This window comes from Sinohyriopsis cumingii, chromosome 4, assembly GCF_028554795.1.
Source record: "Sinohyriopsis cumingii isolate HCF-2022 chromosome 4, ASM2855479v2, whole genome shotgun sequence".
Classification (NCBI taxonomy): Eukaryota; Metazoa; Mollusca; class Bivalvia; order Unionida; family Unionidae; genus Sinohyriopsis; species Sinohyriopsis cumingii.
The window spans coordinates 3167769-3239857 of record NC_142964.1 but is presented as its reverse complement, the minus strand read 5'-3'; the positions used below and the strand labels follow the sequence as shown (position 1 = coordinate 3239857).

At 38.6% G+C, this 72089-nt stretch overlaps 1 protein-coding gene across 1 annotated transcript; it reads left to right on the top strand.

The window, feature by feature from the left end:
* Nucleotides 1-41851: 41851 nt before the first annotated feature.
* LOC149800540 (putative ribosome biogenesis protein RLP24) lies at nt 41852-65018 on the top strand. The gene is made up of 5 exons (XM_089954471.1): nt 41852-41981; nt 47200-47386; nt 55070-55133; nt 61016-61098; nt 64397-65018. Exons 1-5 carry the CDS (start codon nt 41901-41903, stop codon nt 64471-64473), a joined length of 492 nt encoding a protein of 163 aa, XP_089810597.1. The 5' UTR covers nt 41852-41900; the 3' UTR covers nt 64474-65018.
* The last annotated feature ends 7071 nt before the right edge of the window (nt 65019-72089 follow it).

Genomic DNA, 72089 nt, shown 5'->3' with positions numbered 1-72089 from the left:
CAAGTATTTGATTTCTTCTCCTTTCTCTTCGTCGGCTTGGTACAGCAAACAGGTGGCATTGGTCCTTCCTCCGTACAAACTATCCCTCGGGTTCAACGGGTCCATGAACTGGTAACTTTCCACGAGGCGTTTAAACTCGGGATCGGTTTTCATACGGTGATCGTACTCGTGTTCCCACATTTCCACCACTTGGTATCCTTCCTGTTCTAACTTTAGGCGTCGCTGACAAGTGTCCTGGTACAAGTCTTCCATGGTTCGTTGTAAAAACTGATTTTTAGTGCCACGGTCGGGGTAACAGACGGGACATCCGTGAAATAAGCAACCGTTAAACTCGTACACAATCTTGGGGTTTTCTAAGTCCCAGCCATCGACCGAATACGTTCCGATGGTCTTTTCGCCTCCTCCGTTGCGAGCATGCTGAATCCACTTGTCTTCCTTGTCGCACAAGTAATGTAACCAACGTAGGGCTTTGACCGAGTATTGACGCTTGACAAAGTGGGTCGTTTGAGGGCTGATGACAGCCACGGTGTTTTCAGGCATGAATCGTTGTCGATACACTAAGGAACACGCTTTGGCAATGGTGCAAGCTTCTTTCAAAGGATCGACCCCTCCGTGTTCCATGAACAGTTCTCGAAATTTTCCACAGCAACGCCGTAAAATGTCCACGTCGGAACGACACTACTTTAGCATTTCTTCCTGAAAGTCGAAAGGGTCCGAGGCGTGAGCCTGGTACCAAGCGTAGAAAGCTTCTCGTTGTTCGGTACGCATGTTGTCGGGGTCGTAATAGTGAGCCTCAGGCAAATGGGGTAGAACGGCATGTTGATTGGCTTCCGTATTGAAAAAGTGTGGAAAGTACCCTTAAGCCATTTCTGTCATTCCAAACGTTTTAGGCATTCGACTCAAAGGCATGGCCAAGTAACTCATCGAATCTTTAAACTGTACTTGTCCCACTTGCATGAAAATGATTTTGGCTCCGTTCAAAGTCACTTTAGGACGTTCGGTGCCTTGTTCCGTATAGTACCTCAAAAGAAACTGTCCATCGTATCCGGAGAAATTGTGAGCCATCACTGTGGCATGACGATGACAATCTCCGTAAAGTTCGATGTCCTCTTGGCTCCACGTCTTGTCGACGGGGTCTAAGACCCATTGGGCAAAATCGGCTAACGTGTTCGGTCCTCGAAAGATTTTTTCACGCCTTCCAGGAGTCTTGCTGCACTGAGGGCAATGACTGAAGATAGGTTCTTGAATGCACTTCTCGCACGCTCGATGAGCCACGCAGAAATTAGGAATGTGAATGCCGGTCTCTTGCATGCATTCGAAATCGAAAAAGATGAAATTGCCTTTCTTCTTGTGACCGTCCACTTTCTCTGGTGGGGGTTGGTATTTTTGCACGTAACATTGGTGTTCCAAGTCCACGATGTGGTGACAAATGTGACATTTTTTCTTTCCTGAACATACGTGTGCCTTGGTATTATTGGTACGTATAACTTGTCCACACGTAGGGCACAATCTCAGGAGTTGACAAGCACATTTCTTCTGTGAACCTTGCGTTTTCAAATGTTGTTGGTAACAAGTAGGGCTGACAAACGTGCGCAGACAAGTCGAAGAAGGCACTGGTTCTTCGCTCAGACAGGGTAAAGAGGCCAAACATCCTGAGCATTTCAATCCACAATGCTTGTGTTGCTCTCGATTATTATAACCATGGTCACATTTCTCACAGTAATAACTGTATCCCAGGAATCCGGTGATACTGGTAATGGTATCGAAATGGTCATCGTGATAATAAACATGAATGTATTTTCCGTCCTTAAAATGTTGGCCTCGAAACAACAGAGGCCCGCGCATTTCTTGAGGGTGCACTTTTAAGGTGTAGCGTGGAGCTAGGGCATCTTGCAATTTTTGCATCTCAGGAATGCCACAGGGTGTGTCTTTGGACAGGCCAGCTTGTTGCAACAGGAGTTCTGCTTCGTTTCGTTGTTTGGCTCGATCGGATCGTTGAATAGTTTTCCAGGTTCTTTTCCATTCTACCGTGTCGTTCTTGTTGGCATAGGTTCGTCCCACCACGATGGCACGGGCTAAACACATCTGGTCATGAGGGTTGTGAATTCGGACGAGACTTGTTTTGGTGTTGCGAAGGTCGTCCACCAATAACATCTTTTTGCGTCCAGTCCCTTGAGGAGGAGAGACGTGGGTCATGTCCAGTGTGGCTTTACCATCGGTGATGTCAAACTGATCATTAGATTGTTGTACGTGTTGAATCTTGTCCATGACTTTGGAAGCAGTCAATTCTGCAGGGGTACTAAACTCGATCCAAACAGGGGATTTCAAACCGTCGTGTTGTATGGAAAGTCTCAAGCGATCGTCTTCTTTGGGTTGACATTGTCGCTTGAGTTAAATGAGCAAAGAATCCCACACCCCAGTGATAAACACTTCTGCTTTCTCTAACGGCACTTCAGCCTTGAAATCTTTAAACTTCACCGTGTATTTGTAAGCCGTGGTTCTAAATTTTCTAGAGGAGCGCTTTTCCGTCTCTCGAATGGAATAGTACTTTTCAGGGTTGACTAAGGGTGGTGAACTTGGTTTAGAGGTTTCAAATTCTGGTTCACTCATGTCCTCTTCAAAATCACTGGCATGAATTTGTGCCAAGATTTCAGCCCTGGTACGAGGCGATAGATCACGTTTCTGCCTCTTACTTTCTTCTTCTTTCTTCTCGAATGAATAGGATCGTTTCATCTTGAGTGAAAAACGTCAAATGACTCAAGTTTAAACACAATAGACTAATTTATAGTCATGGCAGACCAGCGTATATAAAAGGGTGTGTGTCTTGTCCTTTCACTATTCATTTCACTCTCAAGCTGAGCACAACGATGGAAGAGACTAACCAAATCGAACGTTTCGTCAGAGCTTTGCGAGGGGTCATTAGAAAATTCTCTTCAGACCAGCCTACGGACTACTCTCCTTCCTTTCGAGATAAAAGTCAAGATACTTGCTATATCTGTCAGAAGAAAGGGCATTGGTCTTCAGAGTGTCCAGACCGTCAAAAAAGAACAAAAACAGGGGCTAAAAAAGACAAAAGTCAAGATACCTGTTATTATTGTAAAGAAAAAGGACATTGGTCTCCAGATTGCCCAAAAAAGAAACAAGAGGAGTCAAAAGAAAAGAGGGATTCTTCAGAAGAAGAGAGGGATTCTTCAGAGGAAGAGAGGGATTCTTCTGAGGAAGAAAGCAGACAGGTGAAGAAAAAGAAACAGGAGTAGAAAAGAAGAAGGGAAGAAAGTGAGGAGGAAGAAGAGGAAAAGAGTGTGACGGTGAAGAAATTCAAAAAACAGAGAGACTAAACAAGGAGACCGAAGAAGTCAATGAACTTTTAATTAAAGTGTTGTGTTGTGAATTGTGAATTGGATTGTAAAAATGGATAAAAGAATAAATTAATGATATAAGGTAAGTGTCTTTGAGTTTTGATTTTAAAATAAGAAGCTACACTCAAGCACTCATACAAAGACACGTACTATAGGGGTAAAATGGGATGTTTGTTTCTTTGTTTGTTTTTTAGTTATTGGCAAATTGAAAGGCTATTTCTTTTCGAGAAATGTGGGTGGCCCTGAAAAGGGCCTTTTTATTCTGGTGTAGGGGTGAGTTTAAGAAATCAATTTTAACTGCCTTAATCCTTTGCCACGGCCAAGGCCTAGTTCTGGACTGCGTAATGTTGATCATGATGATAATGATTGGGTTGAAATCACTAAGGGTGGTACGGTAGGCTTAGTCACAGGGTTGACATGTTTGGCTCGGGAAGGTCGTATTCTCTTCGGTCGTAATAAAGAAGTCTGATACATTTGTTTCAGACTTCTTAACTCTGCTAAAATGTCCAACAGTACCGTGACCGTTTCATTTTCACCCTCTTGTTTCTTTGCTGATACTTCTTCTTGCTGTCGTTTTTTTCTTACCTCTTCTTCTTGCTGCTGTTGCTGTAGGAGAAAAGCTTGTTCCGCTTCCTTTTGTCGTTGTATAAATTTCTCCAATTCTTCTTTCTGTCTCTGTCTAAAATTCTCCACTTGCGGTAATGAAGAAGGTAACGAAGGTTCCGGAACAAATTCTTGCGAGGAGAGAAAATCCACAAAATCCCAATTCACCTCTTCTGAAAGTAAGTCCGGGTTCCCTTGGGCGGTTTCCCATGTTGGTGCACCCCAATTTATCGTTTTCTGAGTTTCCGTCATGTTGAATCACTCTCGCATAGATTGACTGCACACAAGCGCTAACGAATCTATATAGACCAACTGACGTCACAGACTGCTCTCTTCGGATTGGATGCGGGCTAACTGAATTTTGTAACGCGTGTTTGGATTGGTGAATGAACTCAATCCGTTTCAATCCTACCTCTACCTATAAATAAGCGCAGTTCAGTGCATTGATTCACCTGTTCTCGTCGCTTCAAGATGTGGACCGATGTGCAATCTTCTACGCTTGTTTCTTCCATGATGTTCAGGACGGACATGCTCATGTATGTCCGATCCAAGTGGACCGTTGTCCACAGGACAAACACCAGCCTGTGGATACGTAGGATTTACGTGGAGAGGCAAGGATGCCTCAAAAGAGTCCTGATTTACGGGCCAACAGTGAGACGCAGCCTAAGGACAAGAAGAAGACCAATGCGGTGTCCTTTATGTTAATGAATACATTAACATAAACCCAAAGGCCCTTTTCAGGGATAGCCATATTTCTCGAAAAGAGATAGCCTTTCAATTGCCTACCCTTTTTTTAAAATTTAAAAAAAAAAAAAAAAATCCCATGTTCAATTCCCCTTGTCCCTAAACAAGCCCAAATTCTATTCCCCATGTTAAATTCCCCTTGTCGGTAAAGTGGCCCACGATTTATTCCCATGTTAATTCCCCTTGTCGCTAGATTTGCCCACGATTTTTCTCCATGTTAAATTTCCATTGTCGCTAGATTTGCCCAGGGGGGGTGTGTCTGTAATGCTAATTCCCATTGTCGCTAGGGTGCCCCCCTTCACTACTAACTAATCCAAATTCGTCAACAAATCTTATTATCAGGATTAGTAGTAGTAGTACTTGTCAACAATATACGTAAATATCTTTTTATACAGCCTATGAAATATTACGCTCTTAATATTCCTAAAACAATCCATAGTCATTGAGAAGTTTTACCAGACAATTTTCTTACCAGCCTTTGTTACAACGAGTCACAAAGAAACAAGTCGACGCGTACGATATGAAAAGTACCATCGACCAAACAACATGTAAATTGGGAAAATGAAAGACTTCAAGAAGTGAAATTTCATTGGAAAGGATAGTCACCCATTTTCGATCCTAGGATATGCAGCTTCACAAGTCATCGACTGTATAACAGAGTAGAAGTTACTACAATGCCATTAAAATAAGCTGTATATGTTTATCAGTGTTCAGTGGTCCTCACTCCACGAACTACAAAAAAAAAAAATGAAAAACAACAAAAACAAAAAAACATGTTGGTGTGGTGTTAAGAACGTGTCCCTAAAAATGTAATCGTCTTATCTGCCAAATCTTTGTTGTGTACTGAGCCATCGGGGCAAACATAGGAAATTTGAATTTTCAACATGGGAATAAACAATTGTGGACTGTTTTATTTGGTACGCTGTAACTGTTTGAGGAATTGTTTGAAAGTGCAATTTTTGGAATTGTAATTTAAATTTGTATAATTTTATGATGAATGTGATTGTTAGAATTTTTGTATCGTGTGGCTCTAGATTGTATGCCCTGGGTGATGTCTATCACTGTTAGGGCTGTATTATCGTAAAACAAGTCTTCAGTATAAAGAGCTCTTACGTATTACATCACGTCGAGTAGCGAATACATTACATATATGAGGCAACGATTTGCACCAGCATTCTCAGCCACTGACGTAAGAAGGCATAATGACTGAAACTAGTTCAGAATCTGAGTTGTGCACTAGAAGAAATTTTGACGAGGAAAATTATTATTGGAAGCGGAATGCAAAATGGAAGTCTCTTCCTGTTTCTTCCGAAGCAGGAACAGCCATGCGCGCTCCAGGAATACATTAGAGGAGGCAGAGTGTTAAAAACCGTGACCTATTAAGGACAAAAAATGTCTCTCAGATTAGGAACGACTATCTTTCTATCTATCTCTCTATCTATCTATCTATAGAAAAAATCATAATTTACGTTTTAAGAAATCAAATCCAGAAATAATCCAAGAATAATCCACGAATTAAATTTTGAAGCCCTAGTAATGAAATGTTCTAATGAATTCAAGTTCTAGTCCCGACGAAAGATCCAAAATGTAAGGCGATGATGTATACTACAGCCTGTAGAGTGCTGTATTGTCTACAGTTCTTTGTTATTCCACAGAAGATAATATTCCGGTGTTTGAATTTCCGAATAAAGTTTCAAGACATGTCTTTGTCCAAGAATTCTGCATGAGCACTCAAATATTTCCAGGAAAAAGAATTAATAATTCCATAAAATGATATTTCGACTCAAAACCGGTCACAAACAAGCACTTTCCAGTGTAAAAGCCCAACTGGCTAATTTCTCTATAGACAAGGTTATACAGTAAAGTAAGATGCAAAAATAGATACCCGTATGAGGGTCACGTGATCACCTTCCAGGACAGATTAGAAGCTATTTACATGTGTACGGTCATATATTTCAGCACAGCCTCAATCTCATTCTGTGCATCCCACAATAAAAAATAAATTAAAAAAAGAATTTGTTTACTTGATTCTCAATCAGATTCAGAACTAGGTTAGCAAAAAGATACAAAGCTCTATTCTTAGGTGTTTTCAACTAAACAGTCAGGTCAAATTAATTTCTGGAAAATGTCAAAATCCAGTAAACAAAATTACATTACTCTAACATGCAATGAAATAAATTAAAAAAAATGTAAAACTTGCATACAGACAACTAAATAAAATCAAATATAAATTAAATCAAATATACATAAGAATACACTCCGCTTTTGACAGCCTGGTTAGAATTGCTGTGCTTCGAACTAAAAGTCTGACTTCCTTTCTCGAGGTCAGAAAAATGTAATTAGTCTTAGTAAGAGATGTCTAATACGTTGAGAAGAAATATATTTAGAAATGATTCCACTTACTTTTAAAGATCATGTAATATGTTGCTTTTATTATATAATATTAATTTTTAAATATAGAGTGTCATGGATCATTAAAATTTATTTAGAATTTGGGTTAATTTATAATATTAAATCTGGTGTTTGTAGAAATGGTTTGCTACCAATTTCATGATATCTAATAATTAATTAGAAACAAATCACCTTTTATATTACAGAAAGTAATATTTGTGCTTTTTAGAACAAACATTCGATAAAATGCCTTAATTGAAAACAACTTTGCTGTTAGTTTGTAATATTTTATTCTTAAGCATTTTTGCATTATTGGTAATTTATTCGGCATTTAATTCAAAAATACAAACATTACGGAGTGTGTGAAGTTGGTTAGCTTGAAATAAATTCAGCAATATCTTAAATGCATAACTCGATTTGTGTGTAATTTTTTCTGTATCGAGTGAAGCTTAATTTCAATAGAGAATTGCTGTGTTGGAGACTTAGATGTTGACTTCCTTTTCTCCAGTTAGATCCCAGTACTTATTCGCTAGTACTAGCGATGTAACACCTACATCGCAAGAGTGACACCGCCCTCAAAAGGAGGCCAGAATGATCTCTTTCTCCCTCTCTCTTTCTCCTTGAGTGTTGTCGCATCAATAAATTGGGATTTACAAAGAGAGCTCTATACCCAATAAACTGACAATAGCAATAGGCAAAAAATATTAACATACCTTCTTATAAAATACTTAGTAATGGTTAACTTCTTCCATTCCCACAGTGAAATTCCTACAGTAACAACAACAACAACTGAATCCTCGCCAATGTCAATCATCACTCCTCTTACAATAACAGCATCAGACCTCTTCTGGAACAAGTTTTTGGAAATTCATCTTTTGACAGCGCGTTACTCCTCTGAAACAAGAACCATCAAACACGGAATAATCAGTTTAATTTAACATTACCCAGCGATAGATCTGTAGATGTTTTTACAACCAACGTACCTAAGTCAATACGAATTTCCATTTGAACAAATGTACTGCCAGAATTCCTACAGGGTATTATTCTAAAGCGCAATATCTTGTAGTTTCGATTTCAGCCATTTTCAGCGATTAGTTTGGCAAATCACTGAAGAAAACTTGCCGAAGTGTACTGATCGACTAACATGTCATTTTTAATCGTCTTAAGCTCTGACTGCAATAATTTCATCCACTTGGTTTAATATTATAGGTAAGAACACGAACATAGCACAACAGTAAAATACGTTCACAACAACGGTCGATTCTACAAGTAATATCTCAATCCAGTAAAATTAAACGAAGAACTGGATTTGATGTTTGTGTACACTGATGTCGTTGAGTTACTTGTACAATCAAAACTATTAAAATGGTCATCACCAATCCAGGAGTAGATACCAGTGTACATTATGTTAACAATTTCATGTATTCGTTGTCCAACGAAGTGGATTTATACTTGAATGATAAACTGGTGAGCATCAGCGTGGACACTTACCTTTACCTAGTGTAACATAAAGATCTCTTAACATAAAGAAAAGAATCCATGAATATATATATTGATGTATCCATCAATGGTGTAGACAACTAACACTTTTGAAGAGTTCAACGACACAGTTTTCATTGCAGATGAGGATGCACACAGCAAGGCTTGATTTAACGACTTCCAAGGAAAAGCATCCAACACGTAGCTTAGAAAAAAAATGGATAGTTTGCACTTGGACATGTGTTGCAAGGCAAGCATATGTTAAATGTGTGGGTATGCGCCTAAGACTAATGAATCGAAGTAGTACCATGTTGCATTTGGTGACCAATGCTAATGAGTAGTAAACGAACATCGTAGTAGTAGGACTCTACCTGAAGTCCAGCCTTACGTGGGAAACGACATCAGACAAAGTGTCATCTACACCGAATGGAAGTCAAATCCTTCACTACTGCCTCTCGTCTCATAGCCAATATCAAAAATCATGTTTCCCATTGTCATTTAGCAGAATGTTTGCTCACAAGCTTCGGCAGCAATATGACCCGTAACAGTGCTATCCATTCAACTCCTTTCGAGTTCTAACATTCAAACATTTTAATGTGCCCAAAGTAATAGTAACCTCAGATGACCAAACGTTGCCTATTTGTTTTCTACCTAACTTTGCCCTGAAAAAAATACCTGAAATTTTGCATGACTCAATTAGGTACCAGCATTAGACACGGCATTTCATACAAATCTTTCGAATGAGGATATGTATTGTGGGAATTTAATTTCATTCCAGACCAATTGAAAACGACGAGAGACACTTCCACCCTAAAACATAGGGACAAGCTTCATGTGGAACTTCAGCTTGCACTAGTCGTGACTAACACAGTGAACGTCATCTTGAATGAAAATTCGATAATACTATCGAAATCAATAGTTTTGATAGAAATGAGCTCTGAGTATTAGCAAAAATGGATGAAAACACTAATCTGTGGAAATAGGCGAAGATGGTGTTTTCTATCCAGAAATATAACAGTTAAAAACTACAAGCAAACAAGACAAAAAAGTCATGATGTCATGATGGCCTAAACAATAACAACCCTTAATCTCCTTTTTTGTTCTTCACACGCTTGAATAGATAACACACATGTCCATATAACATTTTCATAGTTGTCGAGCCGATCGTCCTAGTCAGAAACAAAACGGTAAATATTTGATGATGAACCAAGAAGACAAGTGGGAAGACTGTCTGGAAGATACATTGATTCACATCTCTGAAGAGAAGATTTTGAAGCGAAAGAGGTATGAAGACTAGAGTGTCCATTCTTTACATCCACTGATGTTTTTGGAAACAAAACGCATCGAAGCTGTCATATAACAGAGTCCCGAGATTTCTCGATTATCAACTAAATAGACTAACTCGACATACGTTTTTGAAGGAAAAATCAAGTCTAAACTGATGACTTATCATTGCCTGTGAAAAGAACGAATACCTGGGAAATTCATAATTTTCTGACTCACAGTTCGTAAACAGCTTCTTGGAATGTAGTAGTGTTTGCGACAGATGAACTTCTTCATCAAAAACCTATAGACGTTTAAGCCTATATCATCAACAAGGACAACATTCATCGATAAGGAACTCATTGGTAACCTTATACATTCCTAAGGACCATAGAGTAGAATATTTTGATTCTTATAAATTACCTCCTAAGACGACATCAACACAGCCTTAGACTTTATTTAGAGCATTTTGTGACTTGCTTTGACCAAAATCACTCTAAAAGTGATGACATATACGCTTCTTCTGTACTACAGAAAATAGAGAGCCATGCTGATCACAAAACCACCTTTCTATTCGAAAGGTGGTTTTGTGATCAGCATGGCTCTCTATTTTCTGTAGTACAGAAGAAGCGTAGTGTGCATCAATGGAAAAAAATACTACATTAAATCATTGGCAGTCTAGTCTGACTCCAAAACTATGTCAACCTTGTAAATACGCTGATGTTTAATGTTTTGGTATTTGCAAATAAAGAGGAAGGGACTAACAACAGTCTGGGACCCCGAGTGGCCGAGTGGTCTAAAGCGCTTTCCGTTACGGATCACTGCCATCTCACCTCTGTCTGCGTGGGTTCGAGTCTCGGATTCGGCCAATGTGGGTATGTGAGAAAGCTTGCCAGTAGCTTCTCGTGGGTCGGTGGTTCTTAACGGGGTTTTCTTGGGTTCTTCCTCCACCATTAATACTGGCCGCCATGTATAGCCTATCGTGCGCTGAAAACTGGCGTTAAACCCTACAAGAACAACAACAACTAAATCGAATCTTCATAACCGATGTTTCGGTGAGCGGGGCTTACTTAAACAAAAAGGTGATTTAGAGAAGAAAATAATGTTAGCTTATTTGTTTGTTTGTCATTACTTTGTTTAAAAGTCGTTTTTGAACTCGCTCTATCACATTCTCTGTCAGTCTTTACATTTCTAATGTTTTCTTTCACGTCTGCATACCGAACTTGCTTGCTAGAGTGTGATATTGCATGTAACGAATATTACCTTCGTTACCCATTGAACTAACAATGTAATTAATATGCATCGGTTCCCTTAAACAATATGTGCTGTATGTATAGTGATATGTATAATGTACTTATATAGATGTCTTTCAGTGTTAGCAAGGAAATTTTGTTAGCTGCATTGCAAACTGGGACATGCAGTTTCATGATGTTTTGACCCATGGGATAAACAGATTCGTATTGTAACCTTGTGTGATTATTTAGTGCATATTTCGTACAGTTTGTCATCAAAGTATGTTTAAATTACCTTATCATCTATAATTTGTCAAATTATTCCATAATTCCAATATTTTCCACTGCCAATACATAGTAATATACCATTTCCACTCTTTTGGCCAGCAAGCGCTATATGCAGTCAGATTGGCTGTTTGTCACATGATCGTTTCATATAAATAGAAGCAAGTGAACTTAACGACCATCTTCGGTAGCGAAGGTTCCGACAACCCCATCTACACACTGGCATATCAAGCAGATATTTCTGTGCTTCGGGTCTGTGAATTTCATTGGATGCGGCGTGATCGAGACAAGGGGAGCACACAAGTTGAATGGACTGATAAATAAATAATGATAAATAAATAAGCAATTTTCCAGTGTCGGTCCGTGTTTGCACAAATACCTTTCACTCAAAATACACCTGTAATGGATTCTACCTGGTCCATAGTCATACTTCCGATGTTAAACTTACAAAGTATCATTTTAGGTCAATTGCAACCACCGTTGTTTTCGGTGATTGTACAATGCACCACTCTATTGGTTAGATGACATTATATACTAAGGGAGGCTACCCATGAAATCCAACAGATTTCGCTTGGACAAAGCACCGAGATAGCTGTTCTATCCGATAGGGTTATCGGAACCTTAGCTAGCGAAGATATGTAACAGATTACATGTACAATGTCAGCGTTCGTAGCAACTGGAGGTCCAACATCGGGTTACATTGTACTTATTTAAAATATCTCAAGCTATGTTAGATCAGATAGTCAAAATGCAATGGTTAGTTCCTAATGAAATATAATATGTTTGCTGGGCATCACGTGGAATTCCAGAATTTATTTATTATTCATGAGGTGACGTCTGCTACCGTATTGGCTGATACGATTTCACTTTCGGTAAATTATGAAGTCGATGTCACGGAATTGTATAAATCCTTTTATTTATGAAATACTTGTACCCAGGTTTCGTTTTTTTGTGTACTACGATACACGAGGGTGATTTATGTATATTATACAATATTTCGAAACAGTGAGTTAGGTTCACCCTATTACGCACGTGCGAAGTGCTTTCAATGGATAGAACCGAATACTTTCAGCGCACAGACGATGTATGGCGACATCGTCTTTGTATAAATGCCTGGCCATAAGAATAAATCTACACATTACGGAACGTCTTGTCAGTGAGCGGTCTGATTCACACTGTTGCTGTTGTTGTAGGGTTTAACGCCATTTTTCAGCACACGATAGGCTATACATGGCGGCCAGTATTAATGGTGGAGGAAGAACCCGGGAAAACCCCAGAAAGAACCACCGACCCTCAAGAAGCATTCTCACATACCCACATCGGCCGAATCTGAGACTCGAACCCACACAGACAGAGGTGAGATGGCAGTGATCCGTAACGGAGAGCGCTTTAGACCACTCGGTCGCTCGGGACCCCGATTCACTCTGTTGCCACTTGAACAGGAGTAATGTCACGAAGAAGCAAGGGAGGAAATTGCGCGGGAAAGCTCGGCCACGAGGCGAGAGTGAATCAACTGGTACTTCTTAGTAAGTATAACCCATAAAACAAATCTAAAATACCATGGCAACAAAACAGGATCGGATAAAACTTTGATTCATGATTACAGATTAAATATATTGTAGAGGTGCTACTTGGTGGTGGTGTTGTGATGTTGTACCGTCTTACAAGGTCCGCTTTATTTGGCTACCTTATCTAGAGGGTGATCGCCATCGGTATTGTTGCCCGGATCGAGTAAATATTAAAATAAAGTGTGAAACATATAGATGGAATAAAAAGAGATCTGAGCAGATATATAGAATGACACGAGCCCCCGTACATGAAAACCAACAATTTATCCAATTACACAAACAACTCTGATAATACAATAAACTAGGAAGATACACTTCTCTTTTAAATAAATCATTCGGCGAATTTTCAAACACAAATATGTTTATACAAATAGCCGATCTGTTTTAAATGATAGAAGTGGTTCATCATATAATCGAGTGAACAATCTAAGTCATTGCCTTGTACAACTTCATAACCTGCGTAGTTCCAGTTTACTCCAACTTCACTGTGGCTATTCTTCTCGGTCCATTCGCTTTTTTCCTTATCCGACCTCCTCACTGTCTCGCCTCTTTTCGGCCCTCAAACTTTGTGTGGGTAGGTGGATACATAAGTACGTATATACGTAGATACTTGGATCAGTAGGTACGTGGATACGTCAGTGGGGATATTTCCCCTTTCAAAATAAACAGAGAAGCAACCTAAATCTTTTGTCAGTTGTCCTACTAGGAATAGATCATTACTCCCCTTTCATTATGTCAGCTATCGTTCCATCGGAATTCAAACAGATACCAAAGACTATCTGGTCAGGCTAAACATGGCAGACCATAAACAAACCTAGTTTCATAAGATTAATGTATTTCCTAACGGCTATTCCATCCTGACTCCCCTTAACATCACACGAGACATATAAGTTCTGTTCTCGTTTCAGTTACACAAATGAATGAATAAAATTCATTACATGCCTTAACTATGTTATCTTCAGCGAATACACACATTTAAGTCTTTATCGTACATGAAATCATCTAAGATTGGAGAATTCACACGGATTCTTGTAACTCATACCAACTAAAGTAATGCATGATATTCTTAGATGGAGATTCGTATGACAATCAAGACGACAAATTCAAACAATTCGTCAAACTTATATAACGAAGATCATTGTACGAATTCAGATAGATGAACTCAAACACAGTTATACACATATCAAGAGAATTGATCTACAGATTTGAACAAATAAATTCATGCGAATAAAAGCAAATAAATTCAAGCAAATCATTATATTCGTATCAACGAATTACATGAGATTGACGCAAATACTTTGCGCATTCAAGCTTTGTTCTCTTCTACCGCCAGAAATGTGTCGTTGTCTTTCCAGATATCCGGTTCCTTTGACAAATGTTTTTACGAGAGAATTTCTTCCAAATTCAGTCTCGGAGGTGTATTTTATATTTTCAGCCTTGCAGGAAAAATGCAGACTGACTAGATTTCTCGATGAGGGCAGTTTTTGAGACCAAGAAATTTCGTGTGGGAACCACGCCCCTTATTTAGCGTAACCAATCAGGACTATATATATATATATATATATATATATATATATATATATATATATATCGACTTTTATAACTAGACGCAAAAATTGTGGCCAGCCTGATTTCTAGATTTCCAAACCTGAGTCTCGAAAAACTAAAATCTGACAGTTTCGCTATAAAATCGAAGTTAACATTCCCTTTTCTAGTCGCTCGAACGATTAAATAAACGAAGGCTTAATTAAGAATCACTTCCTCTCCCGACACAGATATTATAAATCATTGCAGTATAGCGATTTAACAAGCACCTATCCCCATAAATCTAATTAATTATGATCTGACCCATGTTAATGTGCTCTTCATAGATCGACAGAAATTTGCATCCTTACATGTATACAGGAATTCTAAACTTCGTACTTATCATTTAGTATAACTCATAAAACAAAACCAGAAAACTTGTAACGGCAGTAGAACGGAAAACGGATAAGGACTTTGATTCATGGATAGAGATTTAAGATATACTGGAACTTTTAAACTTAGTATTTCGTATGAAGGAAAACCCCCAAAACAGACCAATATTATTATAAAATGAAAACCGAACATGAATAGTTATGAGTACGTAACTCTAAAACATGTATAGACTTGGATCTATAATTATGGAATTTTAAAATCTGTACCTCTTAAGAGGTATACCCCACAAAACACGACTCTTTAACGCAGCCTAACCAGGAACACGTACAACTTACCAGGATGACAGAAAAAGGAACATGGAAAGTAAATATCACAAGAGCTGACTATACAGAAAAACAACAAAATGGATACAGAGTTTATACATACAGGAATATAGACTTTGTGAAAGACAAATAATGGAGAAGACAAATAAGGAACAATAATGCAACAATCAGAAAACGTGTATATACGTACATAGCAAACGCACCACATGCATTCACAAAACAAAATACAAAGCACTTAGACACTATATTGTTTTCAGCACTAAATACTTTATTTTTGGCCTTAAATGCTTATTCTAAATTTCTTTTAACACAAAAAGGTATAGATAAGGAACAAACAACTACAATGAATTTGATCTAGATAGAGCCGTCCTTACATCTAAAGGGGAATTACTACAACACAAAACTCACTAACACACAACACAAGGACAAAAAATTACATTGGCAAAGTCGCTCTAACATACTGAACCAGAAAACAAAAAGGAAAGGAACCCCTCCCTGGGACTTAATAGTCCTTAAGGAAGTTAGTACTATCCTACGTTCTAAGGGGGGGCCGGAAATCAGGCCCACTACCAGCCCAGGCACAGGGAACAGAGTACAATCATCCAAGCTTTTAATGGGATAATATTTTTTATTTAAAATCTGTAATTTGGCGAACACAGCAGAGAGCAATCCTGAATAAATTGCATTTATTTCAAGAATATATTATTATTATTATTATTACTAAACATCAAAACATCTAACACTAAATGGGTGGACAAAGAAACCCCGAACCACATAACATTTTCGGAAAACCAGGGTGTCACTTCTAAGTCTCAACCAGCTATATATGCTGAGATGGGGCTAAGACGTGTCAACCAGCTATGTATGCTGGGACGGGGCTAAGACGTGTCAACCAGCTATGTATGCTGGGATGGGGCTAAGACGTGTCAACCAGCTATATATGCTGGGATGGGGCTAAGAGGTGTAAACAAGTAATTTAAGTACTTGTACATCTTCAGCTGTAGAGGTATGTGAGTTATTTATTACTTTCATGTGTATAACTGTTGTACTATCATGTTTATGTTTGTACATTTTCTATGTAACTTCGGCTTACGAAGTATAATGCAAATAGTTTCTATTCATGTTTATGACTTAGCAAGAGATTTTATATTAGCAATATAAAGTTGCATTTTTTAAGAAACATTTAGCACCGTAGGATTCTTATCGGGCACGGGTAGGTTTACATGTGTATTGTACTTATTGTGCCGATAATGTAATCTGTATAACTTACCGTATACAACGTCATTACGTTTTATCGTATATGACCGTGTCATGCATAGTACACGGTGTTAGATGTATTTTCACCTGATCGGAATCACAGCTATAGAGCTGATTGGAGTAGACGTGGTACCAGCTGTAGAGCTAACCATAGAAGTTGACCATAGCAGCTGTAAAGCTGAACCATAACAGCTGTAGATCTGAGTGATCGGTCGTTGCTGACCGATTGGTGGGCGCTGACTGCTTGATTGACCAAGGAATTTAATGGTGGTCGGTGACTACCTGGAATATTGATTGCTTGATTGACCAGTGGTACCACCTGTAGAGCTAACCATAGAAGTTGACCATAGCAGCTGTAAAACTGAACCATAGCAGCTGTAAAGCTGAACCATAGCAGCCGTAGATCCGAGTGATCGGTCGTTGCTGACCGATTGGTGGGCGCTGACTGCTTGATTGACCAAGGAATTTAATGGTGGTCGGTTACTACCTTAAATATTGACTGCTTGATTGACCAGTGTGACTGGTAACCAAGTGTACTGGTGACAGAGAGTTTAACTCCATACATGTGATCTTTTAGCCGTGGGATAATGTTTTGGGGGTTCGTAATACCCGTTGTTTTGGGATTGTTAAGATATTTGGTATATCCGTCCCTTTGTTTTCATCATTTTACTATTTGAGTAAAATACCTCGTTTTTCACTAGTTGAGTTTTTACATTTTACTGTATGAGTAAAGTACTACATCTTTTACCATCTGAGTAAAATACATCATTCGTTTCGTCGTGCGAAATCACTGTGAATCATTCACATTTTGTCCTTGTATTGTGTAAGGTCATTTATTTGTATTTTCATTTGTTGCATTATTAGGTTCGTGCTGATTATGTTAATTTGTTCAATATTTGGATCTTATACACGCGCATATTATACGTAATTCTTTTCCTATTCAAGTCATTCAACTTGTCCCTTCGGAAATGTATGTATTTGTATATTACTTGAGTATCGTTAAGTTGCTACTTTCACCGTCTCTCTTCACCTTCATGAGAAGACGAATATCGATTTGCACGCCTTCACATTACGATACTCGCACCTTCAGCACATGAAGGATAACACGTGACCTTCCTTTAATTCACCGTCACGACTAAAACAAATCATGTCTTAGACTTCCATGCTATTAATCACTTAATCCACTCACACAGAGAGGAGAGGTTTGATTATCTTTGGAGGTCCATTGTACCTTCCCCCGGGGGAGTCCATCACCTTTGTCTCCCGTGATCATCTGGTTTTACCTAAGTTTGTGAAATGTTTATGTCCATGCAACTTTATCGAAATGCAGTAATTGCATATTCAATGTTAATCTGTTTTTGCACTTAAGGTAATTTACAAATAAATACTAAATGCATTCAGTGTTTATTTTACCATTCGTATATTATTCCTTCTTACTTCTTTTACATCCCACCGGTCTTGGTGTTTTTAGTCACTACACACGGTATGATGGGTAGCATGTATGGGGTGCTGAATAGTAATCAAATGGGTGGTGGGTAATACTAAAAATGTGTGTTGGATTACACTAAAAAAGTGGGTGTTTGGTAATAGGAGAATAGCAGGTGTTGCATAGTAATCAACAATAGTGTGTTGGAAAGTAATCAGTAAGTATGTGCTGGATAGCAGTTACAAGTACACGTGGATTGCCATAAAAAGCGTGTGATGGATAGTACTAGAATATGTGTCTTGGATAGGAATCCAAAACGTCAGTGTTGCATGTTACTCATAAAGTGGGTCTAGGATAAATATAAAAAAGTAGGTGTTGGATAGTAATTTAAACGTTGGTGTTAGATAATATTCAAAACATTTTAACATTTCCCCATATATTTTTAACATGGAAACTGCCCAAAATGTAAACCTACAGGGCAGTGTTAAATTACCCGTATGCTCTATATCGCAGCCATACACGAATGTTAAACCTATATACATATTTAACATTACATTTCACAGTGTACCCTTGAACGGTCCCAATGTAAATCTATGACCTAATGTCTATTTCCCTTGTACCCAATTGTGTCATTTCCATGTTACATTCCCGTAGTGCCATCAAGTGACACCCCAATGCTATATTCCTGTTGCGTCCCATTTTATTTAGATCAACAACTTTTTACATACTTTTTACGACCATATATCATTTAATGTAAACCAATGGCGTTAATTCCCCTTGACCACCTACCTAATCGCCACCTATTACTAATCATATAATACAAGATCTGTGTGACCAACTCATCTTGTAGCTCATCAACCTAACAACTTGCTTACATCATACAGCAGAACAACTCGATAACTACCTGCGTTCATTGCTCGACAAACATGCCCCAGCTACAAAGTGCAGAGTATGAGTTCAAAAATGTTCTCCATGGTATGGCATTGTTAGGGACCAGCTTCGCACTGCTAAAAGGGACCGCCGTAAAGTTGAGAAGATTTGGCTTTCCACCAGACTCTCTATTTATAAGCAAATCTATGTAGCCGTTAAGAAGAACGTCACATAATCCATGCAGCGAAATCAGCCCACTACAGTACTAAGATCATGGAAAGTTCCAGCTGCAAAGAGCTCTTTGATATTACTAACAAGCTAATATCAAGGAACAAATCAACACCACTTCCAACTACCTTCTCTGCAATCGACCTTCCGGACCTGTTTGCAAATTTGTTCCGTGACAAAGTACAAACCAATAGAGATAAGCTTGACAACACAATTTCAATTGACTCGTCGTCACCATACAGTTGGGATACAGAATTTCAGCAGCAACATTAGCAGCATTTAAACCTGGCTCTATGGATTTAGTACGTACAATCTTTATGAAGAGTGCACCATCACGTGAACTTGATCCAATTCCAACATCACTGCTGCTTGAGTGCTTAGATCTAGTATTGCCTTCACTAACTGATGTTATTAATACCTCTCTCTCTCATCCGGGTAATTCCCATCATTTTTCAAAACTGCCATTGTAAAGCATCTGCTAAAGAAACCAACACTCGACCATAACAATTTAAAGAACTACTGCCCAGTTTCTAATCTCCCATTCATATAAAAAAAATCTTAGAAAAGGTTGTTCTATCCCAGCTAGTATCTCATCTAAATTCAAACAGTCTTTTTAGCAATGTACAATCTGCATATGGCCCTTGCCACAGTACTGAAACTACTCTTCTAAAAGTAGTTAATGACATTCTCTCTGCTTTGGATGGCGGAAAGATTACAGTCCGCACCCTCTTTGATTTGTCTGCAGCATTTGACACAATAGACCATGATATATTATTTCACCGTCTCCAGTATGTATTTGGTATTCATGATACAGCCTTAATATGGTTCAAGTCCTACTTGGTCAACAGGACACAAATTGTGTTTGCAAACTGAATACACTCCAGCCCAGTTAATCTATGTTGTGGTGTTCCACAGGGGTCTGTTGTTAGACCTGTTCTCTTCATTCTATACACTCAGCCGCTCTCAAGTGTCATAGAACATCATCCAGTGGCTCACCAATTGTATGCTGATGACACCCAAATATGCAAATCTAGCCACCCAACTGAAGTTGATGCCACCATCCAAGGTGTAGAGAGGTGCATTTCTGATGTAAAATCATGGATGACATGTAACAAGGTGCAGATTAATGATCCTACAACTGAGGCCATTTTGATCACAATACAAAGACTTTCTCCTTCACATCCTTTACCTCAAACAATAAATATCAGCAACAGCAACATTAAATTCACACAGTCAGTATGAAACCTAGGTGTTACTCTGGACTCACATTGCACCAACACGTCATGAACATGTGCAAGGCTGCGTATCTTGAGCTGAGACGCATCATCAGTAGTGAATGGGGCCACCTTACGTACAATGGGAATTAGCATTAAAAAACACCCTGGGCCACTTTACGTACAATGGAAATTTAACATGGAGAAAAATCGTATACCACTTTACGTACAAGGGGAATTAACATGCGAATAAATTGTGGGTCACTTTTACGTACAAGGGGAATTGAACATGGGATTTTTTTTTTTTTTTTTAATTTTTTTAAAAAAGGGTAGGCAATTGAAAAGTCATTCTCTTTTCGAGAAATATGCGTGGCCCTGAAAAGGGACTTTGGGTTTATGTTAATGTATCCATTAACATAAAGGGCACCGCATTGGTCTTCTTCTTGTCCTTAGGCTGCGTCTCCCTGTTGGCCCGTAAATCAGCACTCTTTTGAGGCATCCTTATCTTTCTACGTAGATCCTACGTATCCACAGACTGGTGTTTGTCCTGTGGACAACGGTCCACTTGGATCGGACATACATGAGCATGTCCGTCCTAAACATCATGGAAGACACAAGGGTGGATAATTCGACTGTGGTCCACATCGTGAAGCGACGAGAACAGGTGAATCAATGCAGTGAACTGCGCTTATTTATAGGTAGAGGTAGGATTGAAACGGATTGAGTTCATTCACCAATCCAAACACGCGTTACAAAATTCAGTCAGCTCGCATCCAATCCGAAGAGAACAGTCTGTGACGTCACGTGGTCTATATAGATTCGTTAGCGCTTGTGTGCAGTCAATCTATGCGACAGTGATTCAACATGACGGAAACTCAGAAAACGATCCATTGGGGTGCACCAGCAGGGGAGACTGCCCAAGGGAACCCGGACTTACTTTCAGAAGAGGTGAACTGGGATTTTGTGGATTTTCTTACCTCGCAAGAATTTGTTCCTGAACCTTCGTTACCTTCTTCATTACCGCAAGTGGAGAGTTTTAGACAGAGACAGAAAGAAGAATTGGAGAAATTTATACAACGACAAAACGAAGCGGAGCAAGCTTTTCTCCTACAGCAGCAGCAAGAAGAAGAGGTAAGAAAAAAACAACAGCAACAGCAGCATGAAGAAGTAACAGCAGCAGCAAAGAAACAAGAGGGTGAAAATCAAACGGTCACGGTACTGTTGGACATTTTAGCGGAGTTAAGAAGTCTGAAACAAATGTATCAGACTTCTTTATTACGACCGAAGAGAATACGACCATCCCGAGCTAAACACGTTAACCCTGTGACTAAGCCTACCGTACCACCCTTAGTGATTTCAACCCAATCATCATCATCATCAACATTACGCAGTCCAGAAGTAGGCCTTGGTCGCGGCAAAGGCTTAAGGCAGTTAAAGTTGATTGCTTAAACTCACCCTTACACCAAAAAGGCCCTTTTCAGGGCCACCCACGTCTCTCAAAAAGAGATAGCCTTTCAATTTGCCAATAACTCAAAAAAAAAAATATTAAACCAACCCATTTTACCCCCTATAGTACGTGTCCGTGTATGAGTACGTGAGTGTAGCTTCTTATTTTAAAATCAAAACTCAAAGACACTTACCTTATATCATTAATTTATTCTTTTATCCATTGTTACAATTCAATTCACAATTCACAACACAACACTTTAATAAAAAGTTCATTGACTTATTTAGTCTCTCTGTTTTTTGAATTTCTTCACCGTCACACTCTTTTCCTCTTCTTCCTCCTCGCTTTCTTCCCTTCTTCTTTTCTTCTCCTGTTTCTTTTTCTTCACCTGTCTGCTTTCTTCCTCTGAAAAATCCCTCTCTTCTTCCGAACAATCCCTCTCTTCTTCTGAAGAATCCCTCTTTTCTTCTGACTCCTCTTGTTTCTTTTTTGGGCAATCTGGAGACCAATGTCCTTTGTCTTTACAATAATAACAGGTATCTTGACTTTTGTCTTTTTTAGCTCCTGTTTTTGTTCTTTTTTGACGGTTTGGACACTCTGAAGACCAATGCCCTTTCTTCTGACAGATATAGCAAGTATCTTGACTTTTATCTCGAAAGGAAGGAGAGTAGTCCGTGGGCTGGTCTGAAGAGAATTTTCTAATGACCCCTCGCAAAGCTCTGACGAAACGTTCGATTTGGTTAGTCTCTTCCATCGTTGTGCTCGGCTTGAGAGTGAAATGAATAGTGAAAGGACAAGACACACACCCTTTTATATACGCTGGTCTGCCATGACTATAAATTAGTCTATGGTGTTTACACTTGAGTCATTTGACGTTTTTTCACTCAAGATGAAACGATCCTATTCATTCGAGAAGAACGAAGAAGAAGAAAGTAAGAGGCAGAAACGTGATCTATCGCCTCGTACCAGAGCTGAAGTCTTGGCACAAATTCATGCCAGTGATTTTGAAGAGGACATGAGTGAACCAGAATCCGAACCCTCTAAATCAAGTTCACCACCCTTAGTTAACCCTGAAAAATACTATTCCATTCGAGAGACGGAAAAGCGCTCCTCTAGAAAATTTAGAACCACGGCTTACAAATACACGGTGAAGTTTAAAGATTTCAAGGCTGAAGTGCCGTTAGAGAAAGCAGAAGTGTTTATCACTGGGGTGTGGGATTCTTTGCTCACTGCACTCAAGCAACAATTTCAACCCAAAGAAGACGATCGCTTGAGACTTTCCATACAACACGACGGTTTCAAATCCCCTGTTTGGATCGTGTTTAGCACCCCTGCAGAATTGACCGCTTCCAAAGTCATGGACATGATTCAACACGTACAACAATCTAATGATCAGTTTGACATCACCGATGGTAAAGCCACACTGGACATGACCCACGTCTCTCCTCCTCAAGGAACTGGACGCAAAAAGATGTTATTGGTGGACCACCTTCGCAACACCAAAAAGAGTCTCGTCCGAATTAACAACCCTCATGACCAGATGTGTTTAGCTCGTGCCATCAACCTATGCCAACAAGAACGACACGGTAGAATGGAAAAGAACCTGGAACACTATTCAACGTTCCCATCGAGCCAAACAACGAAACGAAGCAGAACTCCTGTTGCAACAAGCTGGCCTGTCTAAAGACGCACCCTGTGGCATTCCTGAGATGCAAACATTGCAAGATGTCCTAGCTCCACGCTACACCTTGAAAGTGCACCCTCAAGAAATGTGCGGGCCTCTGTTGTTTCGAGGCCAAGATTTTAAGGACGGAAAATACATTCATGTTTATTATCACGATGACCATTTCGACACCATTACCACCATCACCGGATTCCTGGGATACAGATATTACTGTGAGAAATGTGATTATGGTTATAACAATCGAGAGCAACACAAGCATTGTGGAATGAAATGCGCAGGATGTTTGGCCTCTCCACCCTGTCTGAGCGAAGAACCAGTGCCTTGTTCAACTTGTCTGCGCACGTTTGTCAGCCCTACCTGTTACCAACAACATCTGAAAGCACAAGGTTCACAGAAGAGATGTGCTTGTCAACTGCTGAGAATGTGCCCTACGTGTGGACAAGGCCTACGTACCAATACTGCCAAGGCACACGTATGTCGAGGAAAGAAAAAATGTCACATTTGTCACCACATCGTGGACTTGGAACACCAATGCTACGTGCAAAAATACCAACCTCCACCAGAGAAAGAGGATGGTCACAATAAGAAAAGCAATTTCATCTTTTTCGATTTCGAATGCATGCAAGAGACTGGCATTCACATTCCTAAATTTCTGCGTGGCTCATCGAGCGTGCGAGAAGTGCATTCAAGAACCTATCTTCAGTCATTGCCCTCACTGCAGCAAGATTCCTTGAGGACGTGAAAAAATCTTTCGGAGACCGAACACGCTAGCCGATTTCGCTCGATGGGTCTTAGACCCCATCGACAAGACGTGGAGCCAAGAGGACATCGAACTTTACGGAGATTGTCATCGTCATGCCACTGTGATGGCTCACAATTTCTCCGGATACGATGGACAGTTTCTTCTCAGATACTATACGGAACATGGCACCGAACGTCCTAAAGTGACTTTGAACGGAGCCAAAATCATTTTCATGCAAGTGGGACAAGTACAGTTTTAAGATTCGATGAGCTATTTGGCCATGCCTTTGAGTCGAATGCCTAAAACGTTTGGAATGACAGAAATGGCTAAAGGGTACTTTCCACACTTTTTCAATACGGAAGCCAATCAACACGCCATTCTACCCCATTTACCTGAGGCTCACTATTACGACCCCGACAACATGCGTACCGAACAACGAGAAGCTTTCTACGCTTGGTACCAGGCTCACGCCTCGGACCCTTTCGACTTTCAGGAAGAAATGCTAAAGTATTGTCGTTCCGACGTGGACATTTTACGGCGTTGCTGTGGAAAATTTCGAGAACTGTTCATGGAACACGGAGGGGTCGATCCTTTGAAAGAAGCTTGCACCATTGCCAATGCGTGTTCCTTAGTGTATCGACAACGATTCATGCCTGAAAACACCGTCATCAGTCCTGAAACGAGCCACTATGTCAAACGTCAATACTCGGTCAAAGCCCTACGTTGGTTACATTACTTGTGCGACAAGGAAGACAAATGGATTCAGCATGCCCGCAACGGAGGGGGCGAAAAGACCATCGGAACGTATTCGTCGATGGCTGGGACTTGGAAAACCCCAAGATCGTGTACGAGTTTAACGGTTGCTTATTTCACGGATGTCCCGTCTGTTACCCTGACCGTGGCACTAAAAATCAGTTTTTACAACGAACCATGGAAGACTTGTACCAGGACACGTGTCAGCGACGCCTAAAGTTAGAACAGCAAGGATACCAAGTGGTGGAAATGTGCGAACACGAGTACGATCACCGTATGAAAACCGATCCCGAGTTTAAACGTCTCGTGGAAAGTTACCAGTTCATGGACCCGCTGAACCCGAGGGATAGTTTGTACGGAGGAAGGACTAATGCCACCTGTTTGCTGTACCAAGCCGACGAAGAGAAAGGAGAAGAAATAAAATACTTGGACGTGTGTTCGCTGTATCCCTACGTGTGCAAACATTGTCGCTTTCCTGTAGGGCACCCGCAATTGTTGACGGAACACATTGACCTGAAAAACATTCGACAATACGAAGGCTTGATCAAGTGTAAAGTTTTGCCTCCCACGAACCTATACCATCCCGTCTTACCTCACCATTGTCAAGGCAAACTGATGTTTCCCTTCTGCCGTACTTGTGCCGAAACGTGCAACCAAGACCAGCCTTGGCATCACACCCAGGAAGAACGTGCCTTGACGGGAACCTGGGTCAGCGTAGAATTGTTCAAAGCTCTGGACATGGGATACCAACTGTTAGAAGTGTACGAAATTTGCCACTTTCCCAAGACACAACAATACCACAAGGGTGACCCCAGTCAGAAAGGCATTTTCGCTGACTACGTGGATGCCTTTTTGAAACTGAAGCAAGAAGCCAGCGGCTATCCGTACTGGTGTCACACTTCCGAAGACCAAATACAATTCAAAGAGAAATACTACGAACAAGAAGGCATCTCTTTAGACCACATCGAGAAAAACGAAGGCAGGCGATCGTTTGCCAAAGTGATGTTAAATTGCTTGTGGGGTAAAATGGCACAACGACCGTGTTTACCCAAGACGGAATATTTGACAGAACCTTCCCGCTACTTCCAGATGATTCACGACAAAACCAAATACATGAAACACGTGGACGTCGTTGGAGAGAATTTGATCTTGGTCAATTACGAAGAAGATCTGGACTTTGTACAAGACGACCCTTTTGGAAATGTTATCATTGCGGCTTACGTGACAGCTCATGCTCGCTTAAAATTGTACGAAGCTTTAGAACTGTTAGGGAAACGTATCCTGTACTTTGACACGGACAGTTGCATTTACATCCATCACCCAATTCAACAGCACCCTAACATCGAAGGAGACCGTTTAGGAGCCTGGACAGACGAGCATCCCGACGACAAGATTCTAAGCTTCGTCAGTGGTGGTCCCAAAAATTACGGCTACGAATACCGTGACAAACAAGGAGAAGTGCACACGACGTGCAAAGTGAAAGGACTGACTCTGAATTATCGTACCAGTCGAGTGCTCAATTTTGGGGTATTGAAAGAAGCCTTGCAATCGGGAGAGGATGGAAACTTTAAAGTGACCACCTATCAACCGAACAAGATTGTACGTTTACCCACTCACCACATCGTCAGTCGACCCATGGAAAAAGTCTATCAAATCGTGTACCAGAAGCGAGTGCGACTTCCCAATCATTTCACCTTACCGTATGGACACGTCGGTATTGGTCTCTATATAAAAAAGGAACCCTAGGCAAGATTGATAGTTCATTGGGACTACCAAGACCGAGCGAACAAGATGAATACTTTCAGAGAAACACAAAACAAGTTGTTTAGAAAGGCACAATTCAAGTGTGAGGCTTCGGAAGTGGAATGCGATTGTGAGCCTTGCGATGGGAACGATGCTGTACGTTGTGACCTTAGCGATGCCGTAAAGCATCATGGGAACTTTAGTGTCACTACCCCTATCATGGAAAGGGATGCTGTGCGTGTCCAACCTGAGGGATGGGAAAGGGATGCCGCTCGTCCTCTTGGACATTTTACTGGGTTTCGTTTTAAAGGGGAATGTTCACCTTCACGTCTACCCCCCCCCCCACGGATGTCATCCAGCCCTGAGCAAACTCCTGTTCCTGTCACCCAACCCTCATCGAAACGAACCTGTGAAAGACGAATATTCGTTTCCTGTGCGTTTGTCGGAATACTGCGACTTTGAAAATCGTCTTCAATCGTTCAAAGGAAAATGGCCTAAGTATCTGGGAGGACCGACCCCCGAAGAATTAGGCAGAGCCGGATTTTTCTACTTGGGCGAAGGAGATAAAGTCAGGTGCTTCAGTTGGGGTGTGTCACTTCACCACTGGGAACCGCAAGATTCGGCCTACGTAGAACATGCTCGATGGTCACCGAATTGTCATTACTTACCCTTAGTGGGACCGAGACATTGAAGTAACTTTACCATAATAATCTGTTCATGGATACTTTACAAGAGAACATTCGTGCTTTGCCTGTGGAGTTGAGAGAACGCATTTACCGAGAACTGGTCAAAATACAAGTGAAACGTAAAGAACAATTGCATCCGTTACGTCACCGGTGTTTGAACCACTGGTACCTTCAGGCTATACAAGGACTGATTGAGTTGAAAGTGTTCCATTGGACAGACATTAATCAACGACCGCCTGGTTTTAAAAAGGAATGGTTTGGTATGGACGATTCTATCTACTACATTGTAAACGTACTGCATCGAATTCCAGAGGAAGAGTTAACGAATTACCAACATCTTGAACACAATGTCGAAGAGGAAACTTCTGAACGAATTGTAACGTGTAAATTAGTGACTAAACGATTTAGATTCGACAATGAATTGAAACCATGTCTGTGCAAACAGTACATGTCTTGTGTCGGACCAAAGAGGATTTAGTATGACCTATTCATGGATACTTTGCTAGAGAACATTCGTGCTTTGCCTGTGGAGTTGAGAGAACGCATTTACCGAGAACTGATCAAAATACAAGTGAAACGCAAGCTCAAAGTGATTGAACCGTTTTTAAATTATACTCTGTTCCAAAGTATAAGAAGACTGATTATGAGTGGATATTACATCAGGCACAAAGGTAAACGAGGCTATTGGCCACCACCCAAGGATTCCAAAAACAGTGTATATACTTATGGATACTTTACAAGAGAACATTTTGGGTTTGCCTGAGGAGTTGAGAGAAAGGATTTACCGAGAACTGGTGAAAATACAAGTGAAACGTAAAGAACAATTGCATCCGTTACGTCACCAGATCTTTAACCACTGGTACCTGAATGGTATAAGAAAACTGATTCGTCAGAAATTGTTTCAGTGGTCAAACATTGTTCAAAACTTTGAGGTCGCCAATGATGTACATGTTCATAATTTTGGTTACTTCGACATTCACTTACTGCAACCTATTGAGGAAGACGAGTTAAAGGATTACCAACATTTGTTACGTGGAATCTGCTTAGCGGAAGACGAAACTTCTAAACGAACTCTGACGTTTCGGTTACAGTATGTAACATTTAAATTCCCTACTGGAGAACGAAGATGTCTGGCTAGAAAGTACGTGTATTGCATCCGAAAAAAAGAGAATATAAAAACAGGCTGCCATGCCACGACTTATGTCACATGTCATTGAACAGATTCCGTGGAAGGAACTTAATGACCATATTCAAACCGTGGATCATTACCACCGATTATTACAAGAACTGAATCCATTCAATTTGGGTCGACAAGTGGTGTGTGTCTTAGTGACTTGTTTTCTGGGATTTCGTTTACCAGCCGATTCCTTGTGGACTCTTTACGATCAGTACTTACCACCTCAATGGCCTTAAATGGTCACGAAAAACTCCTTTTGCTCAAAGCCTTGCGGTTTCATCTGGATACTTCTCGACCTCTACGGGAAAAAAAGATTGGTCAACTTTTAGCTACCCAAGACGTGTATGACGATGTGTGTGTAGCTTGTGCCTTACATCCCCATTGGACTGATGTCCGTGCCTGGAAAGAATGGGATTTTGAGGCTTGGACCCAAGAAGTGGCCCAGTATGCACGAGAATTGTTCAAGGAAAAAAGTTACTTTTCAACCCGTGTTAGTGACGGTGCCAGAAGAACCCGTCACCCAGGACGGGACTGTCGTGGACAGGCCTGAAAGACCCTATCGGGAGGACACTTGTGTGACCTTACCCCCTACTATAGAACTGGTTAGAACTTTACCCAAAACATGTTGTTGTACAGACACTTGTGTTTATTCCACGTTAATGGTTATCATGTGCCTTTTATCGTTGTACTTAAGCCTTTGGCTTTTATGTATTTTTGTCTTTCGTATTCATGTTTGAAAAAAAAAAAACATTCAATAAACGTGTTCTGAAAAAGTATATAAACTCTTGTCTTGTTTGTTTTCGTGTCACAAGTGACATTCCTCACACTATGGCTACCTCTGCTGTCTCTGCTCCCTCTTCCTCTACTGTCAAAGTCATCGACGAACACTTAGATCGTGCCAGTTGGGAGGCTTTGTATCTTCGCCATCCCTTTAACATGCTCATTGCTGGACCTAGCGGTTCAGGCAAAACCGAATTCGTCAAACGTTTGATCGAACATAAACATCATTTGATCGATCGGCCACCTCAACGGATCGTGTGGTGTTACAAAGAGTGGCAATCGGCGTACAACCTCTTGCGAGAAAGTCAAGGCGATTGCATCGTGTTTAGGGAAGGCATTCCTAAAGAAGACGACGGCATCGTCTCTGACTCCCGTCAAACCCATTTGGTCATTTTCGACGACATGTTAGGAGAAGACGAAGAAGAAATTAAACTGTGGTTCACGCGCAAAGGGCATCACCGTAATGCCAGTGTCGTTTACATCACCCAAAATTTGTTTCAACAAAGTAAAGCCCATCGCACCATCAGTCTCAATGCGCATTATGTGGTCTTGTTTAAAAGCCCTCGAGATAAATCGCAAGTGCAAGTCTTAGCTAAACAGTTAGGAACGCCTTGGCTGACTCAGGCGTACGACGATGCCACTCAAACGCCACACGCCTATTTACTCGTCGATTTGAAACCTACGACCCCCGAGGATTTGCGATTTCGTACCCACTTGTTTCACCACTGGTGCCAAGACGGAGGGCCTGTCCTGTACACGTCTCCGTCCTCGACTTCATTTCACTCCACATAAAAAAAATCTATAAAAACCTCAGACCCTTTTCGTCTGTCTCACACACAGTGTGACCATGACGTCCCTTCAGTCGCATCTTCCCGTCAAATTGATTCGTGCCTTGTATGGCATCAGTCGAGAAAAAAAATCCACAAATACGAGCTCGAGTCTTAGAAGCTAGTCTCAAAGAAGTCTTACGATGGTTCACGGTGACGGCACGTCAAATACTCCAAGGAATCATTCAGATTCCTCATCAAACCAAACGTTTTTTCGATCGAAACAAAGTCGCTTTGGTCCAACTGGCCGATTCCCGCATCGACACTCAAACCGAAAAACAAATCATTTTGAAACCTGGATGGAGCGGTACTCTAGGAGGGGTCATCATTCGCTCACTCTTAAGATGGGATCCTAATGCCCCCAAAGTTGTACCCAAGAAAAAAGTCCAACGAAGCCCCAAGAAGAAAAAGAAAAAGACCAGGTCCCCAAGGAGAACTTCTCCAGTGGCCTGACCCTCCTCTGACCAGACACCACAACGGAAAAAGAAAAGAAGCCCCCAGAAAAAGAAACAGAGAAAAAGTCCCCAGAAAAAGAAAAGCCCAGAGAAGAAAACTAGTTGCAAGAGAGGCACTTCGGCCAGGACGCAACCTTACACTCGCAAACCACGATCTGCCACGGCAGTGACTGCGTCTCCGGCATCCTCACGTTCATCCACTTCTCCGTTGATGACCCCAAGAACTCAAGAGTACTTGGAGACGTTGATTACACCAAGAACTTCTCCGGTGATGACCCCCAAAAGAACTTCCCCAGTGGCAGGACCCTCCCATTTAGTGGCAGTGGCTGCTGCTCACAAAGTACCTTCTCCCAAAATCAAAGTCCAATAAAGATCAGGCATGTTACAAAGTTTACTGGATTTGTCCAAGCAAGAACTGGCTCGATTTAGTCCGTTACGTACCCGTGCACGACGTGTCATGCCTGTCCTCAAACTGATACGACGTAAAGACAATCAGTGGCGACGCGTTCCAGTATAAAAAAGACCTGTGACCAAGTCGGGGGTATCAGTGTTTTTTTGGTGCTCCTGAAGACTCAAAGATGTCACCCTCCAGAAAACCCCAAGGAAAAAAAATGAAAGGACTACCACCACGTTTAGTCAAACATGGGGACATGTTATCTATCCTGTCCAAAGCTTCTCCACCTCTACGAAAAAAACTCATTCAATCGGCCTCCAAAGAGGTCATCAATACCGTGTGCGAATGTTGTTTGAACGTCTTGAAAGGCACGATCCCTTTGTCCAAACACCAGAAACAATGCTTAAGCAAACATCGTCACGTTCTTCGCCAAATGGTTCAAAAGAAAATTCCCATTCGTCAAAAGAAGAAAATGTTGGTCCAACGTGGAGGCATTTTACCCCTCTTGTTAGGCCCCATACTGAAAGGAGTCTTGGGAACCATGTTGGGAGGACTGATGGGAGCAAGATAAAAAGGCCCTCGGAAGTCCCAAGATCTCAGAATCGACCCCTGACAACCCCATGGAAGGACGAAAACTAGCTTTAGTGCCTTACAAACGATGGATGGAATACCATCGGTGGCAAGAACAACGCACCCCGCATTTACCTCCCAATCCCCATTTGAGCGAGATGTCCCAGTTACAACACGAATTGCAGTCCTTGATGGATCGCCAAGATTTGTCCGAAACAGAAAAATCGCAAAAGTACGGTCAACTCTTGCAACGACTGCAACTCTTTCACCAGAAAGCTTTAGACGAAACAGCTCTACCCACTTTGAAAGATTTTAAGACCTTGATGAAAAGTCCAGCACCATCATCACTACCACCACCACCACCACCACCACTACTACCATCCCCAGGGGTCACCAGAGATGCTACCCCACGAAGACCTGAGGAAGAAGAGATGCGAGAAGTGTTTCAAACACCGTCAGCAGCTCCCATTTCGAGTAAGATTGCAGCATCCTTGTTGACCCCGTCCCCCACACCCCAACGAGAAGATATGAAAGCTTGGGTTAAAAAGATGATGTCCACTCCTCCTTCGACAGAAGTGAAAAAGAAAGAAGGAAAACCAGAAGTGAAAAAAGAAAAGAAGACCAAAGCCATTCCATTGCCACCTCCACCACCACTACCTTCGACTTCTACTCCCGTAGCCCATCGGACACGTAAATCCGTTTCCAAACCACCCTTTCGTCCCACCCAAAGTAGCATCACCGAAGAGTGGGTAACTTATTAACACACAAACCAACACAAAAAAATGGAAAAAAGTCTTAGCCAGCATTTACTTTGATCCCTCGCATCCTGCAGGTTACGCAGGAGTTCAAAAATTGTATCGTGCTGCCAAAACGCAACTGAAAAGTCTCCGTTTACCTCAAGTGCAACGATGGTTACAAGAACAAGCTACCTACACTTTACACAAACCCATTCGACGCAAGTTTGCCAGAAGTCGCACCCGAGTGGAAGGCATCGATCATCAATGGCATGCCGATTTAGCCGATGTCTCTCATTTGGCCAGCTACAATCGTGGCTACAAATATTTGTTTTGTGTCATCGACGTCTTTTCCAAATTTGCCTGGGTCGTGCCCTTGACTTCCAAATCCAGCAGCGAGTTAGTGCGAGCCCTGCAACGGGTGTTGAAACAAAGTGGTCGTCACCCTCTTCGATGGCAAACGGACAAAGGCACCGAATTTCTGAACCAAGCTTTCCAAAAAGAATTAAAGAAACGTGACATTCATTTTTTTACCACCGAGAATCCCGAAACCAAAGCCAGCATCGTGGAACGTTTTCAACGCACTTTGAAAGAACGCATGTGGAAATATTCTACGCATCACCACACTCTGAAGTACATCGACATCTTACCGCACCTGGTGCAAGCGTACAACCAATCTTACCATCGAAGCATCGGACGTGCCCCGCAAGACGTGACTCCCGACAACGAAGTGCTGGTGTTTGAGCGCCTGTTCGGTACGTCCACGACGAGGGCTGTCCCCAAGAAAAGTGGAGACTTGGCCGTAGGAGATTGGGTGCGCATTGGCAAAACCAAACGCACTTTCGACAAAGGTTACTTACCTAACTGGACGACCGAATTGTTTCGCGTCACTGGACGAGTGCATGGCCGTCATCCTGCCGTCTATAAATTGGAAGACATGAACGGAGAAGTGCTCAAAGGAACGTTTTATTTACCCGAGTTACAACGTGTCACCAAAAAAGAAGACGACGTGTACGACATCGAAAGCATTCTCGAACGCAGAACCCGTAAAGTGGGCAAACGACGTGTCAAAGAAGTCAAAGTACGTTGGAAAGGATATCCGCCCAGTTTTGATTCTTGGATCGACGCTTCGCAAGTCATCGACTATAAAAAGAAGTGACCATCATGCCTTTTCACACAGACGCAGCTACGTCGACCACTCCTTCTTCACCCAGTTCTTCTGTGCAAGATTTACAAAAACAACCCTTGTGGGTGTGGTGCGGAGAACGTGTGCCTAAAATGCAAATCGTCTTTTTCTGCCAAATCTTCGTGGTGTATTGTGTCATCGGGGCAGCCATCGCCAATTTGAGTTTGCAACAAGGAGACAAACAATTGTGGACCATTTTATTGAGCAGTTGCATCGGTTACCTGCTTCCCAATCCCTCCCTGAAATTCTCCTCGAACGGGAACCACGGGAACCTTGTGTCCAGTGCCAGTGTCAGTCACCACTCCAATAACAACAACAAACCACAACCAGAACCCCATTTTGGGCGGAGACACGCCTCTGACGTCCAGTAATAACCCCTCGGACAGCCACAGAACTCTGGAATTATGAGTCACGAAAACCAATTTTACTTAACCTTACCCAGTGACAGTTCCATGGAGGTGTTTCCCCACAACACGTTGTGCTGTTACACGGCCAAATTACCTCAAGCCATCCCCTTAGATCACGAAGCCCATTGGGAAGTGACTTTAGTAGAAATGATTCACCCAACACAAATCAAAAACATCACCGAAAAGCAAAACACTTTTGAGGTTGAAATCCTGAACCAACAATTACAAAACAACATGAATGACATCGAGTTTTCAGGCGACATAAGACCAGCCAGCAATCCAGCCTTCAGTATCTACACCTTGAAAATTCCGGCAGGGTTTTATTTTAGTGGCCAACATTTGGTGGACACTATTGCGGACAAGTTCGAGTTAGCCTTTGGCAAAGCCCTGAACAAACAAAGTAAACGTGTCACCCTGGAGTACCATAAAGTGGCTCGTCGCTTACTGATGAAATTTCCGGATACCCAAACGTTGTCCTTCAGGTTCAATGGTAGTTTGTTTGAAATTTTGGGTGGACATCCAACAATGGTCTCACACAATTGGAGCCCCAAGATCAACAGTAATATGGATTTTTACAGAGCTTTTGGAAAACCGGTAGAACTGAACCAAGGACTGAATTTGATCTTTGTGTACTCCGATGTGGTGGAGTACAACGTGGTGGGACACACCTCCGTGCCATTACTGCGTGTCATTCCTTTCAAAGTGGATAGTACCACAACCAGTGACCAGGAAGGTGGAAACACCTATCACGTCCACCGGGAATTTGTCCATCCTCATTATTTGCCGGTCAGCAAGTCGTATTTGGACACGGTCAACATTGCTATAAAAGGAGATCTGGGACAAAATATTCCATTCACCAAAGGAAAAGTCACGGTGAAACTCCATTTTCGAAAACGGTTCTCTCACGACTCGTAAGTAAGTCATGTATCCAGTGTACCGAGGGGTTGCACGACAGCGAGGACACGGTTTAGGAGATATGTTAAAATCGGCCTTTCGTTCGGTGGCCCCGGTGTTGAAACCGATGGTGGCACGCGGATTGCACTCCTTGAAAGATGCGGCACTGACGCAAGGCAAAGAATTTCTCCAAAATTTCATCATTGACAAACAAAACCCTAAAGAAGCCTTCATGAGGGCAGGCAAAAATGTCTTGCTGCAAACGGGCAAAGACCTTTTGGGCCGACGAGACACTCCTATAAATGCTCTGCACGCTACCGAGTCAGGCATTCAGCAAGGACAAGGCAGAAAGAGACGACAAAGAAGAAAACATCCTTTCACCAGACTTCAAGCGAGAAAGATTAAGAAAAGAAGAAGAACCGTTCCAGACTTAGACGTTTTCGATTATTGAGTCACAGCAACAAAAAAAAATGATGCACCGAGAATCTTGCGCCTGTTCCAAGACGGAACTGGATCTGTTTGCCATGCCCCCCACCATGATGACCATGCAAGAATCCCAATGGGTGGAATTTCATCCCGTCTCCTCACTGGCCGATTCTGCTCCCATCGAGTTTGAAATTAAAGGACAGCCCGAAGATTACATCGATCTGAATAGCAGTTACTTGCACCTGAAATTCAAAGTTCTAGATAAGGATAATGGTGAAGTAGGAGACACTGAGAATATAGCTCCCGTCAACAATTTCATGCATTCCTTGTTCAGCTCAGTGGACTTGTACTTGAATAACAAACTGGTCAGCAGCAGCATGGATACATACCCTTACCGTGCCTACCTGAAAAATCTCTTGACGTACGGAATAGATGCCAAGAATACTCATCTCGATGCCTGTGTGCTGTGGGAACCTGACAAAGCGAACAAGTTTGACGTAGTTGACAATGACGGCTTTGATGAAAGGCGAAAGAAAATCACAGCGGGACAGAGTTTAGAACTAATGGATCGTTTGCATTTGGACATGTGGTTGCAAGAGAAATATTTGCTGAACGGGGTCAATGTTCGCTTGAGACTGAATCTCAGCAGTGCCGCTTTCCATTTGTTGGGTGATGATAAGACTGGCAATGCTAAAAGCAAAATCGAGGAGGCCAAACTCTACGTACGACGCGTGGAAGTGTTACCCAAAGTGGGAAACGACATCAGTCAGACGTTGAGCAGAACGACCGCCAAGTATCCCATACGACGTGTGGAAGTGAAAACGTTCACCATTCCCGCTAACCATCATTCCATGATCGAAGATCATCTGTTCCAAGGACAGTTACCCAAACGTTTAATCCTTGGTATCGTCGAGAATGAAGCCTTCAACGGAGCTATCGCTAAAAATCCTTTCAACTTTCAACACTTCAACGTGAAGAAAATCGAAGTCAGTCGCGATGGCAAGACCTTCCTTGTGTACCCGACCTTTCGAACCTGACTTTGACAAGAAGAATTACTTGAGATCGTACTTGTCCCTGTACGAAGCCACGGGACAGTTAGGAACCAACACCAGTCACGGCATTACGTACGACGATTATGACGGAGGCTATGCTTTGTGGGCTTTTGATTTCACTCCAGACCAAGGCAGCGACGAGGGACATTTCCACCCTATAACATCCGGCCAGATTCGTGTGGAACTTCAGTTTGCAAATAAACTGCCAGCAACAGTGAACGTCATCCTGTATGCCGAATTCGATAATACCATAGAAATCAACATTTTGAGAGAAGTCATTCTAGATTATTAGAAGTCATGGAAGACTGTTCTCCCTCTTTACCTAGTGGAGAAACTTTGGAGATGGAATGTGAGGAGACCGTGGAAGGAGAAGAATCCCAAGACAAAGATGAAGAAGATATCATGATGAAGTCGAGATGGCCAGAACAAGAAGCCCATTTAGTCTCCTGTTTTGCCAAACACTTGGTGGAAAAAATGACGGAATTGATCAAGAAAGAATGTTATGGATGTCAAAACGCTCATCCCAGTCAAATTCAGCACGATAAATGCCTGATGTTGAGTCAAGAAGAAAAATTGGACGAGTATGTGGACGATGCTTGGAGTCTCATCTCGGACAAAGACGTGTTGCATCAGTGGTATAAAGACCTGCGTGAACATTCTTGTCCACCATTAACCACTCAAGAGATCCATCGTATCGAAGCTCTCCTGAATCAGAGTGAGGAGACGAAACGAAGAAACGGTTACTTGTCAGACATTTTCAAGCAAAAAGTCAGGATCGAATTGATGACTTATTATTACCTGTGAAGAAGAAAAAAAAAACACACACAAATCAATGGATACCTGGGAACTTTATTACCTTTTGAACCACAGTTCGTATACGGCTTCTTGGAATCCTGTCGTCTGTGCTAAAGATGAACTCCCTCATCGCAAACCTAAAGACCATCAAGCTTACGTGATCAACACGGACGACAGTCATCTCCCAGGAACCCACTGGGTAGCCGTTTACTTTCCTCAAGAAGGATGTGTGGAATATTTCGATTCGTACGGATTGTCTCCTTTGGAAGACGATCTCATTGACTTTATGAGAAGAAATGCTCAGACCACCCGATTCAATAATGTGAAATTACAAGGCACAGATTCCTTGGTGTGTGGACAATATTGTGTGTATTTTCTGCATCATCGCAGCCTGGGCTATTCCTTAGAACATTTAGTGACTCGTTTTGATCCTCGTTCTTCTAGAAATGATGTGAAAGTAGATCGATGGTTTTGTGACCATTATGCTTATCTTTTGTCTCAAGCTAGGAAACGTAGTGTCCATCAATGGCCTAATGATTTCCAACAGTGGAAATCACAATTTCATTCACAACGTTGTCAGTCCTGTTTAAAGTAGACTGTCAATTGAGAAAAAATGTTTGATGTTTTGAAGAAAAAAATGTTTGCTGTTATCATGTTGGATTATTGTTTAAAATATGTTAGAGTTGTTGTTGGTTAGTGTTAAGTGATTTTTGAAAAAAAAATGTTGTGTTTTGAAAAAAATGCCTTTGTGGTTTGTTTAGCTATAAGAATGTTGGATTCATGCTCTTTCATTTCTTACTATCCCTCTCATAACACTCACTGAACGTTGCGGCTCGAAAACCGTGTGGGGGATGTTTTCCTTCACGTCCGCGCTTTGACTTTAAGAACCGGGGTTGTTTCCAGTCTAACCATCCATTGTCGACTCATCCTCCTACGAAGATGTGCTCCAAACTAGCTAAACTCAACGAAGCCTACGTGAATTTGCATAGGGTCAGACACAGTCTGATACCGAAGCCAGAAGAAATAGAGAATGTGAGAATGCTAAAAGTCACTGAAGACCTGATAGAAGAGCTCTTCAGAGAAGAAGTGAACAGGGAAAAAGAAGAATGGACAGAGAAGTACAGACTTCAGAGACAGCAACAGCAGCAGCAACAGCAGCAGCAACAACAACAACAGCAGCAGCAGCAGCAACCTGAACCTGACAGAGGCTTTGTCGATTGTCGTATCGACACCAAAGAGTTCTTCTTCTCTTTCCGAAGAAGCAGACCTATCGCCAGAAAGTCTATCCTCAGAGGACATCGCATTCTTAGAAACTAAAAAAAGATTGCCATAGCAAAAAAAACAACAAAAAAAACAGCCCTTTTCAGGGCTACCCAATACTCTAGAAAAGAAATAACCATCGATTTGCCAATGTGTGTAGGTAGAGTAGTGTGAATATAAACACTAACTCTTTTTTAAAAAATGTGAGGGTATGTGTTTGAGTTAGTAAGTGCTCACGTACGTTGGTATGGATAGTAGATTAAAATGATGTCTTTTTTGGTGTTTGAGGTGCATATTTGGGGTTAGATTGCATTGCTTTGCGTATGTGGATAGTCTATTGAAGTGATTGATGAAAAAATTTTTGGAATAGGAATGGATAGGATAAAAAAGTGAGTGAGTGTTTCTTTTAGGTCCGCGCGTTGTTTTTTTGGTCATGATCTAGGTAAGATCAATTTTATCTTTTTAGGTGATGTTTTCCTTCACGTCCGCTCTTTCACTATAAATTGAAACTCGCTGGACAGTCTAGCTACCCTTGTTGATTGTTCAACAGTAAAAAAGGAGTAGAATGAGCAGCAGACTGACTAAATTGATGCAACTTCAGATGCATCTGGAGGATGCCAGATACCTACTGAACGAGCTGACTGCGGAGGCCCTTGTGGAAGAAGTGAGAATAGAACAGGAGGAGGAGGAGAGAAAAATGAAAGAAGAGAATGAAAGAAAGAGAGAGATCAGGTGTCACCCTATGATGAACCCTGTGTGCAAGGTGACACCTGAGGCAAGGACATCTCGCCAGCCTGTAGCTGAACCACAATCACAACGAAGACAAAGACAAAGAAGACAGAGGGAAGAAGAAGAAGTGTTCACTATTCCGCAAACGGAGGAGTGGGATAGTGAAGCCACTCACCCACCGTCTGCTCTTCAAACGAGTCATGTGAATTGGACTAATGATTGGAGTAGACGTTGTGTCTGTGGTGCCAGACCCGGAAGGTGCCACCATTAACCAGGGGCCTCTGAAGTTAAAAACAAACAGCCCTTTTCAGGGCTACCCCAATACTCTAGAAAAGAAATAACGATCCATTTGCCAATGTGTGTAGGTAGAGTAGTGTGAATATAAACACTAACTCTTTTTTAAAAAAATGTGAGGGTATGTGTTTGTGTGTTTGTGTTTGTGTTTGTAACAGTTCACGTAAGTTTGTGTGAATAGTAGTTTCTTTATTGTTTCTTAGCGTATGTGGAGAGTATAGTTTTTGGTTTTATTATAAGAAATGAGAAAGTAGGGGATGTTTTCCTTCACGTCCGCGCGTTGTTTGGTCATGATCTAGGTAAGATCAATTTTGTTTTGGGGATGTTTTCCATCACGTCCGCGCTTTCACTATAAGAACCCACAGTATTCGTCGTTCAAACCATTCTACAGAGAAGATGGCTTCGAACCACCTCGATAAATTTTAAACATTGCAAGACGTCCTTGACAATTTGGGCATGATACAACAAATGCTAGTAAGACTCAATGAAGACCACTATTCTTATAGTCCGCATAGAGTAAAAATGGAAATTAACAAATTAAGAAAAGCAAAGGACATGATAAGTGGTGTGATGAAGGAAATAAAGGAGGAGAAGGAGGATGAAGAGGAAAGGATAAGAATACGAAAATGGAACGAAAAAATTGAAAAAGAAGAAGAAAATGAGAAGAGGAAGAAAGAAGAGGAGAAAGAGAAGAAAGAAGAGGAGGAGAAAAAAAAAGAAAAGAAGAGAAAGAGTGTAGGAGAGAAAATAAGACGTTGGTTGAGAAAAAGAAGAAATTAGAAGCAGAAGAAGAAGAAGAAGAAGAACCAAAGGCCCTTTTCAGGGCCACGCATATTTCTCGAAAAGAGAATGACTTTTCAATTGCCTACCCTTTTTTTAAAAAAAATTTAAAAAAAAAAAAAATCCCATTTTCAATTCCCCTTGTACGTAAAAGTGACCCACAATTTATTCCCATGTTAATTCCCCTTGTACGTAAAGTGGTATACGATTTTTCTCCATGTTAAATTTCCATTGTACGTAAAGTGGCCCAGGGTGTTTTTTAATGCTAATTCCCATTGTACGTAAGGTGGCCCCATTCACTACTATCAGCTCCATTCGCAAATATCTTTCAGTTGATGCCACTAAAACACTTGTTAATATGTGTTCATTAGTACTTTCAAGACTGGACTATTGTAACAAATTCTGTCTGGTTCATCTCAATGTCTACTCCAGAAACTTCAAAAAGTTCAAAACACAGCTGCTCGGATCATCCTTAGAGTACCACGATCAGAGCACATCTCCCCGCTGCTCTGTACCCTACACTGGCTATCCATTTCGATCCAGAATCAAACACAAAATTTGTTCTCTGTGCTACGTTTCACTGATTGACTCCAGTCCAACATACCTATCCTACGTCACCCATGTGTACACACCAGCAAGATACTTATGCTCCCCTTTTGAGAATCGCATAGTCATTATTCCCACTATGAAAATGAATTCATATGGACAACGTTCTTTTGCATACCATGCCCCGCAACGTGGAACGAATTGCCCACTGAACTTAGACACAAAGACACGGTGAACCCATTCAAGAGTGCACTTAAACCTTACCTATTTCAACTGCAAGAACAAACTTAAAAGACCTAATAATGTTTCCTACCTTAAATATTTTCAGCATGTTTTTTATGTTTTCAAGCGCTTAGAGCTTCTAAAGATTAGGCGCTATACAAAGTCCTCATTATTATTATTATTATAATTATTATTATAGTAACTTTTGGGTACACCAATATGAGGAAATATTGGATGATGTTCTTGTGGGTCATATTTACGTGGATGAATATGTCACGAGCAAATTATTACTCCCACGTGTTCCTTGGAAGATGAAGATTATATGCACTATCTCTCGACTATAGCATATGGCGACCAAATCCAGTATAATTTAGGAATTTTTGTCACTGCCTTCTAATTTTTATTCGTGGTTGTTTGACAATTATCAGGTTTAATCCATGCACAACAACAACTAGTAAACTCAACTATCGACGCATATTAAATATTAAGTAAAAAATTTTATTTTAAAAAAAAAAACTGTTGTGCGCATCCATAAACTGCCCTAAGCATGTTCTAGGTTTAATGTATCTATCTTGAACGGTGTAAGAGAAACTGCACAACATTTCGAACGCATGAACGGACAGGCCGGATAACATATTATTTGTCATTCCTACAAAACGGTAGTAGTAGTAGTAGTAGTAACAACAACAATAACAACAACAATAATAATAATAATAATAATAATAATATTATTATTATTATTATTATTATTATTTTGTTGTTGTTGTTGCAGCTGCTGCAACAATCATCGTTATCTGCAGCAGCAGCAGCAGCATCACGACCACCGCCGTCGTTATTATCATCATCTTCATCCTCTTTGATATAATGTGCTACTTAAAGAGTTCATTATGACATTAACTGACAAAATTCAGTGACCAAAAAGTGTAATAAATAAAGATATTTTTTAATTATTTACTGGTAACATAATCTGTTTCACTTTTACGGGTAAATGGAAATCACCATTTATCCTCATGTTGTTCGACCCTGTTGTTTTGATCTTTTTCCGGATTTTCAGTTCAGTAAAACTTCGGGGCGGGTATTGTAATTATTTTACTTTTAGTCTACAGTTTACGTCCTTTTCCGGTAACATAATGGTGGCGTAAGAAAACATCTACTGTCATGCGTCTCGAAAAATGTTATTTTTGTTCATCTACGGTATACCCAGGTCACGGGATACAGTTTGTTCGAAATGATTGTAAAGTAAGCTAATTTATGTTGTGCTTTGCTTTTCTTTCAAATTGTCAGATATACGAGTCTGATCTCACAGAACACGGAAATATATCGCTGTTTTGATGTGTGCACATGCTACCATATTCTCTACTCGACCTGCTATGGTTCGTGCCATTAACGAATTTAAGGGCTATTGATCAATGCGAAAAGGCTTCATAGAGTTTGTGGGTTTGTTATAGCTTAGTAATTTGTATAGAACGGAATAAGTGAAAATATTTTACTTAAAAAAAGCAAATACGAACTTGAAATAAGAGTCAAAGACATAGCACATGTTGTTTGTTTATGTTCTGTGTCTTGCTATCCAAATAACGGGCTTGTAAAGCGTGTTCCGATGTCGTTGACATCGGAATGATTAGTCGAAGTTTCAGGAACATCACACACATTTGGCAGTATATATTGACACTCTTCCACTAAGTTATGTGTAATTAATATACTTACTGTGCTGTCTTTATCCTGGCAAAATGAAAATATGAATTAGCAAATTGATGCATTTTCATGTTCCGTTGATATATATTTGAATTTGTTGCAGTGCGATGGTAGTCGAGGTATGCCGAAGAATGTTTGAGTAGGTTTATGTGGCAAATGTTTCTTGAACAAAAAAAAACGTTGCTTTAAAGTTCCAATAGGCATAATATATTTTTATTCATTTCATTAAAGAAAAATATTTCAACTTAATCCGATTTCGGCATTCCCTGCTTTCATCGCTTTCCAGCCAACTGAAATGTAGGCCAACGAAACTTGAAAACAGGTCCATTTCTTTAGTGAGAACTTGAATTTACTAGTGAAAAAACATCAGGGTAAGTGAAGTCTGACAAAAACATCATAACTTCGTAGGAATTCGTTGTTATTGGTTGCCAGTTGTGTGTGATATTCCTGAAAATTTGACTTTTGTTACAAAGTTAGTTGACATCAGAACGTGCTACACAGTGCCATTAGGTAGGCCGTAAGACCCGTTACCCCCCCCCCCCAATATTGCATGTTGTGTCTTATGTTGTAGGACTAGTCCAGCAACTAATCCTACAGTGTATGACTTAGACCCAGATATTTATATTTTGGGAGTCAAATGATCTTACTGCCTAAATAATGGCGCTGTGTAACATGTTTTGATGTTGAATTACGTCATCACAGAACACATATTTTTAGGAATATCTCACACTTCACAGCTTACAAGGATGCTTTTCTACAAATTAAAGTCATAATATTTTAGTCAGACGTTAGTTACTCTAACGTCTCTTGTCTAATAAATTCAAATTCCCACACAAGCAAATGGATCTGTTTTCAAGTTTCATTGGCCTACATTTCAATTGGCTGGAATACAGTGGAAGCCAGGAATGCCAAAATTGGATTAAGGTAAAGTATATTTCTTTAACGAAATGAATAAAAAATATATTGATATTGAAGAAAGTGTTTAGATAGCTTCGTTTCATTCAAGATTCTTGTCATCCTTTTAACCAGTTTTTGGTATTTCTGGTTTCCATTGCACTCCAGCTATCTGAAATGTAGGCCAACGACACTTAAAAACATGTCTCATTGATAAAATGAGATCAAGATATCTTTCAACTATTAACAAATGAATATTAAACAAAAAGTGTCATGTCCCTGCCCAAAGAATTTGAGTTGCAGGTCCCTAATATAATTGTAGTATACCTTGGAATGTATTGTGGTACATCCAAAAATGCTACGGTGTACTGAGGGACAAAAAATTTCATATTACTCGCGTCTGTTTAGTGTCATAAAAGTAAATTATTTAAGATCAATGAAATATTATTTTCCAAAGTTATAATATGATCAAGGGTCGGGCTACCAGGTGAAGTGGTCACTGAGTCATCTAAAAAATATGTAAACTTTGCCTTCTGTTACAACAGTGAAAACAACTTCAACCTATTGTTTTTTGTTTGTTGGGGTGCATTGAGTGACTGTAGGTTTGAGATGGTCCCTTGCCTAAGCCAGGTAGTTCAGTGTTGCTTTAGCTTGAGGCAAAGTGTAGGCATACATCAAGCTATAAGATAGCTGGTGTTGATATCAACTGTGGTGACAAACTCTTGCACATTCACAGGCATGTGTTCTTGAGTAAGTTAGCAACTATCATTGCCCTATATCTGCACATTAACCTTTTGAATGACAACAACACACACACTTGTGTTTTGAAACTTAAACAATAGTATGTAAATAGCAATTTGTGTTTTAGGAATATAATCAGTGACCTGATGATTTTAACTGCAACATGTGCATTGTTTTCTTCATAAAATCAGTTGGAAATGAAGTGAACCTGTCATGGGAAAATAATGTCAGTCATTGCTGTGTGTGTGGGAAGAACCACTTTATTAGAGTATGTTTTCAGAAACCACTGGGCCAGTTTGTTAAGGAAAATATACAATTCACAGAAACAAAAACCTAAATATTAATGTTATTGAAGATTGAGCCTAAAAATGCAATTATGTAGGTCAGAAATGTATGGAACAATGCTATATTGTGGAATTCAAGAAATGCTCTAAGGTTGAAGTTGTTTCCTTGACTTCTGTCAACTATGTGAAAATCAGAAGAAATAAACAGCAAAGCAAATACTATTTAGCCAATGCTTAACATTACTACAAGCAGACAAATTATAAAACCTTGAACATTTGCTCGTGTGTGTGTGTGTGTTTTGGATTTTATAGGTAGCTTAAAAAAAAATTCAGTTATATTGCTACGATGTCTGCAGTAGGATAGTTTATAGTGATGTCTAGCAATGGGTCATCATGCCACAGACATGTAGCATGTCCCAGTCACATTATCCTGAAACCAGGCCTAACACTAACCTCTTAATGCTGGGCACCAAGCGAGGCAGCTGTTCGTACCATCTAGCATCATGTACCACCCAGTCACATTATCCTGACACAAGGCCAGTCAGTCCTAACACTAAACTCTTTGTGCTGAATGCCAAGCGAGGCATCTGTTATGCCATTTTTAAAAGTCTTTGGTATGACTCAGCCAATTAAAAATTTGCATCATTGGACTTTTGTAACAATGCAAGACAGTGAGGGTTACATTAAGGAAACCCCTCTTTCTGAAAATAGATGCTCTTATGAGTTGTCTGTGTTGATTCATTTGGAAAAAGAAGTTTGGTACGTTCATACTGTACATCGACTTTAATGCTTCAGTGTGTTATCTATGAATAGTTATGACAATGTTGTATTCAGAACAAAGATATTATAACAAACAGATCAGAAGATGTGGATTTGCTGTCATGTACATGGTACAGGGTTGCTTCAAACAAGTTTAGAAATCTTTTCAACTGCAATTTTATAGCGAACTTTCAGAAATTAAAAAAAAATTGGTTAAGGGTAGTTGATTAAGCATTTTTAATAACTTGCAATTACAGTACTGTAATCCAGTACTCCTATCAGTTAAAATTCAGTACAATGTATAGCACTTTTAAAGTCATAAGGCCAAAATACACGGCATATGAATATTTAAATTTCTATACACATACCAAATATGTTTATAATATAAATACAACTCAGATAATTTTCTACCGCAAAGAAAATAAAGTACATGTGTCACTGAAAACCAGTGTTATATATGCTTACTGAGAGACAGAGGTCATAATCCAAAATAAGAGACCGCACACATACACATATATTGCATTTCTTGCTTGCTTCTACTTCTCCATGTTCATTCCAAAAGGAGAATTCTCTTTTCTCTAATATTATGTCTTGCTTGACCCCTGATGATTAATACATTGGAACAAATTTATTCCTCTTATGCAACTCATTCGAAAAAGGAATTGTACATAAATAAAACAACCTAAACTTAACAAATAAAACAATATGAAACACAAGAAAAATGAAAATTCATATTTAACATAAGAAATCCCAAATGACATGGGATTTTTACCAAATGACTATAATGATAACTACATTGCCCTAAATGAAACTGGTACCAAACTGATGTCCAACATGTGTACCGTAGCAGCTAATTTGAAAATCTTGTTAGTGCTGAAGACTATCAGAGAGATAGCTTCAATACCCCACAATTAAAAGGAGGAAATTGTCTTGAATTTCTGGAAATTCTTTTTGCCAAGTAGAGCTTCAGTCCTTTCAAGGGACTTCTGTTTCTATTTCCTGTTTTATTTTTGTCTTCAATAATATGTGTAAAGTGTCCCTTGTTTTACTTTTGCTTTTTGGCTCATTTAGTAAGCAGTTTTTGCCACTCTCTCTTTCTTCAGAGGTAAAAATGGATCAGTACCAGGGTCGTTATCCTTTTTCTTGGCTGCAGCTAGTGTAGGGACACAAGAAAACCAACTGTCATTATAGGAAGATATTCTAGCAGTCATTGGTCAAATGCTTGGCCTTGGGCCAGATGCCTGAGAAGAGAACAAATCAAAATCTGACTTTCTTTGTGATACTTCATATAAGAATGTGGAACCCCTTAGGGGTAGTATCACTTGTTATGTACTCATTTAGAATCTTTCTACATTTTTTTACCGCATACAATTTTTTTCCATAGATTTTGTTGTACAGCAATGAAAAATTAATTGTTTTCTTTTCTTCTTCTATCACACATCAACACAGGTAGGTTGTTTAATATCAAGGCTATTGGAGTAAAGTGTGTTAACTAAGGACAGTCCCTGGTAGCTGACCAAAGTTGATTTGATGATATGATTAAACCTACACCATCTTGGTGTTGTTATCCAGCACGTTAACCAATGAGCCACCATGGCACTCGCCACCATTAGTTGCCTTCCTCTTACATTTCTATGTCCCCATTTAATTTAGATGTCTGTTTGTGGTAGAAGGTTTTTTGGAAGCCCACAATTTCAGCATATGCCACTGTTAATTATATTAGGGACTGAAACACTGGAGAGGACAGTGTAGGAATCCTGTTTCTTCCGGTAAGCTGTAATCTTGGTAAGAATTTTTTACAACAGTGAAATTGCTGGTATTTGGAACATGTATCAGTGGTGCAGGAATGACATCTTTCTTTGCAGTTCTTCTGAAAGTTAATCGTGATACTTTAATACCCGGTGCAGCTAATTTCACATTTAATTTGGTAAAACATAATAAAAGTGATGCTGTTATATTTCTCTTAATTATATTTAAAGCTGATTTTTAAAAAATCATGAATCATTTCATACCCAAACACAGTAAATTGGCACATATTAATGTGAAGCATCAAGACATATATTGAAGCCATCTAATTCTTTCAGATATTTAGATTTTGTCGGTCAAAATGTCACAAGGCTTTCAAGAAAAAGAAAAACCCAAGAAAGACCAGATGGACAAAGGCTTTCAGGAAGGCAGCTGGAAAAGACCTTACAGTAGATCCATCACTTGAATTTGAAAAGAGAAGAAATGTTCCAGTTAAATACAACAGAGTACTCTGGAAAAAGACAGGTTTATCTTCATACAAGTTTATGAAATTTAATTACCTTACTCTGGTTTATGTGTTTTTAAATTGCACATTTAGTGCAAAGTGCTCTCTTATTTCATTTACATTTATTTATTAGTTTTAGATTTTGTGAAGCATCATGGTAAGAATGAAAAACAAGATTATAATAACAAGAAAATGCATTTAGCTGATGAGGCAGAATTGCTGGTTTTTGTTTTTTTTAAGCAAGGTTTTGTCATGCCTCCATTAGAAGATGGGTATCAGTTTTAAACCGTGATAGGTGGTGGCAGTGATACCACTGTTGTCTTCAATTAACTTAGGTTTATCCATAACAGTTCTCGAAAGTATTTTAATTTCAACTTAAATCAATTTATTTCACTACAACCTCTGAGTAATGTAGCCCTAAGTTTTGAAGAATGTAGCAATGTCCTTGTTTTATGGATGAATACAGCTCTGAATAAGTTTTATGGACGAATATAGCATTGAATATATTATATGGAGGAATATAGCGTTGAATATGTTATATGGAGGAATATAGCATTGAATATGTTATATGGAGGAATATAGCATTGAATATGTTATATGGAGGTATATAGCATTGAATATGTTATATGGAGGAATATAGCATTGAATATGTTATATGGAGGTATATAGCATTGAATATATTATATGGAGGTATATAGCATTGAATATGTTTTTTGGGGGAATATATTTATGTGTTTTATGGAGGTATATATAGCAGTGAATAAGTTATATGGAGGTGTATAGTAATGAATAAGTTTTGTGGAGGTATATAGCAATGAATAAATTTTATGGAGGTATATAATAATAATAATGAGGAGGACTTTGTATAGCACCTAATCTTTAGAAGCTCTAAGCGCTTTACAACATTAGACAACATCTATAAGATTAAAAAAACATATAATAATATTATTACAAAAACAAACACCTTGAAATTAGATAAACATTAAAAAATAAAAAAAAAACATGCTGAGAATATTTCAGGTAGGAAACATTATTAGGTCTTTAAGTTTGTTCTTGCAGTTGAAATAAGTAAGTTTTGAGAGCCCTCTTGAATGTGATCACTGTGTCTAAGTTCATTGGGCAATTCATTCCACGTTGCTGGGCCCTGGTATGCTAAAGAACGCTGTCCGTATGACTTTGTTTTCATAGTGGGAATAATGAGTATACGATTGTCAGAAGAAGAGCGTAAGTATCTTCCTGGTGTGTACACATGGGTGAGGTCGGATAGAGTCCGACAGTGAAATGTAGCACAGATAACAAATTTTGTGTTTGATTCTTGATCAAAATGGATAGCCAGTGTAGGGTACAGAGCAGTGGGGAGGTGTGCTCTGATCGTAGTACTCTAAGTATGATCCGAGCAGCTGTGTTTTGAACTTTTTGAAGTTTCTGGAGTAGATATTGAGATGAACCAGACAGAATTGAGTTACAATAGTCCAGTCTTGAAAGTACTAATGTACACACAAGTGTTTTAGTGGCATCAACTGAAAGATATTTGTGAAATGAGCTGATGCGTCTCAGCTCAAGATATGCAGCCTTGCATATGTTCATGACATGTTGGTGCAATGTGAGAGTACTTTCCAGAGTAACACCTAGGTTTTGTGCTGATTGTGTGAATTTAATGTTGGCGTTGCCAATATTTATTGTTTGAGGTAAAGGATGTGAATGAGAAAGTCTTTGTGCTGTGATCAGAATGGCCTCAGTTTTATCATCATCTGCAGCTTGTTACATGTCGTCCATGATTTCACATCAGAAATGTACCTCTTTACACCTTGGATGGTAGCATCAACTTCAGTTAGGTGGCTAGATTTGTATATTTGGGTGTCGTCGGCGTACAATTGGCGATACATTGGATGATGATCTATGACACTTGAGAGCGGCTGAGTGTATAGAATGAAGAGAACAGGTCCAAGAACAGACCCCTGTGGAACACCACAACATAGATCAACTGGGCTGGAGTGTATTCAATTTGCAGACACAGTTTGTATCATGTTGACCAAGTGGGACTTGAACCACAGTAAGGCTGAATCATGAATACCAAATACATACTGGAGATGGTGAAGTAACATATCATGGTATATTGTGTCAAATGCTGCAGACAAATCAAGGAGGGTGAGGACTGTAATCTTTCCGCTATCCAACGCAGAGAGAATGTCATTAACTACTTTTAGAAGAGTAGTTTCAGTACTGTGGCAAGGGTGATATGCAGATTGTACATTGCTAAAAAGACCGTTTGAATCTAGATGAGATACAAGCTGGGATAGAACAACCTTTTCTAAGATTTTTGATATGAATGGGAGATTAGAAACTGGGCGGTAGTTCTTTAAATCGTTATGGTCTAGTGTTGGTTTCTTCAGCAGAGGCTTCACAATGGCAGATTTGAAAAATGATGGGAATTCCCCGGATGAGAGAGGTGTATTAATAACATCAGTTAGTGAAGGCAATACTGGATCTAAGCACTCAAGCAGCAGTGATGTTGGAATTGGATCAAGTTCACATGACTTTGGTGCACTGTTCATCATGATTGTACGTACAAAATCCATAGAGACAGGTTCAAATGCTGCTAATGGTTGCCACTAAAATTCTTTATCCCAACTGTTTGCTGACGACGAGTCAATTGAAATTGTGTTATCAAGCTTATCTCTATTGGTTTGTACTTTGTCACAGAAGAAACTTGCAAACATGTCCTGAAGGTCGACTGGAGAGAAGGTAGTTGGAAGTAATGTTGATTTGTTCCTTGACATTAGCTTGTTAGTAATCTTGAAGAGCTCTTTGCAGCTGGAACTTTCCATGATCTTAGTACTGTAGTGGGCTGATTTCGCTGCATGGACTATATTTGTGACATTCTTCTTAGCGACTTCATATATTTGCTTATGAATAGTGAGTCTGGTGGAAAGCCAGAGCCTCTCAGCGTTATGGCGGTCTCTTTTAGCAGTGCGAAGCTGGTCCCTAATACTGCTATACCATGGAGAACACTTTTGAATTGATACTCTGCACTTGGTAGCTGGGGCATGTTTGTCAGGTAATGAACGCAGACAGTTATCAAGTTGTTCTGCTGTAGGAGGTAAGCAAGTTGTTAGGTTAGCTTGGATATCATGCATTAGTTTGGTTCTATTTATCATACAGAGGTTTCTCTTAGTAGCAGATGAAGGTGGAGGGTTAGGGACTGATACGTCAAGCTGGCATATAATGCTGAGGTGATCTGATGCAAGGTTATGGGATACCAGGGAGGACCGTAGAATGTTATCATCAGGTCTGTGAAGAATCCAGTCAAAAATGTGACCATGTTTATGGGTGGGTTGGTTAACTGACTGTTTGAGGTTGAAAACATTAATGGAATCTAGGAGTTTTGATGTATTTGAGTTTCCGGGACAGTCAAAGTGAAAGTTGAAATCTCCAAGAATAATCAGGTTGCCACCTATCAAATTTCCTTAGTCCAGGAGATTCAGAAACTGCTCCAAAAAGAGAGAGTCAGCCAGCTTGTTTTTTCTATTACGAGGAGGGTGTATAGGCAGAAAAAAATGGACTGACCTTTGCTCCAGTGTGAGTGTGGTTTGGACTAGTTCAGACGATGTTTGGTCAAAATTGAATGTTGTGGTGTAGTTAAGATGTTTTATCATGGAGTTCTTTGTGATGACAGCAATTCCACCTCCGCAAGAATTATGGAGGAACGACTTGATGGAGTAACCAGTGGGTGTTAGATCCGCACGCTTTGGCTCATCGCCTGATGTTTTTAGCCATGTTTTTGGCAAGAAAAATGTGTCAACATTCTGGTCGTTGATAAAATTAACCATTTCTGTGCACTTTTCCAGTGGTCCTACTGACTTGGCGTTGAATAATCAATGCGCAGAGGTATTTCTTGGATAGTTGACACAAAGGTTGACGAATTAATAGGGATTTGAATTAGGTGATCTAAATTAACAGTTTAAATTTTTTTAAATGGTTGTGCCGAAATAAGGGAGATAACTGATATTCTTCTTCCTGTTCTACACCGGCCAGCTTTAAAATAACATTTCTTTTTCGCTTCTGTTTACATTTAGGTAATGATGAATGTAGTCCCAGTTCATTTAGTCTAGAGCACAATGTAGTGTGGAGAGCCAAGGGGTGATCATTTAAAGCAATTAATGAGGGTCCATCATGGCATAAACGGGTTGACTGGCGAGTATCACATGATGGCGGTTTGTTCAAAAACAGTGGAGCAAGACAGCTGAGAAAAAGTCTAATTATTCTAGTTTCCAAAACAAGGAGATGAAGAAACACATACGAATTGAACAACCAATACATAATGAACACAATAACAAAGATGAAAACAGGCAACAAGCACAAATGTCATGAAAACGGCATTAAGAAACGGAACAGCTGCTTCAAGCCGATTAAGCAATAGTGGCCATCTTGTTTCCATACAGCAATGAATATTTGGGGGGGGGATATATTTATGTGTTTTATGGAGGTATATAGCAATGAATAAGTTTTATGGAGGTATATAGCAATGAATAAGTTTTATGGAGGTATATAGCAATGAATAAGTTTATAAAGGCATATAGCAATGAATAAATTTTATGGAGGTATATAGCATTGAATATGTTTATAAAGGCATATAGCAATGAATAAATTTTATGGAGGTATATAGCATTGAATATGTTTATAAAGGCATATAGCAATGAATAAATTTTATGGAGGTATATAGCATTGAATATGTTTTTTGGGAGGGGGTTATATTTATGTGTTTTATGGAGGTATATAGCAGTGAATAAGATTTATGGAGGTATATAGCAATGAATAAGTTTTTTTGTGGGGGAGATTATATTTATGTGTTTTATGGAGGTATATAGCAATGAATATGTTATTTTTTTGGGGGGGAGATTATATTTATGTGTTTTATGGAGGTATATAGCAATGAATATGTTTTTTTGGGGGAATATATTTATGTTTTATGGAGGTATTTAGCAATGAATAAGTTTTATGGAGGAATATAGCATTGAATATGCTTTTTGGTGGGATATATTTATGTTTTATTGAGGTATATAGCAATGAATAAGATTTATGGAGGTATATAGCAATGAATATGTTTTTTGGGGGGAATATATGTTTTATTGAGGAATATAGCATTGAATGTGTTTTTTGTGTGTGGGGGGATATATTTATGTGTTTTATGGAGGTATATAGCAATGAATGTGTTTTTTTTGGGGGGGGGATATATTTATGTGTTTTATGGAGGTATTAAGCAATGAATAAGTTTTATGGAGGAATATAGCATTGAATATGCTTTTAGGGGGAATATATTTATGTGTTTTATTGAGGTATATAGCAGTGAATAAGATTTATGGAGGTATATAGCAATGAATGGGTTTTTTGGGGGGGGAATATATTTTTGTGTTTTATGGAGGTATATAGCAATGAATAAGTTATATGGAGGAATATAGCATTGAATATGTTTTTTTTTAAATATATTTATGTGTTTTATTGAGGTATATAGCAATGAATGAGATTTATGGAGGTATATAGCAATGAATAAGTTTTTTGGGGGAATATATGTATGTCTTAGTTTTATTGAGGAATATAGTGATGAATAAGTTGTATAGACTGATATATGATAGGCCTCTTTGATAGATATGTTTATGGGTGGAGAAGAAAAATTTGCATTAAAGCTATCTTTGGAATGCTTCGATTTTGCATTGTTAGCACTATTTCTCTTGAAATGTTCAATGAAACCTGATGTGATCTTTAACACTTTTTGTCACTGGCAAAAGTGACCTGTGATTACCATATGCCATGGTCAGTGAGGTGTATTTTTGTGGTGTGGTGTAATTTAAATTTTTGGCATAAAGAGCTTTCATCCTTACAAAGTCAGCGCCATGTTGTCTAGAATATTTATTGTTACCGAAATGATTAATTTCCCTACCCATATATGAAAGCATTTACATGAAGGCATTTCTTGCATTGATTGGTTGAAATCTTTTACATGAAGGCATGTCTTGTATTGATTGGTTGAAATCATTTACATGAAGGCAAGTCGTGCATTGATTGGTTAAAATCATTTACATGAAGGCATTTCTTGCATTGATTGGTAAGAAATGAGGGTGATCCTTACCATTGCATTTTTCTGCAATTTGGATTTTTTTTGGATTTGTAATTTTTGCATATATTTTTTAGACCATTTTGAAATCTGTTCTTTTGGCCATTAAGTATTAAAACTTTTGATATTTATAGTTAGATGTGAACTGTCTATACATTGTCATGCACTTTGTTTTCTGTATTTAATGGTTCTCTAAAATGGCATATCCAAAATAATACTGCATATACATGGCTCCTGAATTTGTATTAAGTTAATTGCTTGTTAAACTAACAGGTTAATATTTCAGGCAAATGGTAAATTTTCTTATGTGTTTCCCATTTAGCTATGTTCCAGAATCTGTTATCCTTGGACAATTTGCATATGCACTCCCTGTATACTGTATATGCACTGCAATTTCAGCCTTTCTTTTGCTGTACCCATCGTTGTCCATTAAAGTGGTGAGATATGATGTGCTTAGCATCACTTTATTTTTACTGGTTAGTTTCCTTTTAATGACTTTGCTCAGAGTTCTATGTAAAATTTTAATAAATTGGATATTTGACTTCCTGGTTTGGAGCTAATTGAATTGTTTGAAATACAATAGAGTATTTTGTGAACATTGTAAAACACAAATCTGCAATACCATACTAAGGCATAATCATTTAGAAATTAACTGTGCCCTTTGTAAGGAAACAAATAGCATGGTGACCAAAATGAATTTAGAGGTATTTGACATTCATAGTTTATAATGATCAAACTTACTATCATGAAACATGGACAGTGTTCAGTGAGGCTAGTATTAAGTGGTGTTAGGCTACTCTTGGCTCAGATTCCATCTGTAATGACTGCCAATGAATGGTATCAAAGTCCTGAGTGTTCTCAAGTACATGTAGATAATACCTGGCTACATATAAAGACAACATGAACTTGCCTTGCATTCCTGTCTTTGAAAGATGGTTTTTGGTCACAGCTGAATTGTAGAGTTATTTTAATAATATTGAATTTTGGGGTTCAAAAGGTAAAGGTCACAGCCTTAAAGAAGAAAATTGGTTTGCACTTGGCAATAATGAAGGAATTTGGTTTTGGGGTCAAATGGCAAGGTCACTGACTGAAAGAAGAAAAAGGGTTTCTGCACATTAATATTAGTTCTACATCTCCAACCTGGCTCTAAACTTTGTACTGATTAATGGTAAGGAAGAAGTCTGTCAGTTTCAGGGAAAAAACGGTGATAGGTTATGGTCACTTTGACTAAAGGGATGGTTTCTGTGCAAAACTTCTAAATGTGGGGGCATGCAAATAATGTGCCATTCTCCCTACATGGTCAGAGAAACATTGATGAAACGGGACATTTTTGTGTAACTGTACTATGAATTCCCTTTCTCATGTACCAGTTTTTGTGGGTTTTGTAATGACTACAGATGATTACAGATTTTAACTCCAATCAAAGATGTTTTGCATTTAAGGAAAACAAACCCCACAGGCACATGAATAAGTTAACGTGTAGACGAATGAAAATTCTGTTTAAAAACCCCACCAAATATTGATACCTACTGTACATAAACAAATCTGCATATCTTGATATAGCATGTCCATTTTTGTCATTTATTTCCAGTGGAAGCTATTAAGAGAATTGAAGAGATCAAGATAAAGAGGCAGAACCAATTCATCAAGAACAGGTAAGAATTTGACATTAAAAGTGATATGACCACTTAGCTGTATGTTTCTAATTAACATCATGTCATGTTGTAAAATCATTGATTTTTTTTTTTTATGCCTACCAATTCAAAAATCATTAGTGAAGATATTGTGGGCCCATTGTTGCTCTTGAACAGATCACAATAGGCAGGTTTGCCTCTCTTTTGGAATTACCTATTATCCTTCTTGTTGCAGGATAATAAATGAATACAGGTCAGTTTCAAGTTTGTTTTCAGTTTAGTTAAAGTTACTATAACACAAGTTGGATAAAACATTATTGGATTGATGATTTCATCAAAATTGTCCCCTTTAAAAACGGAAAATCTTCCCCTAAAAATGCTAGAGGGGTAAATCCTGAAGAAAACCCTTGAGGTGAAATGAGAATGCCATCTCATTAAAATGCTTAAAAAATTAAATTTGAAATGTTGATGTATGCTGGCAGCCAGAAATTTAAATTCTAAATATCAGAATATCTGTTGACCCATTTCACATTCTCAAAGTACACATAATAATAAGAAAAATACCATATATCTTTATATATATAGTATACACAATAATAAGTTAAATATCATTGGTAGCAGATAATTAGAATTAGATGAGTTTTACAAGGATTTGATTTTCCACCTATTTTGATCAGCACTATGACCATATATAGTGCAAGTATGTTATAATATATTTCAGCTGAATATTTTTTTGTTATTAAACAGTAAATAATGTAATAGTAAAATATGTTGAAGCAGAGAATTTGTGGAAAGACTGGAACATATGTGCATATGATACTAGTTATACAATTACGTGTAAATATTTACTTCATTTAACACATTGACCCCAAGCGACGACTTTATGGGGCAGGAGGTAGTAGCCTACTGCCGAGTTCTGTAGCATCCTGGTCATGCATGATACACTAAAGTGGGTGGTATTATAGAAAGGTAAACAGATGTAGCTCTACAATGATACCAAATAATCTGGAATATCTAGTTGCACTACGAAATACAGATAGAAAAACCTCATTTTTTGGACCCTACTTTTTTTTGCACAAAATTCACCTGTGGTCGGATTTTGTGTCCAGATTTTAGACTTTTTGGTCTCAGATCAAAGGCAAACTGGTATGAATAGCAAACAGACAGATGAGCCTTTTCAAAAAGTAGGATAAGATGGTCTTTTGGAATAAAGAGTGGTCTCCATACAAAAATAATGGCTCCAAGTCCAACTTTTACCCTTCTGCTCATGCGCGAGTCAAATAGCCAACAAAAAATGATGTTTCTAACACAACTAGGCAGTATGTTATTCAAAGATGACTGGGGATTTGGTGTTTTCGAGTCTATTTAGAAATAGCTTTCAAAATGTGTTTCCTACTCGATTTTCAGGCAAAAATGACAAAAAGCTCCAGAGGTTAATGTGTTAAAGAATATTGCAGTTATATTGCAGTAATATTTTAGTTTGTATGAACTTGAGTGTAAATAAGCACTAATTATTGGTATAAATTGTTAAAATAAGGAAAATTCATAAGTTAGTGCAATCATCACCAGCTTGAACTGAAATGCACAAGGAGCAGATGAATCAAAGATTTGCAATACAGTTTTATTAGCTGCTGACATGGACCAAGCAAGGTTTGGATATCCTGTTGTTTGTTGTCTCGTGTCCATTAATAAAAGTTTGCTGCTTCTTGCATAATACTTCAAGGATTGCTTTGAAAATGTATAACCAAGGTCTAGTTGGTCCTAAATGAACAACAGCCAGCTTGCAAATATTGTTATCAGTACTCCACCTGAATGAATGGTCATATCAACAGGGGATTTTCACTAAGATATTTTGTGATGTCTGGTTGGTCCTAAGTCAGTGCACATAGTAAAAATTTTTAGACACGGGCCTTGGGTTGGTGACTTAAATAAACTCACACGCTCTGACTGAAATTCCACAAGCCCAGGCTTCGATTTCCACTTGCCCAGAATTACCCCTTTTTTTTCATTATTGTCACACAAGTTTGCAATAGCTTCAATTCAAATATAAATTCAATAGGGTTCAAAAGGGTTTCAAGGTAATACAAGTGTGATTAGTGTTCATAACTATGCTGGCATGCTTCACAAAGTAAAACTCCATCAACCAAGAGTTCTGAAATTTATTTTTGTTGGGCTTTGCTAATAGCTAATTGCTTCCTAAATTGGCTTAAAAAATGAATCATACTTGAACACTATTCCAGCAAATGAAGTGATCATGTTTAGCATTATATATATGCAGTAAAATGTGACTTCAAAAAGAATCGTTGCTGCTGTTTACAAACTTGTTAAATTTATAATACATATGACATAAACATTCTCATTCAAGGCAATACTGTGTAATTACTTTTGTTCTTGTACACACATTTAGCATCTCTTTGATTTACCTATCATAAGTTGTTCCACTTTCTGCAAATTAGCACAATGGGCTCACCCACTGCAGCCCTCAAGCACATCTCTAGCTATTGTCAGCCAATTAAGTGATTCCTGAAATGTTGGTTTATGCCTGTCCTCTTTGCCTTTAATTGCCACCATTTTAACTGCCCAAGGGATAGATTTACATCAGCATCAATCATCACTATTTATCATTTATACATGCTACATGTAACTGGCATATACGAAAAGTGTTCTTTTGTTGTTTGGTTTTAAGATTATTGACTGTGTCGACTCAGGGGATGCAAAATTCTATTTTTTGCATGGCGTGTCATGCTTTAGTCAGTTTAAAATCAGATTTCAATTTCACATAGGACAGCTGTGATCTAATTTAGATTGCATCGTGTTATGACAGTTATGTCAGCATCTTGAAAATACATTTACACATTTCATCAGTGTGATCAGTTTCATCAGGCAAATAAATCTTTTTTGACAAGTCTGATGGGCATCTCATTTAGAATACAGGAAGGGCCAAATCTAAGATTAGAAGATTCCTAGGCATTGGGCTATGAGATTTATTGAGCACTGTAAATGAAAATGGTGCTAATCTGATGCCCAGTATGGCCTTAATCTTGAAAATCTTGCTACTTCAGTATGGAAATCCACCTGGCTGTCAAATATGGCCAGCAAGCAGTTATCATGAAGGTCTTTGTTATGGCGACTGCAGCTGAATGGATGGTAATATTTGCTTGGGGGGCCCCGAGTGGCCGAGTGGTCTAAAGCGCTCTTCGTTACGGATCACTGCCATCTCACCTCTGTCTGCGGCGGTTCGAGTCTAAGATTCAGCCAATGTGGGCATGTGAGAAAGCCTGCCAGTAGCTTCTCGTGGGTCGGTGGTTCTTTCCGGGGTTTTCCGGGTTCTTCCTCCACCATTAATACTGGCCGCCATGTATAGCCTATCGTGCTGAAAAATGGCGTTAAACCCCACAACAACAACAACAACATATTTGCTTGGGTTTTTCGCTGAAAGGCTGCTTAGGATTTTTCTTGGTCCTAAATAAAAATGGTTCCAATCTGAAATTCAGTATGGCCTCCACAGCAGCTATCTTGAAAATTTTATTACTGCTATTCCAGCTGAATCGAGTCATATCACCATGAGGCCTTTGCCATAAGACTTCTGGTAATGAGTTGGTCTTAAATAGAAATTGCATTGTTTTAATAGCAAATATTTTGAAAATCTTGTCGCTATTACTTCTATATTAAAAGTCATATCAGCATAGGGATTTTCACCAAAAGACTTTTTATAATGTCTGGTTGGCACTTAATGAAAATGGTGCCAATCTAGTATCCTGTATGACTACCATGACTGCCATCATGAAAATCTTTGATATTACTACTCTTCTCAATGAAGTCATGTTGGCATAGGTATTTTCCAGAAGACTACTTTAGTTACAATATATAGTTGGTCCAGAATGAAATCTGACATCAAATATGGCTGCCACAAGAAACATACTGAAAATCATATCACAAATTGTCCTAAATGAAGGGTCATACCAACATGGTGTTTTCGACAAAAGTCTTCTAATTGTGTCTGATTTATTTTAAATCAAAATGCTGCTAATCTTAAATCCATATGGCTGCAACAGTGTCTAATTTGAAAACCCTATTATTCAAGAATATCAGAAATGGGTTCAGCATTAACAAGTTGAGAAGTAATGGTCATAGCTTTAATTCCTGGAACTTCTTCTCAGACAATAGTGTCAGCTTCTTTGAGGGGCTTTTGTTTTAAAGTTAAATGTTGGTCAGATGTTAACGGTCTACCACACTGATCAAAACTATCCTGCATTAAAAACTGAAAATCCTCACCTAAACAAATGCCAGAGGTGCAGATTCCTATAAAAAAAAAACTGGAGGTGAAATACAAGAATGCCATGTTAATCCCTTCAAGGGGCTCATGTATCATTAGCTTCACTTTGATAAAAAAACATACATTCATTAAACCCCATCAAATTGAAAAAATATGAAAAATTGTTTTTACTGCATCTAGGGTTGAGTGTTAGATATCAAACTTTTCTCAGTTGCTCTCTTATTTTTTTATTCATAAACATTGTTTTGATGAGTGCAAAGCAAAGACTTGACGAGTTAAGTACTTACACTGTTTTCTTTTGAGTGAATAACATCTATGGAACACTCAAACAATACTACCACCTCTGCGAGCACAAATAAAACACCTGTCAAGATCAATCACACTGTTTTTGTCTGAATGTTAAACATCAAAGGAAGCCAACGCTAACAGAGTGTGAAGATGCTGACTACATTGAAACACAGTCAGGTCACTCCTTTATTTGAGCCAGCTTCATATAGAGATCAACTTCGGCCAGTAGACTTGACAATAAATAAAGGGTACAAAGGACAACTAAAATTACACTTCCACAACTGGTATGCTAAATAGGTCGTGCATGCCATTGTGGAAAAGAAAGATATTACTGGTGACAAACATTGCACTCTATCAATGAAACTTGCAGCCTCATTAATCAAGTCAGTTCGTGCTGAATGGATAGTTACAGCACATATGACAATAAGTGAAAAATATGATCTAATTATTGCTGGTTCTGAGAAAGGTGGACTTGTTTAATTCTACAATTTGTTGATTATTTCACCTGACAGGTGTTTATATGTACCATGAGACTTGATTGACACAATATTGATGCAGTGGCTTTATCCTAAAGTCAGTGAAGTGTGAGCTTTAATGATTAGCTGTAATTAATGTATATAAATAGTCTTTCGTTAATAATGGTGCTTTAGGTAATAGTATTTTATAGTCTTGTTGTTCTTTTGGATTAAAATGCATGCATCATTGAAATTTGCTGTTTTGGAACGTTCAGATTTTTCATCAACAGTTGCACCTAATGAAGGATCAGTTAGAATAAGTATTAAATTTAATTTTCATTTACTAATGTTTTTTATTCTCTCAATTTTAGTATTAATGTTTGAATACCTTACAATTTTTCTTGTTTCTCTCTATCCTTACATATCTCAGGTATAAATTTAAGGTAGTGAGTGGAAACTACTGCTACCAATACCTACATTTGCATTGCAGCAACATAAAATGCTTTATAAGTTTTGCTTTTTGTAAAGGGTTAAAATAAACAAACACATGTACTAACTAATATTTTATAACCAGGTAAAGCATATTGACAATGATTTATCAAATTTTGGTAGCTTTGTTAATATCAAAGAATGAAACAAGGTAAGAAAATAGGGGGAGTCACCACACACATGGGTCTTTAAAAATTCATGGTTCGATCCAACAATGAAAACCACAAAAATTGGCACCCCATGCAATTTCTGATACAACAGTATCTTTACGCTTTTGGTTTGCTTTCATTTAGTGAGAGCAGCAGCAACGGAAGTATTAAACTTTACATCATTAAGTAATGCCATCAATTTTACAACAACATTAATTCAGGTTACTAAATGTTTATTATTTCTAGATTGAAGAAAGGGAAAGAACTTCGAAAGGAGGCAGATATCAGGGATGTGGAAAAGAATATCCATCTCATCAAGTCTCCAGCAGGTAATAATATAATAGTATGCTAGTGACAATGAACAATTGATGCTAGTTTTGGTGTCTTAAGATCTGTTGTGTCAAGGTACAGTGTTGCATCAATAAATTGTAATCATGGGTTTCCCAAAAGTTACCACCCTATGTGCCACAAATCTTTACCCCTGTATATATAATCTTTTTTTCTCTCTTTCTCTCTCCATATATATATATATATATATATATATATATATATATATATATATATATATATATATATATATATATATATTATGACTAAATAGAGATAACAGTTTTATTAATATTTTTATTATGTATAATGCACTAATAAAATATATTATTTTTTTAAAATATATAATGTTTTTTTTTGCTTTGTTTTTTGTTTGGTCTTCTTTTTTGTCAATTTTGTATTTAAAAAATGTTATATCTTTAATAAATGTGCATTATACATAATAAAAATATTAATAAAACTGTTTATCTCTATTTAGTCATAAATTTTAGAGATGTTATCAATAGAGATATATGTATTTTTAAGATCCAGTTTAATGTATTTGTATGTATCAAAATATCATTAATCTGTGCTGCATATGTAGATCTCCATGTCAATTATTCATTAAAGTATAAGACAATTACATTAAAAATGTAAGCTATGACATCATCTTGTTCATTGATCACTTAGAAACAGAATATATTTAATGACGTAAGCAATGATATTGAATTCAGTTTGAATTCAGTCTGATCAAGTATTAAAGCGAAACTGGTCACACATTCTACATGTTGGTGTTGTTGATATTAATTATATATATATATATATATATATATATATATATATATATATATATATATATATACATACATACATACATACAGTCAAATCTGTCATGATGGTCACCTGACCTCAGCAGTCACCAGATCACAATGGCCATTCTAATTTTCCCCCAGCTAATTTCTTTCATAAATGTCATATAATCAGCAGTCAACTGTCTTTTGTGGTCAGCGCCACATGTTTCATAACCAAGCAGTGGTTTCACCCTGCCTGATGCGATCACTGGAGCATGTCAGCAGTAACCGCTCCAAGTATGCAAATTAAAATTCTTTCATTTGATGAGCAAAACATGGTATATATGTTGAGGTATATTACCTGAATCAGTATTTAAACGTTTCATATTTGATTGTACTTCATAATCCAGTGAAACTTAAGGGAGTCTTTAAGTCAGCTTCCAATGCAGTAGTGATATCTGTTAGGTTTTAGTAACCTGAGTCCTCTGACCATTCCCCCACCCCCCACCCCATCTATGGTATTTTGGATACTTATGTGTGTGTAGGACCATAGTCAATTGCATATCAAACTGTTGGAATTTAGCACAACCATGAGCTAGTGGCATAGGGGAGCTGCATACTGGCAGGCAGCTAGTGGCATAGGGGAGCTGCATACTGGCAGGCAGCTAGTGGCATAGGGGAGCTGCATACTGGCAGGCCTAGCAAACTTACAGTGTCACATAGTCATGTCTGCATGAAAAATAGGAAAATGATTTCATTTTGTGAAATTACAAGTATTATAATTGTTATATATATTTGCACACACTTCACGAAGAAATTTCAAAATATATCATTGTTATGTATATCCATATTTTTGTGTAACATTTGGTACATGACTTTATCTAAATTGTGTGTAAGTTTTGTTGGTTGTACATGGTAGTGATGTAACATTTGGTACGTGACTATATCTAAATTGTGTGTAAGTTTTGTTGGTTGTACATGGTAGTGAGGTAACATCTGGTACATGAGTATATCTAAATTGTGTGTAAGTTTTGTTGGTTGTACATGGTAGTGAGGTAACATTTGGTACATGACTATATCTAAATTGTGTGCAAGTTTTGTTGGTTGTACATGGTAGTGATGTAACATTTGGTACATGACTTTATCTAAATTGTAAGTTTTGTTGGTTGTATATGGTAGTGATGTAACATTTGGTACATGACTATATCTAAGTTGTGTGCAAGTTTTGTTGGTTGTACATGGTAGTGATGTAACATTTGGTACATGACTATATCTAAATTGTAAGTTTTGTTGGTTGTACATGGTAGTGATCCTCCATAAACATGATATAATATAGCTAATTATTTTGTCCAGAGGTGTAGTTTTTGTTTTAACAATATTGAGCAATAAATAGTTGTTTACAGGTTAAATTCAAGCTATATATTGAACCTGTTGAAAAGTTTAGATTATTTTCTCATTGTTAAACTGAGGTCAGGTGAGTTCGTAGAAGAAACAAGTTATTTCCCATTGGATGGGTCAGTCAGAAGGGTTATTTTATGACAAAGGTGATGTCTACCAAAATATTAGATTAAGTAGTAAGATCTGTCTTGTGGGGTTTATTGCTGTACTGCTTTACTGAGAGAATGTTCATATCAACCTGAGGATTTCACAAAATGATTTCATGTTAAGTTGGTCCTAAATGAAAATGCTTCTGATCATACCTTCAGTCTGGCCACTATCTTGAAATCATATTATAGGAACTACTCCAGAACATTAAAATGCTTGGTATAACATGTCTTGATGGTCGTATCTGAAACGAATGATGATTAATGGCAGTCAACTTGAATATCTTATTTCTCCTCATAGGGTAGTAGGTCCAAAATTAATTCCAGTGTGAACTCATAAAGTTTGAAAAATCTCCTAACATCCAATTCTCAACAAATGGCCATATTAATATTAAACACCATTCCATAATGCTTATTTTATGCAGTGTTTAGGTTTCCAAAATTAAAAATGCTGGTCAAACCTCCAAAATGGCTTCCTTGATGGCCATAATGAGAATCTTCAGATGGCTACTTATCCTGAATGGATGGTTGTATCAGCATGGTTTTCATTAAAAGTGATTATTGCAATATGTTGTTTGTACTGAACAAGTAATGAGGGTAGATTTGATCACCACACTTTAATGAAGGACTTTGACACATTTGATCTTGAGATCAAGTTGAAGGTCATTGTTTATGCTTCATTTATCTTGTAAACACGAGAAATTTGACCAGACTTTTAATTTAGTTACCTAGGGACTTTAATTACTGTGGTTCAGCATCTTGTTGGTACAGGTTGAACATTTTCCAGCAATAACCAGTTATGTTTATGCATCCTGTAAGATCTATATGTTTAAGAAAATGAGGATCATGGGGTTGTTTTTGTATGAAGAGAAGGGGGTGGGGTGGGGGCAGATTGAAATTTAAAATATGGCATGTTTAGGAAGGAGTCTGTGTCCCAAGAAAGACGATGCTACAAGTTGTATTTATTAAATTGTTTTGATTTTCAGCTCGTGCAAAGAAACTGGAGAAGAAGTTGGTTCAAGTTATTCAAGAGGAAGATGATGACAACATGGAAGAGAATTAAAATATATCCTAAAATATACAGAATCAATCAAGAAGAAGAAATTCACCTGATTTATAATAATTCATCTTGGAAAATGCTGAACTATGTTGTGAAGCGCAGGAAGAATTTTAACATAATGACTATATTGTTACCCATTTAAATCGTCTTTTTCCCTATAACCTATTGTTTAAATCCATACAGACTATATGTTTGCAATAAATGCTCTGTGACATAATATCTTTTATCTTTTATTTTGTAATAAGATTTGTTACAAAGATAGGGATGACAATCAGAGATCATAACTGTATTGACAGACAACGTTTGAACAATAACAACAAAATAAACAAATGTCATTACCAAAGTGAATTTTGTTTTCCTTGGGCTGAATTGACAAGTACCAGAATTATATTCAATAGTAAATGACTTCTTGTGATGGATATAGAAATTAAGAATTTCTAAAATATGAAACCCAACAGCTGTTGCAACTGATAAACTTTACAACTGGATTTTCACCTGTCATCAAGTTATTCTATACTACATGGTCACAAATAAATTGTATTGACCAACTTTGCTCTTTTTTTAATTTGTTCTGGTCTAGGAATGGAAATGCTTATGTGATGGCCTAGCATGTTTGATCCTTCCTTTAGCACTGGTTTTGCTGCTTCTAATGTGAAAACTGTTGTGAAACTTGATGTGTGCGCACATACATAAACACATGCACATTATCCAATAGCTCTTAATATAAATGTTACCCATCAGACAACTGGTTCATGGTTGCTGAGTGGTTGGCTCACTGGATTTTTGAGCAGAATAGTGCAGATTTGAATTCTGCCCAGACCAGGCTTATAAATGCCAACTATTACACTTCTGGTGTAATCATTGTTTCTTTGTTTAGCAAATTGCGTTTTCCATAAGACTGCATATGGATTACACATTTTTGCTACATTAAAAAATAAATAAAAATAAAGCAATAAAATGTTTTTGTTATTTTATTGTCATCTCTTTAATTCAGATATGATTTTTCTCTATTTTAACGTGGAATTCCGCTTTTCTCCTGACCTGAATTAGATTTTTTTGATATAGTACTTTTTTACATCATCTCCAATTCAATTTTTTAAAAATGGTCTGTCCGGTCCCATTCCATAACGACCCTTGTAAATTATTCGTTCCATATATTCGTTAGCACATGACTCTCGTAAAGAGTATTCTGATTAGTCAAAGGTTTAAATTCATCCAATGAATCTTCGTGTAATGGAAACTGATGGCATGGAAAGAAGAAGCATGCTTACAAAACATGGTGTCCCAAGTTGTTGAGAGAGACCATGACACGAAAAGTTTAGACAAAGTTTTAAAAAACGTATGGAAATGGGAATGGCTGAGTGAAAAGTTAATGGCAATTTAGTTGGTCTGTTTATAATAAAACTGAACGCTAGAGGACTAGCATTTTGTGACCTCTGCAAGAAAGATCTGAATTAAGTTAATCACGGTTTTTAAGAATTTGGAACAGCACTTACAAAAGAAGCTGCATACAGAAAGATTGAAGCTCAGAAGGCATTTGGAAAAAGTTCAGTTAAAAACTATAAGAAGAAAGATCTCTTGGATGAGAGAACAGATGTAGCCCTCTGTCAGAATATGCGCACTGCATATCGCCAATACAAGCACCAGCTTGAAACACAGGGGTTCGTTACAAAGAAAATTAGGAGTCTAACCTGCAGCAATATAACACAAGAGACGAGTCCGCACCCCTCGGTAGTTCCAACCCTGCTAGTTTATCCTAATTGTGTCTGCTAATTTCCAACTTAGCCAGTCTTAATCAAGAATAGTTCTATTTTAAAAACAGCTCGACACACTTCGTTCAGTTTGTGACATATTGGAGAAAATGCAATAATACACATAAACAGTTTCAAAGTGCACATGCATACACAATATAGTCATGCACGAGTTCTTGTTCTTTAATTGCAAGTAAAAAAAAATGGTGTTAATGTGTTGTGAAGCCTTAACTGTAGGAATTCAAGTCATATTTGATTAGACAAATAAATAAAAAAATGTTTCCAGTTGGCGGAATGTCCCCGTTTCTCAATGCCAACCCTCGACTTTTTCCCAATGGTAAAAAATGTTTTAAAAAAAATCACATTGCTGAAATTGATTTGTGTATCTATTGTCTGACTAGAGTTTGTACCCCCCCCCCCCCCGACTGATTTGAATAACAAAAACCTTTAATGTGGTAAAAAGTGCACAGAACTAAGTCAACTCAATCACTGATTTATAATTTCTAACCTGACTGACCAGAATGGCATTAATAATGGCATCCCCTGCACCTTTCATGCTTAACGGAATTTCCAAACAAACAAATGGATTGGTACAGTCAGACTATAATTGAGCCAGTTTTGCTCAGTACTTTGAAGTGCTGGAAATGATATGTGATGTATAGATAATGTTTATAATATTAAAAAAAAAATGAAAAAAACGACTAACCCAATTTTAAAATCAGTGAAACAGGAAACACACATCAGTCTTTTTCAGTCCAAAACAATGTTATTTCAGAAGCCATTTTTTAAATACTAATTTGTGTCTAAATAGTTTTTCTTACTAGTATTTAAAACCAAATTAAAAATTACTTTCAGACATCATTAAGTAGTTTGTGTTCCTTCAGAACTGCAAGATCACAAGTTCTTGTTTACTGGCATTTTATTAAGAGCTTGGAAAGGTTACCCGTACATCTGGACTTTACTAAGCAAATGATGGCTCTGATGAAACTGTTTATCAGTGTATTGTTTGCCGATTTTGATGCCTGGACAAGTACTATCCCCTGCAGTGCTGTTTGAATTCGGAAAGTCTTGGATTTCAACATTGAACTACAGACTCGAGGTAGTTCGGATCTTACTTTTTGGTCAATGATGAAATCCAATTTGTTGTGTTATATTGTTACAGGTGAGACTCCTGATTTTCTTTGTAACGAACCCATGTGGCTTGAAAGAAAAATGGCACTCTTTGAGAAGGAAAAAAAATGATTGCAGCTCGAGCCATAAAAGTCAGTGGTGACAAAAAGAAAGTCTTAAGAAATCTTTGCCAAAGCTGCAAAAAAAAGAGCTTGACTGGCATTATCAACAGGTTGTGCCCATTTGTATATAGTTGATGTACTTGGGTGTTTATTTTACAGATTTGTTATGAAAAGAGAGAAGTATAATATATTTGCTGCAAAAATTGACAAATTATTGTGACTTAATTTTATGATGTGAACACTGACATGCACATGAAATAATTTCAGCATCAATAGAACAAATTCATGTGACAATAAATATTGTGAAATTATTTAAGTCAATTTGAACATTTTTGGTAAGTTTATTAGTTTTTCAAATGATTATTTTGGTTTATTTTATGATCATAAGTTGCACCAGAGTAGTTTTTTATGATTGTAAAATGCATTTTTGGCCGGGGCATTTGGTCTCCTGGACCACCGGATCAGGGACACTGCCCCTTGAGACCCCGTTGGGGAAGGACCCTCAAATCCCCTTTAAAATATATTCTGCTTTTTTATGGAAGATCAAATATATGTCTGTTATTTCCACTCATATAAATTTGAGAATATTCTTAAAAAGTTGACTGCTGTTTAAGAATAGCGTAAGATTACTTTCCTTATTTGCTATTTATAGCAACTGTACATGACCCCATTTCCAAGAAAATGTGCAGTTCTTCAAAAGTGCATTTCGCCTTACAGATTAACTTTATTGATAAGGTAGGTTGTTGTTGTAGGGTTTAATGCCATTTTTAGCACACAATGGACTATACATGGCGTCCAGTATTAATGGTGGAGGAAGAACCCGGAAAGAACCACTAAGATAAGGTAGGTAGTCAGTGAACCAGTCTATACGATTAAATAAAATGGCACCAGATGTGATGTGAAACAATTTATGGTGTGAATTGTGGATGTTATATGATGGAAAAATCAGTGCAGATGGATCTTTTCAAACTTCAAAACACGTCAGATCAGAAAAAGTGACAAATCAACAAAAATTATAATAGCAATAATTATGCTTGTACCTCTCAGGATGGGGGATGGGTTGGCATGTATGAAGGCTGGGTTGGCCACTGTGGTGTATCACTGATCAAGAAACTTCAATTGCTTTGGCAAAATGAACTCTGCCCAGACCAAGCTGGGTTGGCCACTGTGGTGTATGACTGCTCAAGAAACTTTAATTGCTTTGGCAAAATGAACTCTACCCAGACTAAGTTTGGTTGGCCAATGTGGTGTATCACTGATCAAGAGACTTCAATTGCTTTGGCATGGTGAACTTTGCCCAGACCAAGCTAGGTTGGCCACTGTGGTGTGACTCTGGGTAAGAAACTTTACATCAGTTGCTTTGGCATGATAAAACATTTCATGTGTTGATGTGCCATTAGAAACCAAACTAAACAAACCAGACAATTTGGCCCCAGAGATGGCCATCTAAAACATGTCATTAACAATTATTATCCTTTGCTAAACTTTTTTTGTGTAGGTGTTTTAAAAGAACAATTTATGCAATCATTATGAGCTCACTTCTAAAACCCTTCTCAGCCTCGCTGTCATGAAACTTCTCAACATCATTTAGCAGCCTGGCCCCACTGCCATGCAACTTCTCAACATAAATATATCATTTAGCAGCCTGGCCCCACTGCCATGCAACTTCTCAACATGAATACATCATTTAGCAGCCTGGCCCCACTGCCATGCAACTTCTCAACATAAATACATCATTTAGCAGCCTGGCCCCACTGCCATGCAACTTCTCAACATGAATACATCATTTAGCAGCCTGGCCCCACTGCCATGCAACTTCTCAACATGAGTACATCATTTAGAAGCCTGGCCCCACTGCCATGCAACTTCTCAACATAAATACATCATTTAGCAGCCTGGCCCCATTGCCATGCAACTTCTCAACATAAATACATCATTTAGCAGCCTGGCCCCACTGTCATGAAACTAATAAACATGAATACATCATTTAGCAGCCTGGCCCCACTGTCATGAAACTAATCAACATGAATACATCATTTAGCAGCCTGGCCCCACTGTCATGAAACTAATCAACATGAATACATCATTTAGCAGCCTGGTCCCACTGCCATGCAACTTCTCAACATGAATGCATCATTTAGCAGCCTGGCCCCACTGTCATGAAACTAATCAACATGAATACATCATTTAGAAGCCTGGCCCCACTGCCATGCAACTTCTCAACATGAATACATCATTTAGCAGCCTGGCCCCACTGTCATGAAACTTCTCAACATAAATACATCATTTAGCAGCCTGGCCCCACTGCCATGCAACTTCTCAACATGAATACATCATTTAGCAGCCTGGCCCCACTGTCATGAAACTAATCAACATGAATACATCATTTAGCAGCCTGGCCCCACTGCCATGCAACTTCTCAACATAAATACATCATTTAGCAGCCTGGCCCCACTGCCATGCAACTTCTCAACATAAATACATCATTTAGCAGCCTGGCCCCACTGTCATGAAACTAATCAACATGAATACATCATTTAGCAGCCTGGCCCCACTGCCATGCAACTTCTCAACATGAATACATCATTTAGCAGCCTGGCCCCACTGTCATGAAACTTCTCAACATAAATACATCATTTAGCAGCCTGGCCCCACTGCCATGCAACTTCTCAACATGAATACATCATTTAGCAGCCTGGCCCCACTGTCATGAAACTAATCAACATGAATACATCATTTAGCAGCCTGGCCCCACTGCCATGCAACTTCTCAACATAAATACATCATTTAGCAGCCTGGCCCCACTGCCATGCAACTTCTCAACATAAATACATCATTTAGCAGCCTGGCCCCACTGTCATGAAACTAATCAACATAAATACATCATTTAGCAGCCTGGCCCCACTGTCATGAAACTAATCAACATGAATACATCATTTAGCAGCCTGGCCACACTGCCATGCAACTTCTCAACATGAATACATCATTTAGCAGCCTGGCCCCACTGTCATGAAACTTATCAACATAAATGCATCATTTAGCAGCCTGGCCCTACTGTCATGAAACTTATCAACATGAATACATTATTTAGCAGCCTGGCCCCACTGTCATGAAACTAATCAACATGAATACATCATTTAGCAGCCTGGCCCCACTGCCATGCAACTTCTCAACATGAATACATCATTTAGCAGCCTGGCCCCACTGTCGTGAAACTAATCAACATGAATACATCATTTAGCAGCCTGGCCCCACTGTCATGAAACTTATCAACATAAATACATCATTTAGCAGCCTGGCCCCACTGCCATGCAACTTCTCAACATGAATGCATCATTTAGCAGCCTGGCCCCACTGTCGTGAAACTAATCAACATAAATACATCATTTAGCAGCCTGGCCCCACTGACATGAAACTTCTCAACATCATTTAGCAGCCTGGCCCCATTGACATGCAACTTCTCAACATGAGTATATCATTTAGCAGCCTGGCCCCACTGTCATGAAACTAATCAACATGAATACATCATTTAGCAGCATATCCCCACCATCATGAAACATGTTAATTTTAATACATCACAATGCTACCTGGACCAATTTTCATAAATATTTCTCAACTTGAGTACATCACTGGACTACCGGGCCTACTTTAATAAAACTTTTTAACCTGATCGCATCATTGTTCTAATTCTCATTAAACTTCTCAATTTGAACTTTTAAGTACCTGACCCCTTTTTCATAAAACTTCACAACTAGAAGATATCACTGGCTAACAGATCTTTTTTTTTTAAAACTCGAATACAAGACTGCTATCTGGCATCACCCAAAAATTCTCAATTTAATTATATGCTCTAGTCAGCAGACCTATGATAATGAGAGTCCTGGAAAAAGGTGGAGTTCCTTAGTGGGCATAATCAATACAATAATAGATTAGTAAAATCAATTTACATGACAATAGCTTCACGGTTTTGCAAATTAAATAACAATAATCAGTGAATTACTCGCACAAGTCCTAATGATTAAAGTTATAAACAAACTTTTTGCGATATCCCAAATAATTTCCATTGCCAAAAGTGCTGATATGCCTGAAGTGGTCTGTTGCATAGTGATGTGCAGTCTTTTGTTGAATCACAATAATACAATCCATTACTATATCCTTATTGGAATTTCACTATAAATCCAAATTTATATTTCCAAAGATGTTATTTTAAGCACTTTGTATTCCAGAGAAGAATAACTTGAAATAAATAATTTGAATAAATAAATTCCAGCCCAAATGAAATACTGGACACGACAATGATTCTGCCTCAAGATCTTGTAGCATGGATAAATAATAATAATAATTTTTCCAGCAAACAAGATTATATTAAAGACTAAGACATAAAAGATGATCTAGGATGTAGGCCAAAATTTCACTTCTAGTAAAATATAATTATAATCAGAAAGTCTGTGACAAAAATAGTAATAAAGAATATAGTAAACACAATGTCCTTGACTAAGGCCAGGAAAATATTCATATTCATTGAGAAAATGTTAGCTATGTATTAGTTTTTAACAGAATTTTAAAAAAATAAACAATTAAAATCACATAGAAGATGAACTTTTTTTGGACAAGGTCAAGTCCAAAATACAATTAT

What these genes read in the sequence shown, in the direction of transcription:
- LOC149800540 (XM_089954471.1), top strand. Translation starts at nt 41,901, where the DNA reads ATGCGTCTCGAAAAATGTTATTTTTGTTCATCTACGGTATACCCAGGT. An exon ending in TTGTTCGAAATGATTGTAAA is followed by an intron (nt 41,982 to 47,199) that starts GTAAGCTAATTT and finishes TAATTCTTTCAG; the next exon opens with ATATTTAGATTTTGTCGGTC. An exon ending in AACCAATTCATCAAGAACAG is followed by an intron (nt 55,134 to 61,015) that starts GTAAGAATTTGA and finishes TATTATTTCTAG; the next exon opens with ATTGAAGAAAGGGAAAGAAC.